The 71,999-nt window shown below is 39.6% G+C and overlaps 3 protein-coding genes across 5 annotated transcripts; all 3 read right to left on the bottom strand.

The window, feature by feature from the left end:
- Positions 1–14,300: 14,300 nt before the first annotated feature.
- Positions 14,301–35,312, bottom strand: PGBD1 (piggyBac transposable element derived 1). 3 transcript variants are annotated; one of them, XM_050788390.1, is made up of 7 exons: positions 34,952–35,312; positions 32,660–33,094; positions 31,153–31,309; positions 29,691–29,779; positions 19,672–19,801; positions 18,636–18,732; positions 14,301–16,117 (listed from the first exon to the last, which is right to left on the bottom strand). In XM_050788390.1, exons 2-7 carry the CDS (start codon positions 33,053–33,055, stop codon positions 14,557–14,559), a joined length of 2,430 nt encoding a protein of 809 aa, XP_050644347.1. In that variant the 5' UTR covers positions 33,056–33,094; positions 34,952–35,312; the 3' UTR covers positions 14,301–14,556. The 3 variants fall into 3 exon arrangements, with proteins under 3 accessions (XP_050644347.1, XP_050644346.1, XP_050644348.1); XM_050788389.1 differs by having other exon boundaries at positions 32,660–33,114; positions 34,952–35,310; XM_050788391.1 differs by lacking the exons at positions 14,301–16,117; positions 18,636–18,732; positions 34,952–35,312 and adding an exon at positions 18,785–19,351 and having other exon boundaries at positions 32,660–34,915.
- Positions 35,313–41,110: 5,798 nt separating this feature from the next.
- ZSCAN26 (zinc finger and SCAN domain containing 26) lies at positions 41,111–51,447 on the bottom strand. The gene is given in 5 exon segments (XM_050788417.1): positions 41,111–42,427; positions 45,819–45,936; positions 46,265–46,750; positions 46,997–47,195; positions 51,355–51,447. Coding segments are annotated over 3 exon segments (1,437 nt in total). The 5' UTR covers positions 46,685–46,750; positions 46,997–47,195; positions 51,355–51,447; the 3' UTR covers positions 41,111–41,528.
- A 6,120-nt stretch (positions 51,448–57,567) lies between these two features.
- Positions 57,568–59,259, bottom strand: NKAPL (NFKB activating protein like). The gene has a single exon (XM_050786193.1). It carries the CDS (start codon positions 59,154–59,156, stop codon positions 57,939–57,941), a length of 1,218 nt encoding a protein of 405 aa, XP_050642150.1. The 5' UTR covers positions 59,157–59,259; the 3' UTR covers positions 57,568–57,938.
- Between the last annotated feature and the right edge of the window lie 12,740 nt (positions 59,260–71,999).

The raw sequence follows: 71,999 nt of genomic DNA, 5'->3' as shown, positions 1-71,999 counted from the left end.
AACAGAGTACTATTGTTGAAAGAATCCCATTTACTATTATCTAGAATACTTCTTTTAAGAAATTGTTTACCTATTATGTTGTTTCTGAAGTTCTGAGAACTAAACACAATCAATAACCTTTCTATAGCTGGTTTGAGGGGAAAAAGAAAGCTATCCCCAGGTTGCCTGTAACAAACATTTAATCAAAAATAAGCAAATAAATAAAAGTTTGTGTGTCAGAACTTGAAAAAAAAAAAAAAGGAGAGGATTATGCAAGGCCTTGAATACTGGGAAGTGGGATTACTGGGGGACATTTTAGAGGCTGTCACTCACACTCAGCTTCCATGTCAAGTATCCCAGTTCTCAGAGACAGTGGGGAATGACAGAATTAAAACATGACATCATATGTGCATTTAAAATTTTAATACTACTAAACTGCCTCCAAATTGGCTATGCCAATGTATATTACCACTAGCACAGTATGGTTGTGATTCTGTATCCTTGCCCATTATCAAACTTTTAAATATATACCAAGCTTTTAAGTGTGTAAGTATCTTGCTTCTATTTTTAATCCTTGAATACTAATGAAACTACACATCTTTTTAAATCATTTATTGGCCATTTGCATTTCCTCCTTTGTGAATTCCTTATTCATATCCTTTGTCTGATTTTCTGGTAGGCATTTTAACTTTTTCTTATCAGAGGGTAGAAATTCTTTATATTTTAGATATTAATCCTGTGTTATATGTGTGTATGTATATTTATATATAGGATATATGTATATGTACATGTATATTATACAATTTCATTTTTTACAAAAATTAGGACTAACCCTGAAGATAAAATGCTGAATGGGAATCTTCCTAGATCCCAAAATTATAGGCAGAGTGAACCTGCTACAAATTTTCAAGGCTCAACCTATCTGGAGGACAAGTGAAGTCCTAGTTGTGGCCACTTCCCTGAGGTACAACAAACAGCTATGCAAGGAGAAGAGACTGTGACCTGCTTGGCCATGTAGAAGAGAAAGACTGATTGATCAAGACAGCAGGTGAGAAGGTAGAAGGCTTGGAGGTATAAAGCCAGAACGAGGGGCACTGACAGGTTGGTGGTAAGGAGATTATTTCTTAGAAACTTCTGTCTTTACTGAGCCAAGCTGAAGTTATTAGTTATTTGCATTTTTCAACTTTTTTTTTTTTTTTCTTTTTTGAGACGGAGTCTCGCTCTGTCACCCAGGCTGGATGGAGTGCAGTGGCAGGATCTCGGCTCACTGCAACCACCACGTTCCAGGTTCAAGTGATTCTTCCACCTCAGCCTCCCAAGTAGCTAGGATTATAGGCATTTGCCACCCTCCTCCGGCTAATTTTTGTATTTTTAGTAGAGACGGGGTTTCGCCATGTTGGCCAGGCTGGCCTGAAACTCCTGACCTCAGGTGATCCACCCGCCTCGGCCTCCCAAAGTGCTGGGATTATAGGCATGAGCCACTGTGCCTGGCCCTTTTCAACTTTCAAACATCATCCTTGCAGCCCTTGAATGGCCTAATGAAACACTGTTTTTTCTATGTCCTGCAATCTCTTCTCTAAGGATTTAGCCCTAATTCTCATAATAATTTCTACAGAAACCTACTGATTCAGGGTCCAGCCCATCTCCATAAAAATGACATAATCTTGAAGGATAAATTATCTTTGAGGGCAGGGGAGGCATGCTTAGTCATCCATTTGCAGCCCATAAAGACCCAAGTAAATGAGAACCTCAAAAACCATGTACCTTTCCAAAGACTGGTGAGAAGCAGAGTTTCTTCTGAGATGGAAGTATTGCCAGCTAGAGACATAGAAGTAATCTTCAGGCCCATTTTTTTATTCATTTCCCCTTTCATTAAAACTCTATCCATTCTTCTCATGCCCAGTTGATGCACACAAAAGATATGTGGGCAGAACCAACATCTACCCATTCCTTCTGGAGACAAAGTGTGTTCGGCCTCTTGTTTGTCCTATCATTTGAGTGGCCTGCATTTAGTCTGTGTTTCAGCATAAACAGGATAGAATTGACTATAGCCTTTACCATAAGAGTGTTGATGTGACCTTTTGAGAATGTGTGATCTGTGCTTAAGACACCTTCACATTAGCATGTAAATGTGTACACACGATTATATAGCCACTACACACAATTCTAGACTCAACCATGGCTCTAGGACCAAGTGAAGAACCCTGTGTACTGCCCCTCACAGTTGGATTGCTGCCTTTCTTGGGTTAGTAACTCTCTGTGTTACAGGTACCTCCCTAAAGGGAAAGAGCAAGACACAGAAAATATAAGCATCAAAGAAAGAAAAGAACACTAAAAGACTCCCTGTTGGCTTCTTCCTATGCACTGGGGAGAAAATAACTAGGACTTACTCTGTAGAATCTCCTTTGTTAATTACAACTTCGCCTTTCATATCTGCCTAATTTTGTTATATTCCTTTTCCTAGCTATAATCTTTCATTTACTCCCAGTCCTCTGGCCCTAGAATAAAAATGTGAGCTGCCTTGTATCTCACCTTTAGCTCTCATGCCTGAATTGACAAATCCCAGGTTTCACCTGGATATCCTTACCTCCCCACCAAACTTGTTTTAGTTTCAGACTTGCCAATCTGCACCTCAAACCCCAACTTCTCATAAATGTTAGCTTTTCTGCCTGATTTTCTTTTGATGTTCTTCCTTGACGCCAGGTGAGACTATATAAATTGTATTATTTCCCTTTCAACCAACCAGCTCCCCTCCCCAACTCTTGGGCTTCCTTAAGTCCAGAATGTGAAGAAAAAGAATTATCAGCAAACTATATCCATATTTTTAAAAATTCCTTTTTGTCCATGCCATAGGTTCAACATATATTTGCTTGAGTCAATATGTGGTTTTCTGGTTTCAGTTCATTGATGATTTGTCCCAGCATCTGTGCTGAAGGGAATTACTGTGCCTCTTTTAGTCATGGACATCTAGATAACATTCAGCAGTCAACAGGACAGTTGGGAATAGCGATTCCTAAATCTTAGCATTTAGATTTTATATATACATGCCACCGTTCAGGGATTAAAAAGTCAGTTTTGTTAACTCTACAGCCTTAAGCAAAGAATGAAAGTAAGGGGTCCAGAGAGTCAGAATCCAGAGTGGCTCCTCATGATTCAGTGTTCAGCTTCAACAGAATATTTTGTCCTTTCTTTTTTATTTTCTTTCTTTTTTTTATTTTTTGAGACAGGTTCTTGCTCTGTCCCCTTCCTTCAGTTTATGGCAGTGATCCCTTGCAGGCCTTTACCAACCCTCAAGCTTACTACACTTTCATTTCACTTGATTCATCCTGTTCTCCCCCAGGACGAGGACCGGTTGACAAATTCCTTGTATGTTTTCAGATCAGAATCTAAGGTTGAAGATGTGGAGACTACGAATTAAAAAAAAAAAAAAAAAAAAAAAAAAAGAAAAAAAGAACTAGCCTTAAAGCAAGAAATACCTGAATAAGTGAAACTCCCTAAAGCAATCCTATGCAGACCTCGAATAAAAGTTTTTCAGTCCTAAATGAGACAGAAGCAGTGAATGGGCAAACCCGCAAAGGAAAAAAGGTTCACGTGACCTCCAGATCCACCTGAGGATGCATTTCCTCGCACGGGAAAAAGACCGTATGAGTGCTCCAAGGGGAAGTCGGCGTGGGAGCAGCGCTCCATCCAACCAGACCCAGCAACTGCGTGTGCCCAGGGGCACCGGCCACTCACCCAGCGAGCACTTAGCACCGCCGTGCGCATGCCTCGGGCGGTTACCATCTTCTTCCTCAGCTTCGATCTCCTACTCCACACGCGAGCAAACGCTGGGGCAAGCGCTTCCTAAGAAGCTCCACCTGCTTCCAGCACCTGCAGGTACACACACGGGTGACAGGCCTGATAACTGCAGAGGCTGCCTCGAAACTGTCAGCCAGAGTTCCTGCCACATCCCGCACCAGCGGGTCCACACCAGCGAGAGGCCCTATCAGTGTGTATCTGGCAATGCCTTTGGGCCGACCTCAACACTTCTTGGCCATAAGAACCCTCTACTAAAAAAAAAAAAAAAAAAAAAAAAAAAGCCAAGAAAAGATGCTAATTGGTAGTGTGATAGCAAGAAAACCTTTGAATAGAACTTGAATAAGTTTAGATTAATATATGAATCATTAAAAGAAGAAATGAAGAGCTTAATTCTTATACCAGAAGTGCATCTATTACAATATAAACCAATTATATCTTTGACCAGAACCTATACTTTACTAATAGCGGTAGTCCACTATTTCCCAGACTGTGTCAAGCTGGAGCAGGAGCATGGAAAATAAAACAGAGCTGGAGCTTGAATTGACACCGACATCATCCTTACCTTGGAAGACAAATATATATACTTTGGTAAATTTGTCCTGGAGAGAAACCTTATCAGACAGTTGAATTTGGCGCTATCTTCCTTCTTCATTCTGACTTCCAACATCAGAAACTCCACGTGCGCAAGAAGTCCCACTTTCATTTGAGTTTTGCTCTGAATGACAAGGGAGTGAAACCTCAGTAAAGAATGAACTTTACCGGACAAGCAGGAAAATGGCAAATAAGAGGCAGGACTAAATTGCAGCTCCCACTCAGATGGACAGAGCAGTGTGTGGAGACTCACATTGTGAACTTTTGCTCCAAGAACTATCACGGGAACATACCAGGAAATCCAAGGGAACCTACAGACCTTTTGAAGGAAGCGGATTGCTCCTGCAGGCCCCAGGAGATAGCTGAAAAACTGTGGGTGCCCAAAGTGTGAAAGGGGGATCATCTGCCCCGATCACCCACTATCACTAGGGAACCCAAAGGTCCAGATCACGAGAGAAGAATTTGACTTGACCTGGAGCTGAGACATAATCAGAGAGCTGAGTGAAACACAGGGGTAGAAGCAGCAGCGGGAAGAGCCCTATGGGCTCTTAGACCCTAGGAAAGCCATTTCTGACTTTGTCTCACAGGGGTCCTTGGGGAAGGCTGCTAGAGGAACTGAGAAAAGACCACAGAGAGAAGGAAACTTCCAGCTGAACTTTGTAACAATTTTGACCAAATTCAAGATGTCTTGTACAGAACTCCTGGGAGGGGGTGAATCGGGAGTCCAGACACAGCACAGAAACCACAGCAGGTCGGGAGGCACAAAACCTGAAAGCACTGCTTGCTTTCTCAGTCAGGAGGTTGGTAGGCTGGGGCAAGTTCTCAGCCCTGCTCACCTGCTGCCTGGAAAGAAACTCAGTGCAGCTGGTAGGGGTACAGTGGGAGTAAGACTGGCCTTTTAGGCTGCGTGGGAGCTGGGTGAGGCCTGTAACTGCCAGCTTTCCCCAACTTCCCTGGCGACCTGCATGACTCAGCAGAGGTAGGCATTATCCCCCTGGGAACATATAACTCCATTGGCCTAGGAACCATACCTCCATCCCTCAGCAGCCACAGCAAGCCCTGCCCAAGGAGATGGTCTTTACCCACCATCTGAGTTCAGTCTGAGCTTAGACATGACTGACCCTGCCCCAACCTGATGGTCTTTACCCACCATGCTAGCTGAAGACAAACGACATAATCTCTTGTGAGATCTGGGGCTGCACCCGCTGTCTGATCCTCCCTATACTATCACAGCTGATGCTGTCTTGAAAGCAACACCTCCTGGCAGGAGGCCAACCAACACAAAACTAGTGCAATAAACAAAACTATAACTAAGGATCCTCACAAGAGCCCATTTCACTCCCCTGCCACCTCCACAACAGCAGGTGCTGGTATCCATGGCTGAGAGACCTGAAGACTGTTCACATCACGGGACTCTATGCAGACTCCCCCAGTACCAGCCCAGAGCCCAGTATGCAGCAGAGCTACCTGGCTCGATCTGGGAGAAGACAATCACTGCAGTTCAGCTCTCAGGAAGCCACATCCATAGGGGAAGAGGGAGAGCACTACATCAAGTAGTCCCTGTGGGACAAAAGAATCTGAACAGCATCCCTAAGCCCCAGATCTTCCCTCTGACCCAAATGATAAGGAAACAGGAAAACAATTCTGATAATATAAAAAGTTCTTTAATGCCCCCCAAAATATTATACCAGCTCACCAGCAATGTATCCAAACCTAGAAGAAATCCCTGAATTGCCAGAGAAAGAATTCAGGTTGATTATTAAGCTAATCAAGGAGGCACCAGAGAAAGGTGAAGTCAAACTTAATGAAATTAAAAAAAAAAAAATGATACAAGATACGAAGGGAAAAATCTTCAGTGAAATAGATAGCATAAATAAAAATCACAACTTCAGGAAATGAAGGACACTCTTAGAGAAATGCACAACACACTGAAAAATCTCAGCAACAGAACTGAACAAGCAGAAGAAAGAACTTCAGAGCTTGAAGACAAGGTTTTTGAATTAACACAATCCAAAAAAGACAAAGAAAAAATAATTCTAAAAAATGAAGAAAGTCACCAAGAAGTTTGGGATTATGTTAACCAAATGTAAGAATAATTGGTGTTTGTGAGGAAGAAGAGAAATCTAAAAACTTGAAAAATATATTTGGGGAATAATCGCAGAAAAATTCCCTGGCCTTGCTAGAAATCTAGACATCCAAATACAAGAAGCTCAAAGAACACCTGGGAAATTTATCACAAAAAGATCATCATCTAGGCACATAGTCATCAGGTTTTCTAAAGTCAAGACAAAGGAAAGAATCTTAAAAACTGTGAGGCAAAAGTGCCAGGTAATGTATAAAGGAAAATCTATCAGATTAATAGCAGATTTCACAGCAGAAACCCTACAAGCCAGAAGGGATGGGGGCCCTATGTTCAGCCTCCTTAAACAAAACAATTATCAGACAAGAATTTTGTATCCAGCAAAAATAAGCTTCATAAATGAAGGAAAGATAGTCTTTTTCAGACAAACAAATGCTGACAGAATTAGCCACTACCAAGCCAGCACTACAAGAATTGCTAAAAGGAACTCTAAATCTTGAAACAAATCCTTGAAATACACCAAAATAGAACCTCCTTAAAGCACAAATGTCACAGGACCTACAAAACAAAAACACAATATATAAAAAACAAAAGGTATTCAGGCAACAAATAGCATGATGAATAGACTAGTACCTCACGTCTAAATACTAACGTTGAATGTAAATGGCCTAAACACTCCACTAAAAGATACAGAATGACAGAATGGATAAGAATTCACCAAACAAGTATCTGCAGTCCTCAAGTGACTCATCTGACACATAAGGACTCACATAAGGTAAAGGGGTGGAAAAAGATATTCCATGCAAATGGACACCAAAAGTGAGCAGGAGTAGCTGTCCCTATATCAGACAAAACAAACTTTAAAGCATCAGCAGTTTAAAAAGAAAAAGAAGGACATTATATAATGATAAAAGGACTTGTCCAACAGGAAAATCCTAAATACATATGCACCTAACACTGGAGCTCCCAAATTTGCAAAACAATTACTATTAGACCTAAGAAATGAGATAGACAGCAACACAATAATAGTGGGGGACTTCAATACTCCACTGACAGCAGTAGACAGGTCACCAAGACAGAAGGTCAACAAAGAAATGATGGATTTAAACTATACCCTAGAACAAATAGACTAAACAGATATTTACAGAACATTCTTCCCAACAACTGCAGAATATATAGTTCTCCAAGATAAACCATATGATAGGCCACAGAACAAGTCTCAATAAATTTAAGAAAACTGAAATTACATCAAGTACTCTCTCAGACCACAGTGGAATAAAATTGGAAATCAACCCCAACAGGAACCCTCAAAACCATGCAAATACATGGACATTAAATAACCTGCTCCTGAATGATTGTTGGATCAACAATGAAATTAGGATGGAAATTTAAAAATTCTTTGAAGTGAATGATAATAGTGACATAACCTATCAAAACCTCGGGGATACAGGAAAGGTGGTCCTAAGAGGAAAGTTCATAGCCTTAAATATCTATGTCAAAAAGTCTGAAAGAGCACAAATAGACAATCTAAGGTCATACCTGAAGGAACTAGAGAAATAAGAACAAACCAAACCCAAACCCAGCAGAAGAAAAGAAATAACAAAGATCAAAGCAGAACTAAATGAAATTGAAACAACAAAAACCAGTAAAAAGATAAGTGAAACAAAAAGCTGGTTCTTTCAAAAGATAAATAAAATTGATAGACCATTAGCAAGATTAACCAAGAAGAAAAGAAAGAAGATCCAAATAAGCTCAATTAGAAATCAAACGGGAGATATTACAACTAATACCACAGAAGTACAAACTATCAGTCAAGGCTACTATGAACACCTTTATATACATAAACTAGAAAATCTAGAGGAGATGGATAAATTCTTGGAAATATACAACCCTCCTAGACTAAACCAGGAAGAAATAGAAACTCTGAACAGACCAATAACAAGCAGCAAGATCGAAACGGTAATTTTAAAAACTGCCAACAAAAAAAAGTCCAGGACCAGATTGATTCACAGCTGAATTCTATCATACATTCAAAAAATTGGTACCAATCCTATTAACCCTATTCCACAAGACAGAGAAAGAGGAATTCTCCTTAAATCATTCTATGAAGCCAATATCACCCTGATACCAAAACTAGAAAAGGACATAACAAAAAAGGAAACTATAGACCCTATGAATATAGACACAAAAATCCCTAACAAAATACTAGCTAAGTAAATCCAACAGCATATCAAAAAGATAATCCACCATGATCAAGTGGGTTTCATACCAGGGATGCAGGGATGGTTTAACATATGCAAGTCAATAAATGTGATACACCACATAAACGGAATTAAAGCAAAAATCACATGATCATCTCAGTAGACATAGAAAAAGGATTTGACAAAATCCAGCATCCCTTTATGATTAGAACCCTCAGAAAAATCAGCATAGAACGGACATACCCTAATGTAATAAAAGCCATCTATGACAAACCCAGAGCCAACATAATACTGAATGGGGAAAAGTTGAAAGCATTCCCCCTGAGAACTGGAACAAGACAAGGATGCCCACTCTCACCACTTCTATTCAATATAGCACTGAAAGTCCTAGCCAGAGCAATTGGACAAGATAAAGAAATAAAGGCATTCAAATTGATAAAGAGGAAGTCAAACTGTTGCTGTTTGCTGATAATATGATCATATACCTAGAAAACCCTAAAGCCTCCTCCAGAAAGCTCCTAGAACTGATAAACGAATTCATCAAAGTTTCAGGATATAAAATTAATGTACACAAATCAGTAGCTCTGCTATACACCAACAGCCACCAAGCTGAGAATCAAATCAAGAACTCAATCCCCTTTACAATAGCTGCAAATAAAATAAAATACTTAGGAATATGTCTAGCCAAGGTGAAAGACCCCTACAAGGAAAACTACAAAACACTGAATAAAGAAATCAAAGACAACACCAACAAATGGAAAAACATCCCATGCTCATGGTTGGGTAGAATCGATATTGTGAAAATGACCATACTGCCAAAAGCAATATACAAATTCAATGCAGTTCTTATGCAAATACCACCATCATTCTTCAGAGAACTAGAAAAAAAAATCCTAAAACTCATATGAAACCGAAAAAGAGCTCATATAGCCAATGCAAGACTAAGCAAAAAGAACAAATCTGGAGGTATCACATTACCTGACTTCAAACTATAAGGCCATAGTCACAAAAACAGCATGGTACTGGTATAAAAATAGGCACATAGAGCAATGGAACAGAATAGAGAACCCAGAAATAAAGCCAAATACTTACAGCCAATTGATCTACAACAAAGCAAACAAAAATATAAAGTGGGGAAAGGACATCTTATTTAAAAAATGGTGCTGGGATAATTGGCAAGGCACATGTAGAAGAACGAAACTGGATCCTCATCTCTAACCTTATACAAAAATCAACTCAAGACGGATCAAGGACTTAAACCTAAGACCTGAAACCATAAAAACTCTAGAAGATAATATTTTAAAAACCCTTCTAGACATTGGCTTAGGCAAAGAGTTCATGACCAAGAACTCCAAAGCAAATGCAACAGAAACAAAGATAAATAGATGGGACTTTAACCAAAAAGCTTCTGCACAGCAAAAGCAACAATCAACAGAGTAAACAGACAACCCAAAGCATGGGAGAAAATCTTCACAATCTATACATCCGACAAAGGACTAATATCCAGAATCTACAAGGAACTCAAACAAATCAGCAAGAAAAAAACAATCCCATCAAAAAATGGGCTAAGGACATCAATAGGCAATTCTCAAAAGAAGATATACAAATGGCCAACAAACACATAAAAAAATGCTCAGCATCACTCATTATCAGGGAAATGCAAATCAAAACCACAATGCAATAACTTACTCCTGCAAGAATGGCCATAATAACAAAATAATAGATGTTGGCATGAATGTCGTGAAAAGGGAACACTTTTACACTGCTGGTGGATGAATGTAAACTAGTACAACCACTATGGAAAACAGTGTGGAGATTCCTTAAGGAAATAAAAGTAGAACTACCATTTGATCCAGCAATCCCAATACTGGGTATGTACCCAGAAGAAAATAAATCATTAAATGAAAAAGATACTTACACACATATGTTTATAGCAGCATAATACACAATTGTAAAAATATGAAACCAGCCCAAATGCCCATCAATCAACAGTGGATAAAGAAATTGTGGCATATATACAACATAGACTACTACTCAGCCATTAAAAAGGAACAAAATAATGGCATTTGCAGCAACCTCGATGGAATTGGAGACCATTATTCTAAGTGAAGTAACTCAGGACTGGAAAACCAAACAACGTATGTTCTCACTCATAAGTGGGAGCTAAGCTATGAGGATGCAAGGGTATAGGAATGATACAATAGACTTTGGGGACTTGGGGGGAAAAGATGGGAGCAGGGGTGAGGGATAAAAGACTATAAATTCGGTACAGTGTTCACTGCTCGGGTTATAGGTGCACCAAAATCTCAAAAATCACCACTAAAGAACTTACTCATGTAACCAAACACTCCCTTTTCCCCAAACACCTATTGAAATACATAAAATTTTAAAAGAATGAACTTTATAGTTTAAAATAAGGAAAAAGTTCAGTCTGAGCCTGGGGGTTAAGTCAGAATGTTTAGGCACAAATGCAAGTCAGACTGATGTTAATTTGGTATCCAGTTATTAATAATCAGCCAACCCCTAATTAGATACCTCAGTGTAAGGACTATAGGAGAACTTAATCATGATGTTTGTCCTGCCTTCAAGAATTGTCCTGCCTTAAAAAGTCACTGTCCTATGACTCAGTTGGAAACAGTTCCTTGAAGCCAGCCAGATTAGTAAAGGATGCTGGGGCCTCTCCTGAAGTAAAAATGTACCTAATAATGTTTTAAAGTCACCATTTGTCTTCATTATCTCTCACTCCAAATTATTCTGTATTGTTTCCAAGGTTACTCTCATATTCCACTGTTCTATAGTACACTTTAAAGATAAAGCTATGTATTTGGATAGCTAAATTTTCCCATCAAATTGCAGTGTATTCTAAGTATCCTGAGTAATATAAGTAATATAGCAAATTTCAGGTCCTGTTTTGGTTGCAAGGAGGGTTGCAAAAGAGATGCCCTGTAAGTTTGCTGTCTAATAAAGGATATGCCCTGAACAAAAACAACTACCATGTAAGGCAGCAGTATTTAAGGAGCACCATGAACATGGTGTGTGCAGAAGTACCATAGATGTTCAGTACAGTTGTGTGGTAGACAGTCATTCTCTTGGTACAGATCTCCAGGAACCTTTGTAATGTCTTTTCCTAACCCTTTCGCAATAACAAAGGTGTTGACCTCTCCTGCAGTGTGATCTTCTTTGGGTTTTATAGAGAGAAGAACAAAAGGAATAAAAACTAGAAGGAAAAACCATAAAACAAATCGGCGCTCAATATTGGCTGCAAGGATTACACCACTTACTAACTATATGACTTATAAAATGTCACTTAACCTATGTTTGTTTTCTCATGCATAGAATGGGGATATTAGTATTTTTAAAACTCTTAGAACAGTCATATGTAGCAAATGCTACAAGTTTTTGTTCAATTTATATGTGGGTGTGAAATAGGAGTCATCCAAAATTGTTCTCCTGTATCCAACTTTATCTAACCTAGGAGACCTGACATGGATCAGTGATTCTCACTTAGAATTACGTTCAGCTGGGAATAACAAATACACCTACCCCATCCCCAGTAACAATGAATTCACCAAGATAGAAGGTTTTTGCCCTCACATGTAAATCTCAGCCGTAGGCAATTTTCAAGACTCTATTCCAGTCTTCAGGGAATCAGGTTCCTTCCAGCTTACTTCACTTCCTGGGCAGGTGCTGGTGCGTACAGCATGGGCCGGTTCTGCTCATCTTAGGGTATCACTCCCCATTTTCCTTGGGCTCCACATTTACTTCTCAACTGTAGAGTGGTATATTGAGCACCATGGAGAGCGTGGGTTAGGCTCAGAGAGTTAATCTGCCCAAGGTTACATGGCTGAAATTCAAAGACTTTCTGGTGCCAAGACGCACATACAGTCCACTATTTATGCTTTTTCATAACATACTGTTTCTATCTTCTGAATAGCTGATGCTCAGATTTGCTCTTCAGAACTTTCACAGTCATTGTTTGGAGACAGGTTTGGGGAGGGGGAGGGTCAAGGAAGGGTTTGGTGAGCAGTCAAGCAACATCACAGAACTGTGGTCTGAATGATGGCAAAGAGGTTGAATGGTGTGAATAGATTCAAGAGGTATTAGAGATGAGTGGTAGAAGAGGGTGACAGGTAACATTTAGGTGTCTTGTTTGATACCTGGGTGGTCAGTGATTAATATTATTTACATAATTATGGAACCCTGGAGAAGAGAAAAGCAGATTTAGAATGTGGGAGATATAAAGTGCAGCCTTTGATAACTGCCAAGTGGGGATGGCTAGAGGGCTCTAAACATCAAGGCAGACATGAAAGTGAAATAAGAAGTTATTCTGTAACTATTTCCTGCCTATATTAGCAATTACTATCTGCACCACTCACTCATCATTTAACTAAAACCTGCACTCTATTAATACCCTTTTGTGGGTAGGTACTTAACCAGACACTTCATCATTTAAAAGTAGAAACCAACCCACCCTGGTGATGTATTTCACAAAGAATATCAGATCAATTACAGCAAGTAATGAACTTATATTTTCTTTGAACATCTTGCATGGAATAGGTGAATCTGTGACATTACGCATGGCTTACACTTTCACCAGTCATCCACATAATAAACACACCTGTTGAAAGAATTCAAACCTGACCACTTGCCTTCCAGCCAGGAAAGGGACTGTAAATATTAGGATATGAAAGAAAGGCAAGGAGCTGTTGTGGCTACAGCCCACAGAAATGAGGTGGAGCCTGTCTTCTCTACCCTCCAGACTAATCCACCAATACTAGACTTCAACACTAAGGAGTCACAGTCCATATCATTCACTTTTCCAAGTGTTTCTCCTTCAGTTACCTATCACTGATGACCTTAAGCCTAGATATCTGATCAGGTGATTTCAACATGGTCTTTACGTTGACTTTATGCCTATCTTTTCCTTAACTCTCCTGGTTACTTATTACCCTGATTTGCTTCATGTTTCCTTGATTTTCTTTACTCTCCTGACTTCTGCTGCCAACTCACACCATCACCACAGGATACACCTATCATTTCAATATTCGAAGGCACTGCTTCACCTCTGGTTTTTCCTTTATAGCATTCTCCTTTAATATCCATGCCTGACCCTTCTCACTTACACACAATCCAATCCAGTTTTACACCAATGCTAAGGTTTTTAGTCTCCTACCACCTATGTTTTGTTTAGACCATTCTTACTTAATAAGCTGTGTCACTAGTTTGAACTATGGAGTCAGCATCATTCTATGGTTACTATGACATTGCTTGCATCTTAAAAATGGCCGTCTTCAGAGAATTTTTTTAAAGAGGTAGGATTTCATTCTTTAAATGCACAAAATAGCCGGGCATGGTGGCTCACGCCTGTAATCCCAGCACTTTGGGAGGCCAAGGTGGGCAGATCACGAGGTCAGGAGATCAAGACCATCCTGGCCAACATGGTGAAACCCCGTCTCTACTAAAAATACAAAAGTTAGCTGGACATGGCAGCACGTGCCTGTAATCCCAGCTACTCGGGAGGCTGAGGCAGGAGAATTGCTTGAACCAGGATGTCGGAGGTTGCAGTGAGCCAAGATCGTGCCACTGCACTCCAGCCTGGCCACAGAGCGAGACTGTGTCTCAAAAAATAAATAAATGAACGCACAAAATAGTCAATTGAACAAATAAAGGATTTCCCATGTCTGACACAAAATTTGACATAGAGAAAAGTACTACAGTTCAACATTTTCACAGATAATTTTTAACATTGTTACAATAGTCCTTGAAACTAAATGTCTGATTTTTAAAAGTATTAATTATTTAATAACTTCATTACATATATCAGATTTACTTCGGGAGGGTACAACAGCATGTACAATTATTTTTCTATGTCTTATTAATGTCTGCACTATGTCCATTTTATGTGCCTTAATCTGACAGATCAGCATTGTGTTCCAAGTAGAAATGTGCAACAAATCTCCGAAAATCCAAGGGGTCTAGGGAAGCACCTGGGTTACAGGCTCTGTGTAGTTGCCATGCATTGTTCATGGCTACATCAATCATGTAGCTTACCAAAATTGAGTACCATTTCTTGCTTCTTATCCTCACCCGATACTTTGAAATAATTTGATCCATTTTAGCTACACCTTCCTTGCATTCATCATACACTTTTACTATGGATGGTTGACTTATCTGAGGGATTTCCTCATCATCAGCATCACAATAACTTATCTCATTGACTGGTTCTATGCCCACAGCATTGGAGCACAGACTGATAATGCCATCCCCATACCAACGACATAAAATTATCTCATTGTTTTCTTCTACTTGGAAATCAAAATACCCTCTCTTCATTTTTTTCATATGTTCTACATTCATAAGGGGACATTTTTCGGTCCTGTTCTCACGAATTGTTCCTGTTGCCCTCACCCCCTTCTTCTTCAAGGCTGACAACAATTTGATACTGGTAAAGAAGCTATCAAAACACAGGTGATAGGGATACTGACCTCTCTCTAAAAGAACATCAGCAAAGTTCATTACTAGATTTCCACCTAACCCAAGGTCAGGATCCTCATCTACCTTCATAGTTGATTGTTCTTGATAGGGCTCAAACCAAACCAGATAACCCTGTGTGGTTGTACCACACCAAATTTTATATCCAATTCTAACAGGCTTTCCATTCAGGAATTGGTCACTATCAAAGCATTCACACATTGACTTATCAAAGCAATAGTATTCTTCCAAGGGAGCATACAAGAGGAAATTTTTATTCATTTGTTTTATGAGAGGTCTCAACTTTGTAAACTTATCTTTTTGATCTAGGTGGCCATTATCTGCAAAGTGCAGGTTTGAGAAAATCAATTCAAATCTGTCCCTTCTGATTGCATCTCTAACCAGGTTCTGATTGGTGTCAGAGATTTCCCAATACATTCCCCTTCTAGGATGCCTCATAAATCCACTCAAAAGTAGGACACCAAACACACACCTCATTTCCTGAACTGTGACTTCCAAGCTGACATTTTTCTGAGAAGCATAATTATTGGTTTCATTGACAATTAAGTTGAATGTTTCATCATCAAAAAATAATTCAAAAAGCTCTACTGGATTCAACTTTTCACTCTTGAGATTCAAAAGTCCAGAATCTAGTGCTGACCAGCTTGGAAAGTTGGGTTTAATGTCTCTTTTGGTCCAACTCTTTTCTGGGAAACAAGACACCTTTAACTTCTTTTGAGCAGGCTGGATCTCAGGCTCATTATCTTTTTCCACATCTGAGTCACCAGAGAATGAGAGACCTTGGAGCAGTTCACTCACTCGAGCTTTGTCTTTTCTTCTCCCTTTTCGGGTAATGTCTCCTGCAGCATATTCCAAGGATGAGATGTGCATCCGGGCCCACAAATCACCTGGGTGACGGTCCTTCAGAGTGTTCAAATGTGTAACTGTCCTTTCAGCAGGGATAGGAGTACTACAAGGAATCTGGGGTGCACACTCTCTGGGAAAGAAAAAAAGAACATGTTATAAAAATCCTCAATCATATTCTCTCACACATGATAAATCTGCTGAAGCTTAAATCTTTCGTGGCTTGGGGTGGGGAGGAGATACTTATTTCTCTTTTTTTCCATGGGAAGGACTTTGGCTAGATTGAACATTTCTAGCCTCTCTCTACCTCTTACTCCTCAGAATGGAACTAACTGTTGAGCCTGGGAGAAAGAACTGGGTATCCTTGGTACACCCCTCTCTCTGTCCTCTTTAGGAGCAGGATGCAGACATCCCATGCTCCTTGGTGCCCCAAGTTGCATTGAGAAGACCTATGCAGAGGGACATCTGCTACATTCCTCCTCTGCCAGTACAAGCCTATTTAGCTCTGCCTTTAAGCCGTTTTTATCTGTTCTAACTTCTGTCAGTAAGAAACTGAGGTTTCCAGAACCATCTATTTTACTCCTGCGACCCTGTCAATTGGTTCTGAACCTGAACACGAAACAAAGGTTATTATTTACCAGGTCTCCTCACACCTCTCACAGAATTTCTGAATATGGAAGGACTTAGCCCCTGCTAGTTCTATATTCATCTGATGGACATACTACTCTGGGGAAGAACAAATGAAACTCAACTCTCAACTCATTGCACTTGGACTGATTTTTATCAGGTCTACAAGGAAGTAAGCTAAAGTTACAAAGATGAAATTTTTTTTTTTTTTTTTTGAGACAGAATCTAGCTCTGTCACCCAGGCTGGAGTGCAGTGGCATGATTTCAGCTCACTGCCACCTCCGCCTCCCAGGTTCAAGCGATTCTCCTGCCTCAGCCTCCCGAGTAGCTGGGACTACAGGCACGTGCCACCATGCCCAGCTAATTTTTGTATTTTTAGTACAGACAGGGTTTCACTGTGTTGGCCAGGCTGGTCTCAAACTCCTGACCTCGTGATCCACTCACCTTGGCCTCCCAAAGTGCTGGGATTACAAGTGTGAGCCACTGCGCCTGGCTGAAAAGTATTATTTTACACAAACTTTTTAATTTTTAGATATGTGCATTCCTTGATCACACTGAGTCTTTCTACTGTTGACATCTAAACTCTAATAGCTACAGTGCATTAAGCCCAATATTGTGAGGGAAGGAAATGGGAGTGAGAAATGGGAAAAAAGAGTGAGCTAAGAAAGTGGGGTGGAGGTGAGGGAGGGGGACTCAAAGCAGGGCAGGGGGCTAGACCTTTGATACCATGGTTAAGCTATTGCACCAAACCTGAAATAGCCTACCTTCAGACTTTTTGTTATATGAATATCTTTATTCTTATAGGCACTGTGAATTACCTGATAGTTGCCTGATAATAAATGTACCTCACAGACACAACAACAGATTCCTATTCTCCAGTTGTATAACTCTGCTCTTAGTTACTGAACATCATTTCTCTTCCTTTAGCGGAGGCTGGCTCAGTCTTCACTAATCTTAATGCAAAATTTCACTTCTCTTCTTAAGCTTTAAGACATTTCTACTTTAGCTGAGATTTAGCTCCCAGTTTCTCTAAGTTGAACAAATGTCAATAAGGAAAATTCATACCCCCTTCTCCGCTCTTTAGCCAAGTATCCCACCTTGCTTCCTCTCTCTTTTCTCAAGTCTCTGAGGACCAAATGGCCTCACCAGAAGCCAACCCTCTGCTTGTGATTTGCTCCCTCTCTTTCTGCAATCCTGAGAAGCCTTGGAATGTTGGGCATTCCCGAGGCTTCTCCACCTTGTTCCATTTCTTCAGAAGTTTCTTGATTTGCATAGAAGTATGTGTTACAAGTTCATTCATTCCCACAACCAGCACTTATGAAGTGCCCACCACTGTCATTCATTTCCACTTCATCAGCTAACTTTCCTTTTGACCTATACCTTGTTCAGCTCTAATGGCGGTTGAAAATACAGGTTAATTTTCCCTTATCTGAAATGCTTGGGGCCAGAAGATTTTTGAATGTTGGATTTTTTCAGATTTTGGAATATTTGCATTATACCAGTTGGGCATCCCTAACCAAAGATCCGAAATCCAAAACGCTCCAATGAGCATTTCCTTTGAGCATCATGCTGGTGCTCAAAACAGCTCAGATTTTGGAACATTTCAGATTTGGAATGCTCAAGCTGTACCCTGCTTGTCCTCTTCTGCTCTGACATTTCTTTCTTAACTGTCATGGCAGCTTCATCTGTAGCCCTCACTCTTGTTAAATCATCTGCCTTCTGGCTTCTCTATAGCTCCACAGAAATGTAAGGGAGCCCAGGGAAGGGTAATCAAGGACAGACTGGATGAGGATAGGCTTCTCAGAGGCAACTGAGTGTCAACTGAAGGTTTTGTATATTTATTGCATATTGAACATTTTGAATAGGTCACTTTCTTGGCATGGACCTTCTATGACCACACAAGTGAGTGGCAGTCATCATATCTTATTCCAGGGAAGCAGGCTTTTGACCAATTGGTTTCTCTGATTCCATTCCAGTTTCTTATATCTGTAGGATTTGATTCACTGAGGACCATGGACACTCACCTGTTGGGCTTTCCTGAGGCTTCTCCACTTTGTTCCATTTCTTCAGAAGTTTCTTGCTTTGCATTAAACAATGTATCTTTAGTTACAATTTCTTCAGCTAAAATATAGTATTAATGATTTAAATGTCATCTGTTCTGTTAATTAAAAAAAAAAAAAAAAAAAAAAAACTTCCAAGGTAGGGAACAGATGTGCCAAATCAAACAAACAAAAAATCATATTGGTGTTTCAAGGGTGCACAGTTTCAGCAATCCTACAAAATGTGGCATGGGATGGGAAAATGGTAAGAAAGGTTAATTAAGGCAACAAAGCCCAGCTGGACAGAGATCCCAACAGGGCAGAGCACATTTCAAGAAAATTAGGCTGGGTGCTTTGGAAGGCTGAGGTGGGAGGACTGCTTCAGGCCAGGAGTTCAAGACCAGCCTGGGTAACAAAGCAAGCCTCCGTGTCTACAGAAAATTACCTGGGTGTAGCCCCAGCTGTTTAGAAGGCTGAAGTGGGAAGACTGCTTGAGCCCAGGAGTTTGAGACTGCAGTGAACTATCATCATGCCACTATGCTCTAGCATGGGCAACAGAGTGAGACCCCATCTCTAAAAAAAACTAAAAAAGTAAAATAAACATGAACCGTAGTGTTCTTAGAGAGTGAAGACGACCTCCTCTGAGGTAAAGACAAGATCAGACAGAGGTGTTCGTGGGGCTTCCAAGTATGAAGGGATATCTGAAAGACAAGTTATATGGAATCCTCGATAGGGAAGAAAAAAGGGGAAAAGGATACAAAGGAGTCACTGAAGGAAACAGGGAACTCGAAGGGATGATCAGAGAAGATAACCACAAGAATCAGTAAGCTGATTAGCAACAGAAGAAAATGTGATTGGGAAGGATGCAAGGTGATAAGGCCTAGGAGAAGTCTGGAGGCACAGGCTAGAAGAAGGGAATGGAAGGTTGTGGAAGGAAACGTGGGCTCCCAAGGGCCAAGCCGGGGTGAGTGAAGGGAAAATGAGAGTCCAGACAGGGGTCCAGTCAGAGGCCTGGCCTTACTCATCAGACTGAGGCTTGTAACTGTCTTCTGAGCTGAGTTCCCACAGAGGTTCCTCCGAGCCAGACTCAGATGTGGCCACTTCTCTGTAGCAAGGGCCTGGGCTGTTTCTTCCTCAGTCTTCACCAATGTCTAAAAAGTCAAAAGAAGAAAATAGCCTCTTTGTTTTCACATGGTTAAGGAATCCAGTTGTGAAGGGTTTGAATACCACACTGCAGACCAATAGTTCCAGCCCCTCAGGGCATTAAGTAAATTTGTGGGAATCTTTCTGGTTATAACAATGAAGTCCACCACCACTCCAAGCCAATGCCATTCAGAGGGTGACGCCAGAGATGCTAGACATCTTGCAATATGTGGGACAGTCCCACACTACAAATAATTCTTCCACATCCTGCGGACTTTTGAGTGTCCTCCTGAATCAAACCTACAATCAATATAAATCAGCTGCACTGAAACATAGGAATCCTAAGAGTTTTTATAGGATGACACTGAAAAAAAAATCAAGTGATTCAAGAAAGTTAGAGAAGGAAGCTTACATAGATTAAAGACATTGTCACAAAAGTTGACTCACTTAGATTATTCTACACAGTTTTACAGCATTTTCTATGTATTTGGTTGAACAGCACTTCAATATAATATTGCAGTTATAACAAACACAATTAAACTGACTACAAATACATAATGGAGTTTTCAGACTCCTTTAAACAGACTTGGAATCTAACGTAAATGCAGAAATCTCACTAAATTTCATGAACAAAGATTGTTTAAAAACATTTCAAAGCTAGTAATGATATTTAGGCTAGAAAAATCACACACTGAAATTATTTATTTTGGAAACTGTCTGAGATTTTCTATCTCTCTGACACTGTTCCAAAGGGCTACCACATGGTTTCATAAACCTCTTGATTTTCTCTCATTTTCCAATCTACTTTCTCTTTCTTGTTGCCTGAAAAAGGATACAGTGCCAGTCTTTTACAGAATGAATGTCCGTTTTGACAAGGAGGGGGTTTCAAGACAGAAGATATTTTCTCTTTAACTCATCATCACCGTATCCCAAACTACAAACAGATAATTATTTTGATAATAAAAGGCAAAGCCCACCTCATTTAAACATAGGCATACCTCAGAGATATTGCAGGTCCAGACCGCCACAATAAAGCAAGCCACATAAATTTCTTGGCTTTCGAGTGCATGTGAAAGTTATGTTTACACTATACTATGTAGTCTATTAATTGTAGATAAGCATTATATCTAAAAAAAGTATATATCTTAATTTAAAAATACTTTATTGCTAAAAAATGCTAATAAGCATCTGAGCCTTCAGAGAGTTATAATCTTTTTGCTGGTAGAGGGCCTTCCTGCGATGTTGGAGGCTGCTGACTAGTGTGGTGGTTGCTGAAGGTTTCGGTGGCTGTGGCAATTTCTTAAAATAAGACAACAGTAACGTTGGCCACCTTGCTTGACTCTTCTTTCACAAAAGATTTCTGTGTAGCATGCGATGTTGTTTGATAGCATTTTACCCACAGTAGAACATCTTTCAAAATTGTAGTCAATCATCTCAAACCTGCTGCTGCTTTATCAACTAAGTTTATTTAATATTCTAAATCCTTTGTTGTCATTTCAACAATGCTTCACCAGGAGTAGATTCAATTTCAAACCATTTTCTTTGCTCATCCATAAGAAGTAACTTATCTGTTCAAGTTTTATCATGAGATGGTAGCAATCAGTCACATCTTCAGGTTCCACTTCTAATACCAGTCCTTTCCACCACATCTGCAGCTACATTATCCACTGAAGTCCTAAATCTCTCAAAGACAACCATGAGTGTTGGAACCAATTTCTTCCAAACTCCTGTTAATGTTGGTATTTTTACCTCCTCCCTTGAATCACAAATGTTCTTACTGGCATCTAGAATGATGAATCCTTTTCAGAAGGTTTTTAATTTACTTTGCCCAGATCCATCACTATCTATGGAATCACTATCTATGGCAGCTATAGCCTTACAAAATGTATTTCTCAAAAAATAAGACTTGAAAGTCAAAATTACTCCTTGATCCATGGGTTACAGAATGTGTATTGTACTGGAAGGCTTGAAAACATTAATTTTCCTTGTACCTGTCCTTCAGAGCTCTTGTGTGACTAGGTGCTCTGTGAATAAGCAGTAATATTTTCAAAGAATTTTTTTTTTAGTACTATGTCTCAAGAGTAGGCTTAAAATATTCAGTAAACTATGCTGTAAACAGATGTGCTATCATCTAGGCTTTGTTGTTCCATTTCTAGAGCACAGACAGAGTAGGTTTAGCCTAATTCTTATGGACCCTAGGATTTTCAGAATGATAAATGAGCACTGGCTTCAACTTTAAAGTCGCCAACTGCATAAGCCCCTAACAAGTCAGCCTGTCCTTTGAAGCTTTGAAGCCAGGCATTGACTTCTCCTCTCTAGCAATCAAAGTCTTAGATGGCATCTTATTCTAATATAAGGTTGTTTCATCTACACTGAAAATCTGTTGTTTAGCGTAGCCATCTCATTAGTGATTTTAGCTAGATTTGAATAACCTGCTGCAGCATCTACATCAGCACTTGTTGCTGATGCATTTTATGGAGATGGCTTCTTCCTTACACCTCATGAACCAACCTCTGCTAGCTTCCAATTCTTCTTCCATAGCTTCCTCACCTCTCTCAGCCTTCACAGAATTGAAGAGAGTAAGAGATGTGCTCCGGATTAGCCTTTGGCTTAAGGCAATGCTGCGTCTGGTGTGATCTTCTATCCAAACCACTCAAACTTTTTCCATATCAGCGAAAAGTTTTTTGCTTTCTTATCATCTGTATATTCACCAGCACTTTTCATTTCCTTCAAGAACATTTCCTTTGCATTCACAACTTGCCTGTTTGGCACAAGAGGCCTCCTAGCTTTTGGCCTATCTCAGCTTTCAACATGCCTTCCTTACTATGCTTAATCACTTCTAGCTTTTGATTTAACTAACTGAGAGACATGTGACTCTTCTTTTCACTTGAACATATAGAGGTCACTGTAGTAGTAGTATTATAAATGGTTTCATTTCAATATTATTGTGTCTCAGGACATAGCAAGGACCAAGGAAAGGAAAAGAGATGGGGGAACAGCTGGTCAATGGAGCAGTCAGGACACATACAATGTTTATCGATTAGGTTTGCCACCTTAAATGGGCATGGTTTGTGGCACACCAAAACAAATTCAATAGCAACATAAAAAATAACTGATCACAGATCACCATGACAGATATAAAAATAAAGTTTGAAACACTGCAAGAATTACCAAAATGTGACATACAGACACAAAGTAAGCACACGCTGTTAGAAAAAATGGTGCTGACAGACTTGTTCCACAGAGTCATCACAAACTTTCAATACTGCAAAGCACAATAAAGTGAAACACAATAAAGTGAAACACAATAAAGGAGGTATATCTGTAATATCACACCTCCTTATTTTCTCCCTTTTTATCTGTCCACAATTTGTTTTGTAACTTATATTGCTTTCCTACAGCTCTCGTAACAAAGTACCACAACCTCAATAGCAGAAAACAACAGAATTATATTCTCTCATGGCTCTGGAGGCTAGAAATCCAAAATCAATATATCAGCAGGGCCATGTTATCTTTGAGAGATCTATGGGAGGCCGGGTGCGGTGGTTCATGCCTGTAATCCCAGCACTTCGGGAGGCCAAGGTGGGCGGATCACTAGGTCAGGAGATAAGACCATCCTGGCCAACACGGTGAAACCCTGTCTCTACTAAAAATACAAAAATTAGCTGGGCATGGTGGTGCGTGCCTTTAATCTCAGCTATTTTAGAGCTGAGGCAGGAGAATCGCTTGAACCAGGGAGTCGGAGGTTGCAGTGAGCTGAGATCACGCCACTGCACTCCAGCCTGGCAACAGAGCAAGACTCTGTCTCAAAAAGAAAAAAAAGAAAAGAAAAGAAAAGAAAAGAAAACAAAGTTCTATGAGATAATTTTCCATGTCTCTCTCCAAGTTTTTAGTGTTTGTCAGTAATTCTTAGTGTTCCTCGGCTTGCAGATGTGTTACACAAATCTTTGCCTCAGTCATTACATGGCATTCTCCCTGTGTGTGTTTTCACTTGGGCATTTTTCTTTCTTTTTTTTTCAACCCCTTGGTAAATTTGCAAATACGGACTTCTTATAAGAATACGAGTCATTAGATTTAGGGCTCATGACATGAATTTTTTTTCTGATTTTTGTGAAGAATGTCATTGGTATTTTGATAGTGATTACACTGAATCTGTAAATTGTTTTGGGAAGTAATTTTAATAATATAAATTCTAATAATTTATATTATTTTAACAATATAAATTCTTCCAATCCATGAGCATGAAATATCTTTCCATTGTTTTTGTGTCCTCTTCAATTTGTTCCATGAGAGTTTTAGTTTTCCTTATATGTCTTTCACTCCTTTAGTATTTAAATACTAAATTATAAATTATAAAATACTAAAAAATATTAAATACCTAGGGAATTTAAACACTAAATTTAACTTAATTTGGTGTTTAAATTTTTAGTATTTAAATTCCCTAAGTATTTTACATTTTTTGTAGCTATTGTAAATGCGATTATTTTCTTGATTTCTATTTCAGATTGCTCACTACTGGAGTATATAAATGCTACTAATTTTTGAGTGTTGATTTTTTATCCTGCAACTTTACTTAGTTTATCAGCACTAACAGTTTTTTTTGGTGTAGTCTTCAGGTTTTTCTAGGTATAAGATTATATCATCTGCAAACAGACTAACCTGACTTTTTGCTATCCAGTTTGGATGCCATTTATTTCTTTCTCTTGTGTAACTGCTCTGGCCAGGACTTTGGGTATTATGTTGAACAACAGTGGTGAGAGTGGGCATCCTTGTCTTGTTCCAGTCCTTAGAGAAAAGGCCTTCAGTTTGATGTTAGCTGTGGGTTTGTCACATACGGCCCTAATTTTGACGTATGTTCCTTTTATACCAATTTTGACAAGGGTTTTTATCAAAAAGCAATGAATTTTATCAAATGCTTTTCAGCATCTATTGAAATAATAATATGGTTTTTGTTCCTGATATTAATGTGATATATCACATTTATTGATTGGCATATGTTGAATCATCCTTGCATCCCTGGAGTGAATCCCACTTGATCATGGTGAATGATCTTTTTAATGTGTTGTTGAATTCAGTTTGCTTGTGTTTCACTGAGAATTTTTGCACCTATGCTCATCAGTGATATTGGTCTGTAGTTTTCTTTTTATCTTGTATCCTAGTCTGGTTTTAGTGTCAGGGTAATCCTGGCCTCCTAGAATGAATTTGGAAGTAGTACCTCTTCTTCTTCTTCTTTTTTTTTTTTTTTTTTGAAGAGTTTGAATAGGATTGGTATCAGTTCTTTTTTAAATGTTTAGAATTTGGCAGGGAAGCCAACAGCTCCTGGGCTTTTCTTTGAAAAAGTTTTCTTTGAAAACTTTTTGTTACAGATTCTATCTCATTACTTGTTATTGGTTTGCTGAGGTTTTCTATTTCTTCATGGTCCAATCTTAGTAGTTGGCATGTATCTAGGAATTTATCCATTTCTTCTAGGTTTTCAAATTTATTGTCATATAGTTGTTCATAATAGTCTCTAATAGTTCTTTGTATTTCTGAGGTCTCAGCTGTTACGTCTTTTTCATTTCTGATTTTATTCATTTGGGTCTTCTCCTTTTTTGTTTGTCTAGCTAAAGGCTTGATTTTGTTTACCTTTTCGAAAAATCCAACTTCTTGTTTCACTGTTCTTCTGGGTTTTTCTTTTTTTTTTTGGTCTCAATTTCAGTTATTTCTGCTCTAATCCTTATTATTTGTTTCCTTCTACTAATTTCGGGTTTGGTCAGTTGTTGCTCTTCTAGTTCCTTGAGGTGTATCATTAGGTTGTTCATTTGATGTATTTTTACTTTTTTAATATAGGTGTTTATTGCTATAAATTTCCTTCTTAGTACTGCTTTTGCTGTATCCCACAAATTTTGTTATGTCACATTTTCTATTTTCATTAGTTTCAAGACATTTTTAGATTTCCTTTTTAATTTCTTCCCTGACAAATTAGTTGTTCAGAAGCATGCTATTTAATTTCCATGCGTTTATGTAGTTTCCAAGGTTTTTCTTGTTATTGCTTTCTAGTTTTATTCCACTGTGATTAGAAAAGATACTTGATATGATTTATAGTTTTAAAAAATTTGTTCAGATTTGTTTGTGGCCTAAGATATGGTTTATTCTTAAGAATGTTCCACGTGCTGATGAAAAGAATGTGCATTCTGTAGCAGGTGAGTGACATGTTCAGTAAATATCAGTTAGGCTCATTAGATCTAGTATGTAGTTTAATTCCACTGTTTCTTTGTTGACTTTCTATCTGGATGATGTGTCAATTACTGAGAATGGGGTAATTAAAATCTCCTACTATTATTGTATCGCAGTCTAGCTCTCCTTTTAGATCTATTAATGTTTTCTTTATATACTGGGGAGCTCTGGTGTTACATACATAGGTATTTATAATTATTATATACAGCCGGGCACGGTGTCTCATGCCTGTAATCCCAGCACTTTGGGAGGTCAAGGTGGGCAGACTGCTTGGGGCCAGAAGTTCAAGGCCATCCTGGGCAACATGGTAAAAACCCAGGTGTATAAAAAATACAAAGAATTATCCAGGCATGGTGGCACACACCTGTGGTCCCAGCTACTTGGGAGGCTGAGGTGGGAGCATCACTTGAGCTCGGGAGACAGAGGTTGCAGTGAGCTGAGATGATACCACTGCACTCCAGCCTCAGTGAAAGCGAGACCCTATCTCAAACAACAACAACAACAACAACAACAACAACAACAACAACAACAACAGCAAAAACCCTCTGTGGCTAAGTGATTTTCTCTTATAGTATGCCTTCATTTGTTGCTATTTTTAGTGTGTTTATTATAGGTTTTTGCATTGCGGTTATCATGAGGCTTACAAAGAAGACCTTTAGATATAATAAGTTATTTTAAAGAGATGACAACTTATCTTAGATCCCAAATACAAGAGTAGAAACAAAGGCAGAAACACACAGAAAAAAATTATATGCTTTAATTCCATTCCTCTAGATTTTGACTTTTTACTGTCTCAATTTATATCTTTATATTACCTATCTCTTGACAGGTTGCTAGCTATTATTGTTTGTTTTGTTTTAAAGATATGGTCTTACTCTGTCTCCTGTCTCCAGGTACAGCGTCAGGGTCTTACCATGTTGCCCAGGCTGGTCTCAAACTCCTTGTCTCAAGTGATCCTCCCACTTCGGCCTCCCAAAGAACTGGGTTTACAGGCATGAGCCACTGTGTCCAGTCCTATTATTGTTTTTGATAGGTATGTCTTGGGACTTCACAGTACAGTTGTGAGTATATTGTATGCTACTATTATAGTAATAAAGTATTCTAGGTTTGTCCATGTACTTAATTTTATCAGTGACTTTTATGCCTTCAAAAGTTTTCTTTTTGCATATTAGTCTTCTTTCCTTTTAGATTAAGAATTATTTAGCATTTCTTGTAAGATGTGTCTGGTGGTGGTGTACTCTCTCAGCTTTTGTTTGTCTAGGAAACGCTTTCTCCATCATAAATGAAAGATAATTCTGTTGGGTACAATATTCTTGAATGTCAGTTTTTTTCTTGGAGTACTTTGAAAACGTCATTCCACCTTCTCCTGGCCTATATGATTGCCATTGAGAAGTCTGTTGCCAGATGAGGTGCAGCGTTTGTTTCTTTTCTCTTGCTGTTTTTAAGATCCTCTCTTTTTCCTTGAGAGTTGAGAGTTTGATTATTATATGCCTTGTAGTAATCTTAATTGGGATGATTCTGTTCAGTGTTCTCAGATCTTCCTGTACCTGGACATTTATATCTTTCTCAAGTTTTGTGAAGATTTTTGTTATTATTTCTCTATTTTTTTTAATTTATTTTAATTTTTTGAGATGGAGTCTTGCTCTTGTTGCCCAGGCTGGAGTGCAATGGCATGATCTTAGCTCACGGCAACCTCCATCTCCCAGGTTCAAGCGCTTCTCCTGCCTCAGTCTCCCAAGTAGCTGGGATTACAGGTGCCTGCCACCACACCTGGATAATTTTTTTTTTGTATTTTTTGTAGAGACAGGGTTTTGCCATGTTGGCCAGGCTGGTCTCGAACTCCTGACCTCGCGATCCACCCGCCTCAGCCTCCCAAAGTGTTGGGATTACAGGCGTGAGCCATCGCGCCCGGCCTATTCTTTCTTTTAATAGATACAGGGTCTTGCTGTGTTACTCAGGCTGGTCTCGAACTCCTGGCCTCAAGCAATCCTCCTGCCATGGCCTCCCAAAGTGCTGGGATTACAGGTGAGAGTCACTGCACCTGGCCTATTGTTATTTCTTTGAATAAGCTTTCTATTCTTGCTCTTGCTCAGATCCAAGAGCAGGCTGTTTAAAGGATGGCTGCCTCTAACGTTTGGTCCCCTTGCACACACTTGATTCTCCATCATTCCACTTTCTGTCATGAGCTAAAGCAGCATGAGATCCTCACCAGACAGGCTGATGATCTTGGACTTCCCAGGTTGCTGAACTTTGAGCTAAACAAACCTCTTTTTAAAATAAATTACCCATTCTCAGGAATTCTGTTATCAGCAACACAAAATGGACTAAGACAGAGTCTATTTCCAAATCAGGTCACATTCACAGGTACTTGGGGTTAGGATTTTCACATATCTTTTAGAGGGACATAATTCAATTTATAACATCTAAGCCCTACTTCAATTAAGGGCCCCACTTTGTCTAGTCTTGTATTATCTGACTCAATACTAGTTTCATTCCACTGTCCACCTACACCATTGCCCTTTGATTTTCTTGGACTTCTGATCTTATTCCTCCTTCATTTGAACTTACTAATGATACTTCAGTGCAAACACCTATGTTATTTCCTAGTTATAATCACGTGAAGCACTTGCATTTTGAAACACTACTTTTTTTTTTAATACTTTATGTTCTAGGGTACATGGTAGGTTTGTTACATATGTACACATGTGCCATGTTGGTGTGCTGTACCCATTAACTCGTTATTTACATTAGATATATCTCCTAATGCTATCCCTCCCCCCTCCCCCTACCCCACAACAGGCCCCGGTGTGCGATGCTCCCCTTCCTGTGTCCAAGTGTTCTCATTGTTCAATTCCTACCTACTGAAACGCTACTTTTAAAATAAGTAACTTTTTTGTTTCTACATTATACCATTATATTACATTTAAGGGAATTATGTTGATTTTCAGAATGTGCATGAGTACGTTTTATTTTCTAGACACTTCTTCTCAGGAAGTATTTGTTAATAATAGGAGGCACTGGGTCTGATAGAATTAAAAATCAATTAGAAGCCATAGAAGAGGACTGAGCAAGTGTCTTGAGGAAACTGATGTGGCAGCGATATTAAGAGGACTTAAATGAGAGACTTATTTATTTATTTTTTTTGTAAATGAATGACTAGGAAAATGAATGAACCACTGATAAGAAAAAAAAAAAAAAAAAAAACAGAGTCCATTTTGTGAAGAAGATGTTAAGTATTACCTTGGATATATAGAATTTCCATTATTATCACCAAGCATTAATTGCATATGTGCTGAATATAAAGTAGTGTGAGAAAGGGCCCTTGTTCTAAAGCTGGGGAGATAAACCAGAGACTTCAAAAGAGAAAATATCAGTTACTCAACATCAAATGAGTGGAGCACTTTCTGAAACCAGGAGCCTCACTCCACCCCTCACTCCCATGCCTTGAGATTTGGACATGCCTCCTAAACAATGAAATGAGACAATGGCATGTAATCAATACAAGCTCCTTGAATGATGCAACACACTTTGTGATATTCTGTGACAAGGTGAAGGCAGAGGCACTATGCCACCTGAATGGCTCTCGGGATGATGAGTGTGAGCCAAGAGAAGGGCAAGGAACATGGAATGAAGGAGAAAGACCACTACTGACATTCCTACAAGCTTGGGCATCCTACTTACCTGGGACCTGACTGGGTTAAACACAGGCACTGCAGCCTTGTCTCTGGGGCTTTTTTCCTGGAGATGAGCTGATCCGTGGGGAACAGGCCCTGTAGAGGGAGAAGGTAAGAGTCCTAAATGAGACATGATGGCTTTCAGGGTACCCTTTTTGGAGACTCAGCCTTTTCCCCCAAATGTTATGTTTGTGAAACATTCAAGAACTAAGATGTAGATTTTACTGTGTGAGAAAGAGCATCACAACTGCTTTCATTCTGTCAGAAATTCTAAAATTCTACAGCTTTAGGGTCTCTCACGCAAAAAATGGAGTGGGATTTATGAACTCATAAGGTGTTTTATAGTCATTCACTTTTACATAAAGAAAAAATAAAAATCATAGATAAAAATAAAGGGGAGGAAGAAGCTGGTGATAAAGGAAGGATCAAGGAGAGAACACAGAGGCAAAAGAAAGGATGTGGAGAGTAGAGAGATGAGACAGAGGGGAAACAGGAAAGCAGAAGAAAGGAAGATAAAGAGACAGAAAAATAAAGATATTAAAAAAAAGTAGAGAAGAGATGTTAGCCATGAACTAGAAAAACTGTTAGGAGGTACTGATCCCAAAGAACCAACAATAATCAAAACGGCGATGATGACTGCACAATGCCAGCCACTGTGCTGTTACTTTAAAAGATTATTTCCAATCCTCAAAATGATCAAGAGGGTCCAAATTATTGCTGCCAAAATCCTAGGCACACTCAGAAGAATCACAGCTGAGTGCAGAGTACACACAGAGATCAAACAGATAATTGTTGACTAATTGAATGGTCTATTAAATGACTTGCCTAGGTCACACAGTTGGCAGTTGGCAGATGGCAGAGTACAAAATTATCAAATGAAGAGCACATGTGGTAATTCTAACCCAAAATATAAAACAGAACATCACTTTTCTTCGCTCTGCTTTTCTTTGCTTCCGTAATGGACCACTATGGAATCTTTTTATTGCTGTTGTTTCATTTCTAGAAGGAATAAAGTTTGCTGGAAAAAAAACAGCCTTGCCCCAATTCACTTTTACTATTATATGTACTTGTCCACAACACATACATACTAAATAAACCAGCTTAAAAAGCACAGTGTAAAATAAAGCAGGTCTTTAAAAGTTTGTCCAGATACAGGGTTAGACAAAAAAATAAAACTTGATGTTGGTCAAAGGGTACAAACTTGCAGTTATAAGATGAATAAGCTCTGAAGACCTATGTACAGAATGGCCACTATAGTTAATAATAATGTATTATATATTTGAAATTTCATGAGAGTAGATCTTAGGAATTCTTACCACAGACACATAAAAGGTAACTGTGAGATACGTAACTGTGAGATTAGCTTGTGGTAATCATTTCACAATGTATACAAACTTGAGGACAAGAAGGCTGTGCAAGTGTCAGTGGCCAGTTCCCAGTGTCCTCACTAAACTCACTCTAGCACTCACCACTCACTTCTTGGGGGTTCTCTTGAGGAAGCGGTGGAGGTTCACACTTCAGAGTGGTTACCCCAGGCAGGAGCTGGAGGCTCGGACATTCCAAAGAGACTCCTTGATATTCTGTCACCACTGGGCACATGTCCTGTCCCTGAATATAGACAGAGGCCTGGAAACAAAAGATTTATTTTGAAAAGGCATGCATATATGGACTGCATGCTAAGAGCCAGGCACTGTTCTATATGCTGAAGATACAGCAGCAAACAAAGCAGAAAAGATAGGCAAAGGACCCCAGCCCATAAAAACAAAAACAACAAACAAGTGGATGTTTAAACTAGCTGGTCAAAGTTTAATGAGGAACAGGATATGTACACCAACTCAAAATGTCTCCCACAGATTACTTAGTAATTACATAGGGGGAAATGGTAACTTTCTAGTGGAGAAATTTGACAGGTACCACTGTAACCGCATCAGTAATGGGACAAATCATCACTACGCACCTCCTGAAGTGATGCACTGAGAACACAACATTACCTCTGTGGTATTCTAGTCAAAATGTGCAGCCTGAATCTGACCACGAGAAATTATAGGACAAACTCAAATTGAGGGATATTCTCCAAAAAAACTAGCTGTACTATTCAAATAACAATGTCATGACAAAGAAAGACAGCAGCTACTCCAGATTCACAAAGACTAGAGATATGGCAACTAACTGCAATATGTGATGCTGGCTCGTATCCTGAATCAGAGGAAAATTATCATAAAGAACATTATTAGGATAACATGGCAAAATATGAATAAAGACTAAGGTTATATGACAGTATCATAATTTTAATTTCCCTAAACCTGATTTTTGTATTCTGGTTATACAACAGAATGTCTTCACTCTTCAGAAATCCACACTGAATGGCCGGGTGCAGTGGCTCACGCCTGTAATCCCAACACTTTGGGAGACCAAGGCAGCATGATAACTTGAGGCCAGGCGTTCAAGATCAGCCTGGGCAATACAGCAAGACCCTACCCCCTCTACAAAAAATTAAAGATAAATTAGCCAGGCATGGTGGCACACACCTGTAGCCTCATCTACTCAGAAGCCTGAGGTGGGAGGATTGCTTGAGCCTTCCACCATTGCAGTTCAAGACCGCAATGAGGCTATGATTGTACCACTGCACTCCAGCCTGGGCAACAGTGAGGTAAAGGGATATAGTGTTTGCAACTAACTCTCAAATGGTTTGAGGAAAAAAAAAAGATACTGTATGTGTGTATGTATGTATGTGCGTGTATACATGTACATATGCATATTGGGGGGGATGCACTTCCTTGCACAAGTGTGTACACAACAGTGGGACTTCATGAAACAGATGTTAACAACTGGCAAATCTGGATGAAGTTTACAGGAGTTCTTTATTCTTCTAATACTTCTATAAATTAGAAGTTATTTCAAAATAAAAAGCTAAACATCAACTGATACATGTCCCCCTGTTCTTCTCCCGCACCACCACACACATTTTCTTCCCACCTGTTGTCCTGTGTCTCCACTTCCTGTCTCCAGATTCTCCAGCACGGTCACTGCCTCCTCTCCACTCTCCAGAGGATATGTCTTCACACAGGGCTGGAGCTCCTTGGGCAGGATGGTCAGGAACTGCTCCAGCACCAGCAGTTCCATTATCTGTTCCTTGGTGTGCATCTCGGGTCTCAGCCATTGATGACAAAGTTCTCGGAGTTGGGCCAGAGCTTCCCGGGGTCCATGAGCCTCCTGGTAGCAGAACTGCCGAAAGCGCAGGCGGTAAATCTCCTGAGTGTAGGAGCTGCTCTCCTGTGAGTTGCACACCTGCTCCCAGGTGGGATCTTCCTCCTTCACTTTCACAAGGCCATCTTCATTTTCAGGAGCAGAGCCTGGCAAAGCTTCATACATGTTGAGTTTAGAGGCTAAAGCTTCACTTAGCTTGGGGGTCTGTGTTCAGAAATAGAGATCTGAGGCATAAGAATTGATCAGCAACACACAAATTCTAAGACCTTCAAAACTGTATGTAATCTACTTATATTTTTGTACCCACTGTAGGTAATGCTCAAAAGCTGAGCCTGCTTCCTTCTATTTATCAGTGAAATGAATCAGAAGTATATTTTGAACTAGTACTAAAGGGTCTGAGTCCAGAGGTAAGGGATGTAGGATATGAGGGAAGAAGCGTTAGCAATAAGAACGCTCAAGTAGCTTGCACTTTAGCTGGGGAGAAGGGATCATTTTACCCATTGAGGAGGCAGATGGCTGCCTTCATGGGCAAATAATACAGTCTCAAAGGTCATCTATATCTGTGTAACTCTCACTGAATATTCCACTTTAAATGTAGGTGTAATAGACTGTTTCCAAAGTCTCCCATCCTCAAATACCTTTTGTGATGAGATTTTGCCACTGTTCTCATCAAGGGGTGGAGTCTATTTTTCCTTCCCTTGAATCTGTTCTGGCCTATGACTTGCTTTGACCAATGGAATATGGCAGAAATGACATTGTAAGAGAGAGAGTGCTGCTGTAGCTCTTGGTTCACTGCCATAAGACTGCCATGCTGTGAGAGGCCCAAGCTAGCTAGACAGAGGTCATGTGGATGAGAACCAAAATGACCAAGCTAAAACCCAGCCGGGCCTAGTGCTCAAATAATTCACCAGCTGAACGCAGCTCTATTAGTAACTCCAGGTGAGACCAGTAGAACTACCCAGTCAACCTGCAGAATCCTGAGGAACAATAAGCTGAGCTTGTTTTCAGCCACTAAGTTTAGAGTTTGATTTTTGATGCAACAACACATAACTGAAACAGTAGAAATGCATCAAGTTCTTTTCTTCCCTCTCTTCATTTTTTCCTTTGTGATCTCCTTAGTCACACTTTCAATATATCTCTGTTCCCAAGAAGACTCAAATCTTTGGCTCCAGCTTGCTTTTTGCACTCCAAACCCACATCTTGAAATGCCAGCAGCTGTGGGCTTCTCCTGCACTATAATTTCAACAGATCTCAAACTAAGATCAGAGTTCCTCAAAGCTGCATTCACTCTGTATTTCTCCATTTCTACTGGCATCACCATCTTCTTCCATGCATTCAGTCTTTTAAACAGCCTCTATATACAATCAGTGAATCAAGTCAATTCTTAAAAATGCCTCTTGCAGCCATTCTTTCCTTATTATTTTACTATCATTTTCATTCACTGTCACAATAATGTTATGGTATTCCTGCCCAATTCCCCGCTTCTATGGTCACTGGATTAATATTCCCTAAAGCACAATTCTGACCATATTCAACATACCTTACACACACATAAACACATACAAAGTTTTCATTAAACTCGTTGAAGTAAACTCAAACTCCCCAGGATCTAATCTTTACTGGATTTTGCTGATTTGTTTGTCACTCAATAAACATTTGTGGAGCATCTCATTGTTTTCCAGGCATAAAGCTAACTCTGGAATAAAAGACTTAGTTCCTACTTTCAAGAAAGCCATGGTCTTCCCAAATTCCTTATCTCACTGCCATGCTAAGTACTCAATTTTTTTTCCACCCACTCTATACAGTCAGGACCCCCCTTCTAAGGGTAAAATCCCAAGGGCCAGCGCAAATGTTCTATGTGAAACCTTCCCTGGCCACCCCTAACCCTAACATATAGACAGGAAAAGTAAGCCACACAGGTAGAGATGGGTGTTCCCATGGAAAACTGCTCCCAACCTTCATCTCCTCCATCTCGTATTACAGATCACCCAGCCCATCCCCACCAGGGTTCTTGAGGACAGGAGTTTATCTCTGCATAGACTCTACAAGCCCGGCACGTACCTGGTATTCAACAAATACTGATGGACTTCTTCACAAATGCACGTAAAGCACCTGAGATGCCAGCAGCCAGCACCCTCAGGCGCACCCCAGAATGTATTTTTCTGAGATTACACCCAGCATCTAGCACCGCGCCAGGCACTGAATACCTGCGTGTCTAATTGTTGGTTAATGGACCAAAAGTTCAGGAACGCGCACAACAAAGACGTAGCCGACCTCGTGAAAGGCTCCCGAGGGAGCGCAGAGGCCCGGGGCTGCCCAGTCGAGAGCGCCGGTTTCCCCAGAGCCCAAACCGTGCTACTGGCGGGCTGGCGGGGCTGATGGGTGTCGCCGGCGCCTCCGGCAGCTGGGCCGGCACAAAAGCTTCTCCACTCGCCGCGCCCGCAGCCGAGTGGCGGAGTCTGGCGGGTTCCTTGCCTCTCTAGGAGCACGGCCGCTCGTCTCTCTGGTGATCCGGGAGGACCCCCACTGCCACCTCCCGCCCCGCCCAGGTCGCTCTCCGCTGCCGGACCTCAGGCCCATCCGGACGGTGCAAGCACGCCCCACATTTATGTACATCATTTCAATAAAAAACCAACAGAGTGGTAAATGTCTGTCTTCGGGGTCATCACTGGTTAGGAGGCGAAACAGATCAATTAAAAGACCATTATAGTAAGCTGTACAAATTATTTTAAGTATACATAATATACGTACAATAAAAAAGTCAAGTTGCAGAAGGACCATAAAACGAAAAGTGTCCCACTCTTTAGAGTTAACCATTGTATTTTGTGCATATTTATCTAGGACACTACCTGTCACACAGTAGCACGTAATAAACATTTTGTTTAGTGAATAAGCATTTATACATTTAAAAACACTTATGGTATCATAATGTAATTTTGCACCTTAGCTCTTTTCGGTTAAGACAGCTTGGAGATCTTCACAGATCAGCTTATTCTTTAACAGCTAAGTAATATTGTATGGGTGTTCCATAATTTACTTAACTATCCTATTGATGCATACTTAGGTTATATTTTTTCTTTAAAAGCCATGCTAGAGGGAACATCATTCAATACCTTTACATTCTTTTAAGAATGTATTTCTAGGATAAATGCCACATATTAGAACTGATCAGCCAAAGGACATATGCATTTAAAATGTTGATATGCAAGTTCCCTATTTGATTTTTAAGGGCACTTCTGTTTAAGAGTAAAAGGAGACTTTAGTAGAAAAATCAGTAAAGGATATGAATGTCACTATACACAAAACAAGGTAAGTGACAAATTAACATGTGAAAAGATGTTCAATAGTAAAAATATAAAACACTCTTTTAAAAACAGACCCATTATTTATTCATTTACCCACTGAGTTTTGGCAATTATGAATAAAGCTGCTATAAACATCTGTTTATAAGAAAACAAGAAAAAAGAAAAACAAGAAAAAAATGAAAAAAATGAGCTATCGAGGCATGAAAAGACATGGAGAAAATTTTAGTGCATACTAGAAAGTGAAAGAATCCAATCTGAAAAGCTACATATTGTACGATTTCAACAACAAGTTGAGTATCCCTTATCTGAAATGCTTGGGGCCAGAAGTGTTTCCAATTTCAGATTTTGGAATATACACATACATTATGAAATATCTTAGGGATGAGGCCCAAGTCTAAACATGAAATTCATTTGTTTCATATATACCTTACTCACATAGAGCTAATTTTATGCAGTTTAAATAATTCTGTACATGAAACAAAGTCTTTTTTTTGAGATTGAGTCTTGCTCTGTTGCCCAGACTGGAGTGCAGAGGCACAATTTTGACTCACCGCAACCTCCGCCTCCGAGGTTCAAGCAATTCTCGTGCCTCAGCCTCCCGAGCAGCTGGGACTACAGGTGCGTGCCACCACACCCGGCTAATTTTTATATTTTTAGCAAAGATGGGGTTTAGCCATGTTGGCCAGGCTGGTCTCAAACACCTGACCTCAGGTGAGGAGCCTTGGCCTCCCAAAGTGCTGGAATTACGGGCTTGAGCCGCTGTGCCTGGCCGAAACAGTCTTGACTGCATTTTGTCTATGACCTGTCACATGAGGTCAGGTGTGAAATTTTGCACTTGTGGCATCATATTGGTGCTGAAAAGTTTCACATTGTAATGTGTTTTGGATTTTCAGATTGGGGTACTCCACCTGTATACATGACATCCTGGAAAAGGCAACACTATAAAGACTGTAGAAAGGTCAGTGGTTGCTAGGGACTGGAGAAAGGGAGGGATGCATAATAGGTAAGACAGAGAGGATTTTTAGGGCAATGAAACTACAATGGTGGACACATTATTATGTATTTGTCCAGACCCATAAAATGTACAATACCAAGAGTGAACCCTAATGTAAACTGTGGTCTTTGGGTGATAATATGTCAATGTAGGTTCATCAATTGTAACAAATGTCACCCTGGGACAGGTTGTTGATAATAGGGGAGGGTATACATGAATGGGAGCAGTGGGTATATGAGAAATTTTTGTATCTTTCTCTCAATTTTGCTGAGAACTTAAAACTGCTCTAAAAAGTAGTCTATTAAAAAAAGCAATCCATTTTGTATGTATCAGTTGTCAAATATTCAAAAGAATAATTCCCAGAGTTTATTTGGGTATAGAAAATTGGGCATTATCACAGGCTGCTAACAAGGTATCCAAATTAGTATAACTTTTCTGGAGGGCATTCTGGCAAATACATCAAAAGCCTTAGAAAACATGCCTACTTTCTGCCTCATTGATTCTCATTATGGGAACTGAACAAAGAAAAAAATTCTGTAAGTAGGCAAAGTTGTATTTCCAAGAATGTTCACCTAAAACTTGTTTATGGTGATCAAAGTGTAAATGACGTAAATGATTAACACTGGAGACATATACCATAGAATATTGCACAGCTTATATGGAAAATTACCTTCCACGAAGACTTTTAATGATTAGCATGTCTTAATCAGGGATTTATTTGAAACCTTTATTAGAAGTAAACAGTATTCTATGGACTCCCAAGACCAGGATATATATGGATTGCAGAGGCTGAGGGCTGAAGTTGCCACACCTGATTCATGGGATTCCCACTTCAGGAGTCCGCTTCATTTTTTGTTTCTCAGTTTGTCTCGATTTGGTTTGGTTTTTATGTGGCCACCAAAATTGTTCCAGTGTGTGCTTGTGTCCTCTATTTTTCTATGTATATTTTAGACAGGGTCCTGTTCTGTTGCCCAGGCTAGACTGCAGTGGTGCAATCATGGTTCACTGCAGCCTTGACCTCCTGGACTTGAAAAAGCCTCCCATCTCTGCCTCCCAAGTAGCTAGGACTACAGGTGTGCACCACCAACCTAGCTAATTTTTTTCTTATTTGTAGAGATGGGGTTTCGTCATGTTGCCCAGGCTGGTCTCCAACTCCTGGGTCCAAGTGATCCTCCCATCTGGGCCTCTCAATGTGTTGGGATTACAGGAATGAGCTACTGCACCTAGCCTCCAACTCTATATTACTTTTGGGTTCATATGCCTAATAAACATTAATCAGAATCTGTGATCCAATGTCAAATTCCTATGGGCATCTAAAGCCTGGCTTGAGGGTCCCTTCCTGATCCAATCATCAGTGGTGGGGGACAGGTCACATGGCAGGCTGCACAGTCAGGATTATGGCAGGAGTGGATTAGAATGGGGTGTGAGGATAGGTAAATTGACTATCCTGTCTGTTACACATAAAAATTGTTCATGACATAAAGTCCAGTGAGAAAAGTCAATTGTTTATATGTGAAAAAGACCAGTTATCTACAAATCTACATTAAGAGGTTATATCTGTACCATGAACAAGATGATTTGCTTTCTTTACATTTTTCAAGTTTTTAAAACAATGGATATGAACTTCTATCAGGTATAAATTAATAATTGATGAAGATATTAATACAGACAATTAGGGTTATTTTTTCCCTTTCCTATTTTTCCATGCTACTTTTAATGGCAAACTACATAGTAACCTTATCAGTTTTTTAAACAAGTGAGTGAGTGGGAAATGGAGATACAGCGACTTCCCACTTCACTGTATATTTGGATATTACAGGATACTACTCAAACAGAAAAGCCTGATCAGTAGAAAATATTGCTGCAATACATCCCTCCTGGGTTCCTGTCCTCTGAATAGGGATTTTAAATTTACCTTTCAGGGTATCTTACACTGCAGGCAAAACCTTGAGATCTGTTATAACATTTGCCCTTTGTTTAATGTTTCTATAACTTTTTAGAATAAAGTAGTAAGACATTATTAATTAAATATACCTCCAGTTGACATTTATGCCCATGTGGATATGGGTCTGACTCAAGGGAAATAACGAGAACATCATTTCCTTTGGACCTATAAGGAAGAATTAAGTTGTGTAAGGTGTCAATACATTTAGAATGTTTACATCTGTTCTACAAAATCATCATGGAGAAAGCCAATATACGTCTTCCAGATAATTGTGAGGGAAAGTACTTCACACTTTGAATCTTTTCATTTTCATCATAATAATATATTCTATGTACTTTCTTAAACTGAACTGAATCAAATAGATTTAAACTATGAGATGGTACTAAATGTTTAGATACTTATCTTAACATAGTCCTCAAAATACTGTGGGGAAAATTCCAGACATCAAGTTAACTTTACTTATAAAGGCAGAATAAAATATACATAGCTTTCTGGCTTTCTAAGCAACACACTACAACTGATTTTACATGAAATATTTTAGTGTCTCAAAAAGTTATAGCTGAAGGCTGAGCGCTGTGGCTCACGCGTGTAATCCCAGCACTTTGGGATGCTAAGGTGGGCGGATCACCTGAGGTCAGGGGTTCAAGAACAGCCTGACCAACATGGTGAAACCCCATCACTACTAAAAATACAAAATTAGCTGGGCGTGGTGGCGCATGCCTATAATCTCAGCTACTTGGGAGGCTGAGGCAGGAGAACTGTTTGAACCCAGGAAGGGACGGTTGCAGTGAGCTGAGATCGCGTCATTGCACTCCAGCCTGGACAACGAGAGCAAAACTCCGTCTGAAAAAAAAAAAGAAAAAAGAAGCTATAACTGCTTCTATGACAGATTTGTTTTCTTTTCCCTCCAAGAAATTGTATTGATTGTTGCTTTTGGTCAGCTTAAGTCTTCCTTTTATCCTTAGTAATGTAGTAATGGAAGCCTAATTTTCAGCTGGGCACTCTGCAATCCAGAATAAGACACGCTTTCCAGCCTTCTTTGTCTAGGTTTTTGCCTATGACATACTTGCTAAGTGATTTTTGGAGGCTGCTCAAAAGGAGGTAACTGAACTGAGAGGAGCCTCTTTCTATTCCTCTACCTTTTGTCCACATTTTACATGTGATAACTGGAGCTTCAGCAGCCATCAAGGATGGACTAATTATCTCCAGCCCTTTTCTATTAGAGAGAAAAATAAACTTGTATGAAGTCACTCATGCCTTGTTTTTAAACTATATGCAGCTGAATCCAGTCCCAATCACCACATGAGGTTTCACTGATCTTTTCACACTGGAACACCGAAAAGTCTTCTCCTGAAAGGAATACCCTCTGCAGCTACTAACAATTAGTAGGTGGTGTTTATCACTCTGGTGATATGTTTTGGAGTGGACACCCCTAATTTTAATATTCTTCATCTGTAACATTCTGGTATTCACAATATAAAGATCATGATCTCCTCTCCAAGCTGACTTTATTGTTCAACTTCCAAAGTATTCCAGAACAAGCAACATTTCAAAATTGCATCATCAATATTAAAGGGCAAAAGTCCAATTTCTTTCATCAGACATTTACTGAATAGTGTCTATGCAGCAGCCACTAGACTGGCACTGGAGTTATCAAGTCAGACAGTTGCTATTCAGATTAATTCAGCAAGGTGCATTCAAATTACTCATGAAATCTCTTTCAAAGTCTAAAACGCTGATTTATAACTTGAATCTTGACATAATGCGGTGGGGATGGGGAAGTGGTAAAATTACATGAAGCTAACCCTGAAGGCAAGTTCTAAAGTTCACCAGCGAAAAATATCTTTGCTTTTGAAAATGCTTCCACTGGGGAAGGAAGGGGTAAGGCCAGTGGGAGGAATGAGGTGAAGCCACTGGGGGAAAATGTTCACCATTAACCTGTACTTTAAGACACCTTTGAGAGTAGTCTCAAGGTGCAAACATCATCAGTTTTATTTTATAGGAGTAAGTTGCTACAGCAAATGCAAAAATATCAATCTTCTCTTGTTCTGCTTAAGCCTGCAAATCTGTGGGCACTTGATTCACTGCTGACTTCAAAACCCTTACTCAGTCATGAAGCTCCCTGTTGCTTAGAGTATATAATCATGCAGTTATGTTAAAAGCTCTGAGATGTCCTGCAGTGAAGAATGCTGGTTAACTTTGATCCTATCATATCATCTAGGATGAAATTATTGGGGTCCAAAGCTGACTTCAAGGAAAGCAAAGGAGAAGGAATAGAGGCAGGGAGCCCCCAAGAATTTTCTGATGCCACAGTGGGCTATGGTGACTTTTCCTAAAGTGCTGTTTGATAGTCAATGTGCCCTCTCTGACGTTCTACAAGGTGAGAACGCCTCATCAAGCCAGTTTGTCTTTGTGGTGATATCTCTGATGTTGAAAAAGACCTGACCTTTGCCTGAAGGCTTCTCCACATTCACTACACTGATAGGGTTTTTCTTCATTGTGGATTCTTACATGCTGAGCAAGGTGTGAGTTTAGTCGGAAGGCTTTCTGGCATATGTTACACTTGAAAGGTTTTTCTCCAGTATGAATTCTGTGGTGTCGAATAAGGTCTGAGGTCAAACTGAAAGCTTTTCCACACTCATTACATTGATGGTTTTTGGAGTGACTGTGAATTCTCTGATGGTGGGTGAGGAGTAGGGCCTGACTAAAGGTTTTTCCACACTCCTTGCACTCACAGGGCTCCTCCTGGCTGTGAATTCTCTGGTGTCGATTAAGGTGAGAGCTGCGCCTAAAATTTTTTCCACAATGGATACATAGATAAGGTTTCTCTCCAGTATGAATTCTGAGATGTTCCAAAAGGCCTGCATTCTGGCTAAAGACTTTGCCACACTCGTTGCACTGATAAGGCTTCTCACCAAGATGGATTTTCTGATGTCTGACGAGGTGTGAACTCCTCTGAAAGGCTTTCCCACACTCATGACACTGATGACCTTTCTCTCTAGAGAGGACTTTATGTCTTGTAAGACTGGAACTCTGACACACATCAGACTCGCAGAGTTTCTTTCCCGTGTGTGTACTCGCATGTTCAATCAGGTCTGAGTGCTGGAGGAATCCCTGCCCACATTCTGAGCATTTATACTCAGTCTCCTCTTTGGGCTTGGCCTGCTGCCTTTCCAAGTTAGAGCCCTCATTATGAGCCTCCATGGGTTCAGATATTTTCCCAGATGACTCTACTCTTCCACAAGAGTCTGTTACTACAACAAGCTTCCCATTCTCAATCCTTGTCTCCTCACCTGCAATATTAAATATATACCACCAATTACTTGTCTTTTGATGCTTGGGGAAAGGAATCTGCAACTAGAAGGAAAAAAAAAACTTAATGAAGCCATGTGTGCAAAGTAAAAACACTGTGGATGCTTGTGATTGTATAAAAGAGTTACAGAATGGTACACAAGACATTGTTAACTATGACTGCCTTTGGGGAAAGATGGGGAATTCTGGTGGGAGGTAACTTATTTTAAATAGTTTAAATTTTATCATGTGATACCACACACAGAGTAGCTAGCAAGCAAGCAAATAAACTGTCTAAAAGGGCATGCCTGTACAGTCTTGAAGATAACATGTCACATGGAAAATAAAAAAGGTAGGTTAATTGAGACCCCCAGGGCCCATAAGAAAGGGACAGCATTTTAACTGAAAATGAAGAAATGTAGATGTGGTGCCAATTTTATCACTAACTGTGTAATCTTTAAAAAGTAAGGTAAATTATCTGGGCTCTGTGTCCTTATGAATAAAGAAAGAATATTGCACCATAAGACCGTGACAATAACATGAAGTTCACAAAAATGCCTTCGGCTTTCCTAATCTCCTTGGACAACAGTAACTGCTCTCCTGTGTGGTTCAACAAAGTTTTTATCTCAATGCTGTGATAATTTATTCATGTCTATCTCTCTCCCTGCACCCCTGATGCACAATGCCCCAAGAGACTGTAAGCACATGCAGAGCAGACTTTGTTTTCTCTAGCACAGAGCCTGGTACATAACAGACATTAAACAAATGTTTACTAAATAAATGGCCTGTGTCCTAAGGGTGAAATTAAATGAAAATAGAGAAAACTTAAGCTCAGATAGATACACAAGCAGACGGGTGAGAAGAATGTCAAGTTTTTTGTTTTGTTTCATTTTATATTTTTATTTACCAGTTTTTCTTGTAGCTAAGGATAACTCTTTAAAGGCTAGGAGCATGACTGGGGATGCAAAGTCAGAATGAGAGAGTAAAAGGAAAGCTGGATGGAGAAAATAGAAGAAAGAGACTCTAAGCAGCACTAATAACAAAGGAGGGTTAATCAGTGTGAGCAAGTTAATTCAGCAGATAATTAAAAAGGAGAGAGTAGATGACAGCCAAAAGGAAAAGTGAAAGTGAAGAGATTAGTAAGGAGATATCAGAGAAAGGAAGGTCACAGGTGAGGAGTGAAGAAATTAAATAAAGTAATAATGTACTGTGTACAAAGACCCTCTACGACAGAATGAAGTATTCAGTCCTACATGGGGGCAGGGGGCAGGAGTGAGAGATTAAGGGAAAGGAATAAGACTCTTTCAGTAATGATATAATCACATATACAACTTTAAAAAAGCAAGAGAGGATGAAACCAAAAGAACCCTGAATTTTGAATAGAAAATAACATTTTCAACAGATCCAGGGGGTAAGGAACATTTTCAAGAGTCTACTGATGTTACATTCACTTTTTTTGAGACATGGTCTTGCTCTGTTGCCAAGGCTGGAGTACAGTGGTGCAATCACATAGCTCACTGCAGTCTTGAACTCCTGGGCTCAAGCAATCCTCTTGCCTCAGCCTCCCAAGTGGCTAGGACTACAGCTGCATGCCACCACGCCTAGCTATTTATTTATTTATTTATTTTTTGTAGAGACGAGGTTTCACTATGTTTCCCAGGCTGGTCTCAAACATCTGGCTTCAAGCAATCCTCCCACTTTGACTTCCCAAAGTACTGGGATTACAAGTATGAACCACCACGGCAGCCACATTTACTTTTTGTATTTAAACTATATACCCATCACTGATTACATGGTACAAATTCATTTCTACAAGGCTATTGAGAAAAGGTAGGCCCCTTTCTTTCAGCCACTTTATTCAGAATGCTCCCAGAAGAAAGGTAACTTTGAAGGTGACTTGGAAATTGAACAGAGGAATAGGTAGCATGTAAAGCATGGTTTTAGATATGAAATCAGCCATTCATCAAATAGACATTTATTGAGGGTCTACGCTAGGCCAGGGACTGTAGCTGACTCAGGAAACAAAACCCTTCCCTTTTAGTCTGGCAAGAGAAAAAGAGAAGCAAACCAGAAACTACAATATAATGTAATCAGTCCTATGACAGGAAAAAAAAAAAAAAAAAAGAAGAAATGAAAAAATGTGAGGAGCAAAAATTAGGAAGAAGAACTTCAGTGACAAAGAAAATAAAGGAGGCTGAACGAGGTGGCTTGTACCTATGCCAGCACTGTGAGAGGCCCAAATGGGAGAAATACTTAAGACCAGGAGTGCGAGACCAGCCAGCGCAATATAGGGAGACCCTGTCTCTACAAATAATTATAATAAAAAGCCAGGTGTGGTGGTATACACACCTGTAGTCCCAGCTACTTGGGAGGCTAAGATGAGAGGATCACTTGAGACTGGAAGGTCAAGGTTATAGTGAGCTATGACTGTACCACTGCACTCCAGCCTGAAGACAGAGCAAGACCCTGTCTCAATAGAAAAACAACAACAAAAAAGAAAATATAGAAAAAAAAAATCCAGGTGACATTTAGAAATGAAAGATAGTGGCCATTTACAATAATTTGAAGGAAATTTTTAAAAAATGGCTTTCTTTGCCTTGGTTAAGAAACGAGCACTACTTGTTTTTTTTTTTTTTTTTTTGAGACAGAGTCTCGCTGTGTCACCCAGGCTGAAGTGCACTGGTGTGATCTCGGCTCACTGCAACATCTGCCTCCTGGGTTCAAGCAATTCTCTGCCTCAGCCTCCCAAGTAGCTGGGATTACAGGCACCCGCCACCACACCTGGCTAATTTTTGTATTTTTAATAGAGACGGGGTTTCACTGTCTTGGCCAGGCTGGTCTTGAACTCCTGACCTTGTAATCCACCTGCCTTGGCTTCCCAAAGTGCTGGGTTTACAGGCAAGAGCCACCATGCCTGGCCACTACTTGTTTTTTTTAAGAGATGTTGCCCAGACTGAAGTGCAGTGACACAATCATTGCTCACTGCAGCCTTGAACTGGGCTCAAGCCATCCTTCTCCCTTAGCTTCCCAAGTAGCTGGCCTAGCACTACTTTTTTTATTCACCCCTACAGTAAGAGGAAGAAGAGCAAAGTGAAGGTCCAGGTTCCCTTTGTACCCTTTCCTTGCTATTTTGTTCAACTAAAATATATGGGGTGATAGACATCTCTTATCTCTTGATAGTGTTCTGATTAGACCATAATTATTTCACATTTGTGAAAACTCGTTGACCTGTACATCTAAAAAGAGTGAATTTTACTACATGTAAATTATGCTTCAGTAAACCTAACTCAAAACAAAAGCAAAAAACAAAAGACAAGGGTGCTAAGCAGAACCTCAGAGGGAAAGGCACAGTCCACCACATCTCACACACAGCAGATGCAATCCAGTTCTTACCCTTCTCTTTCTCAGGCTTTGTAACTTCACACTCAGGCCGAACCTGCTGTTCCTGCACTCCTCTCAGGGGGGACATCTCCTCCACAAGTATTTTTTGTTCCTTTGCCTGGTCTGGATCCTAGGGACAATTAGGTATATGGAGGCATAATTAGATACAGGTGGGTTTAGGAAACTGCTGTTCAGAAAAACACCTACATGTTAAAAAAGAGAACAAAGAGAAACCCCAGAGGGGCAAAGAAAAGAAGATGGGGAATCTGGCACACATTGTTTTCTCCCAGCAAGGGCCAGGTAAGGTTGAGGTAAGACCTATAGAAATGAACAGCTAGACTGGAAAAAAACTGAATCAAAGCTTAGTAATTCTCCTTCCGCTGGTGAGCCCACGTCCACCTGTCTGGCCAGAGATCTCAATTTCTGCATTCCTGAAAAAGAGCACATCTGACCCTTACCACCTGTTGTCCTGTTTCTCCAAGATCCAGCTGCAAATCCTCCAGAACCACCACCATGTCCTCCCCGCTCTCTGGGTGATGCTCCTACACCCAGGCCTGGAGCTCCTTAGGCAGGATGGTCAGAAACTGCTCCAGCACCAGCAGCTCCAGGATCTGCTCCTTGGTATGGGTCGCAGGCTGTAGCCACTGTTGACAGAGCTCCCGGAGCCGACTTAGTGCTTCTCGAGGTCCTGTGGTCTCTTCATAACACAACTGCCTGAATTGTTTGCACAATGGCTCCTGTCCAAGGCCTTTACTGTTTCCTTGCAGCTTGAATCCCTGTTCCCAAGTAGAGTAGTGATCCTCCCTCACTACCCGAAGCCCCTCCTTCTTCAGATTCAGGGGAGCCAGGGAATGGGCACTCACCAGTGCTGTCGCCATCCCCAGCTTCAGACTGCTCTCCTTGTTTTGGAGAACTTTCTTTGGACTGTATCTTCAGAGACACTCCTAAAAATATAGTAGCAGGAACGATAGAAACAGTAATAGTACTGCTAACAAGAACAGTAACATTTTCTTGGGTTTATACATTTCCTATTATCCATTTTTTTCTCTCTGAAACAACCATTTCTAAACATATATACAGAAGGAAAAAACTATCTTACAGAATACCCTCTAATGTAGAAAGAATAATAGATTTGAAAAATCACCATTTTGCAGCCCTCAAAATAACTGAGGCTAGGCACTGTGACTCACCCTTTCATTTCAGCACTTTGGGAGGCTGAGGTGGGAAGACTGCTGAAGCCCAGGAGTTTGAGTCCAGCCTGGGCAACATAGTGACACCGGGCATGGTGGCACATGCCTGTAATCCCAGCTACTCGGGAAGCTCAGGAGAGAGAACTGCTTGAGCCCAGGAGTTTGAGTTCAGCCTGGGCAACCATAGCAACCCCAAGACCTGTATTTGAAAAGGAAGAAAAGAGAGAAAATGAAAGAAAGAAAAAGAAAAGAAAAAAGACAAGTGAAAGTCAGACAAGGAAATAGGGAAAGTTTTTTCAGACAGAGAAAAAGACAGCATAAAGCTGTTGGATGTTCAGTGTAGTAGTTAGTTATGGCCGGGAAAACGTTATACGGAGCCAGAATCCTGGGAAACATCTACACGTAACAAAGAGAAGTGAGATGGAACTGGAAAGGTAGGAGGAGAAAAAAGACAATAGTATCCAGAAGGTCAAGGAGGTCTATTTCTGCAAATGTGGAATGGTGGAAAGACCCTGGGCCTTAGACAGGCCTGGGTTCCAATACAGCCCTGTCACTTACATGCTGTGACCTGGGGCAAGTTACTTATCCTTTTGGACTTAGTTCACTCATTTGTAAAATGAAGATAATACCTAATTCACAGAAGTTTTGAGGCAAATGAGATAATTCTAAAGAACATGAGGAATTCATTGATTTATAAGGGAAATGATATGAACACAGTGTTCAAGAGTGTGAAATGCTATACGATGGTGGATTAATCTAAGACCTGGCATAGATACTTGATTCAAAAACAAAGATGTCATTAGTGACCTCTGTGAAGGTAATTTTGGTAGTAAGAATAGCTAGCCTGCCGTAGGAAATGAGAAAATGGAGAGAGTGAGCATAAATGACAAATTTCAAAAAAGTAATACATTGAATGGAACAAGAGAAATAGGGCAGAAACTAGAAAGGGCTAATGTAGAGTATAAATATGTTTGCGACTTCAGTTACTGTCCTTATGCTGATGATTTCCTTATTCTTCAGGTCAGACATCTCAAGTGTCACACTTGAATTTCCTTCTGCCTATTTGGGACCAGGATACCCTACAGAAGCCTCTCAAATCCAACGTGTCAAAAATGAACTCAGACAATTCCCTATCATCCTTTGCGGCAGGCCCTTGGTATGTGGAGATTTAGTATTCTTGACTTTGACTATGCTTGAGTGTCCCTATAGATCAGTGAAATACCATCTGTCAGCTGCTGATACATGCCTTTGAATCAATGTGCATGTGGTAAGTGGCAGAACGGGGGAAGGCTCACTTAATCAGTGGCTTAGCCTTCAAATAGTTTGCTGTTACATATTCCTGAATGTGTATATAGTAACACTTCCCAGCTGATAATTATTTTTCTTAGTCAAAATGAACTTAAACTTTAAAAAGCCAATTCCTAGTATTCTTAATATAAGTAAAAAAGTCCAAGAAAGTGATGATTATCAGTGAAACCCTGTGTCTACTAAAAATACAAAAAATTAGCTGGGCGTGGTGGCACATGCCTGTAGTGCCAGCTACTCGGAGGCTGAGATAGGAGAATAACTTGAACCCAGGAGGCAGAGGTTGCAGTGAGCCGAGATCACGCCACTGCACTCCAGCCTGGGTGACAGAGTGAGACTCTGTCTCAAAAAAAAGTGATGATTATTAGCCAGAAAATAAAAGGTTGGTATTATAATGGTTAATTTCATGTCTCAACTTACCTGGGCCACAGGGTGCTCAGATATTTGGTCGAACATTATTCTGGATGTTTTTGAAATCAGATTAACATTTAAACTGGTAGACTGTAGACTAAAACAGACTGCCCTCCATAATGTTGGTGGGCCTCATCCAAGTAGTTAAAAGTCTGACAAGAACAAAAAGGCTGACTCACCCCTGAGTAAGAGAATTCTTCCTGTCTAAAATGCTTCAAACTGAATCATCAGCTTTCTTCTTGCCATCAGACTTGGAACTAAAACAGCTCTTCCTGAATCTCAATCCTATGGCCTTCAGACAGGAACTACACCATCAGCTCTCCTGGTTCTCAGGCCTTTGGGCTTGAGCTGGAACTAAACCATTTGCTCTCCTGGGTCTCCAGCTTGAAAACTCACTCTGAAGATACTGGGACTTGCCAGCCTCCATAATGACCTATGCTAATTCCCTATAGTAAATCTCTTTCTAGATCTCTATCTATCTTTACCAATATAGATACCCTAGTTATGCAAATAATGATACAAATACAGGCATTTGTGTGTGTGTGTGTGTGTGTGTATATATATATATATAATTCATATTACTATTTATGCATATATGCCTGTATTTTTATTATTACATCTATAGAGATATCTTACCAATATCAGTATATAAATATATCTATGCCACATACATATATATATACTGATATCTATATCAGTATTGGTATATAAATAAATATGTGGTATGATGTTGATACGTATATATAGAGTACAATGTGTGTGTGTGTGTGTGTTTTTTTTTTTTTCCTTTGAAACGGAGTCTTCCTCTATTGCCCAGGCTGGAGTGCAGCGGTGCGATCTTGGCTCACTGCAACCTCTGCCTCCTGGGTTCAAGTGATTCTCCTCCCTTAGCCTCCCAAGTAGCTGGAATTACAAATGCCTGCCATGACACCCAGCTAATTTTTGTATTTTTAGCAGAGACAGTGTTTTACCATGTTGGCCAGGCTGGTCTCGAAATCCTGACCTCAAGTGATTCACACTCCTCAGCCTCCCAAAGTACTGGGATTACTGGCCAGGTATGATGCTGAATTAGTGGTGAGTTCATTTCTATAATGTGATTAAATATATCAAACACAATATATAATAATTTGATAAACTGTTTTGGGAGGAGCTCCATCTACCCAGCTATTTGAGCCAGAAAACTGACCATTCCTTCCTCCTTTCATATCTCATATATCTGATCAATCAAGTTCTATTGATTCTATTGCTTAAATCTCTCTCAAATCAATCCACTTCTCATCCCCTTTGCCATCATCTTCTCCTACCCGGACTACTGTGACAAACAGACTGGACTGACACATCAATCTATTTTCCACACACAAACAGTGATCATTCTAAGGAGGATATGAAGTATTATTATATACCTGCTATGCCTGTTACATATAATGGCTGATTATTACCCTTAAGCTTAAGTTCAAAACATTTAATATGGTTTAAATTGTTTTTTGATCTAATGAACTACTTTATTTCCTCAAATCTGCAATACTCCTTCTTGCTCATTGGCCCTTCCACAGCTTATTCCTTCTGCTTGGACCACCCTCCAACCCTCCAATTTTTTTCTTGTTAATGCCCACTCACACTTCATGTCTCAGCATAATAAAACAATGAGCCAGGACAACTATATTACATGTTTCACATATATTAATTATTTAACTCTCACACAACCCTATAAAGAAGATACTATTCCTAATTTCATCGTGCAGAGAAGGAAATTGAGACAGGGAGAGTTGAAGAACTTACACAAGGTATCAAGCTAAACCTCAGATCTTTCCTCCAGTATCTCTTGCACCCACAGGCCCAAAACTTTATATTTGCCTTCTCTCTTACTGCCACACCCTACATCTGACCCAGTAGCAAATATTATTGGCTCTATTTTCAAAGCAGATCAATAATCTGACCACTGGCTCCACCTGAATTACTTGGAATTTAAAAAAATTACTCTTAACTTTTAAATTTTCTTGATTCCATTCTTGCCCACTTACAATCTATTATCATCATGAGTCTCCACGTAAAGATGCTTTAAAACATAAGTCAGATCATGTTTTCTTCTGCTCAAAACCCTCCAAAAACCCTCACCAAGACAAAATTCCTTACATGATACAGTCATCATTTACTCTACACTTTTCCTCTCCATACCCCAATCTCTCTGACATCATTCCCTACAAAGGTCGCCTTTGTTCACTGCTCCAACCACTCTGGTCTTCCCGTTATTCCTCAAATATGCCAAGCAAGCTCCTGCTTTAGGACCTTTGCACTTGCTATTCCCTCTACCTAGAAAGTTCCTGTCCGCAAAAGCCACTTAGATCTTTCCACCCACCTCCTTCAGATTTCTGCTCAAATATTACCTTCTCGGTGACGCCTACATTTAATACCTACTTAAATTTGCGCTCAGTGGATGAAAAATATGCAGCAGAAGGTTGTACTCGGTTAACTAGATCCACAGCTTCATCACTATCACAGGCCCCAGGGCGGACATCTCTGCTACGAACCCCGCCCCCTCGGTCGAGAGAAGGTTCTCTGCACCTGCGGGGAACCAGCTGCTCCCTAGGCCCCTAAGCCTCAGTTCCGCCCCAGCCCGGGGCCCAGCTCCAGGGTCCGCTCACCTGGCCAAGGGGCCTCAGAGGAGCCAAACGCTCTGAAACACCATCTTAGCGCATCACCGAGGGTCAGCTCTAGCTCTTCGGAGCACCTTTTTCTCCGCTCTAGGAAAGCTGGAGGACCGTGGCTCGATGGTGCCACTGCTCAGGCATAGCCAAAGGAGACTAACATGGGTACCGCCTGCTGAGCATAGCTGGGAGGGTCATTTCGTTGCGAGCTGAGATTGTTGGGTTTTTTTTTTTTTAGTTCTTTCTCATTTTAAAGCCAATGTTTATTTTATTGATGTAAAAACAGGCCAGCTCCGTTGAGTGATACCACAAACAACCAATATTTTCACTTTGCTCACATAAATAAAACACACACACTTCGCCATTTTTTCCCAATTTAAAAATTCATCAAACACAATGGCAAAAATAGTTGTCAAAGTACTTCGAAAATTAAACTAAACAATGACATACGTTTGGATTTAAAGGTTTAAGGTAATAAGAAATTAAGTCTATTACTGTGAGAGAAAATAAATCAACAACACTTTGCAATGAATGTAAGTTTTAGGGGGAATAAAAGCAACAGATATCACTTTATCAAAATAAATTCTACAACAGAGAATAGAAATAGTCTCTCTTCCCACAGTATCACAAACTGGGTTTTTATAGTTTTTGAAGAAGATAAACTCTTTGAGTGCTTATACATTGCTGGTGGAAATGTAAATTAGTTCTGTCACTGTGGAAAGCAATTTAGAAATTTCTTAAAGAACTTAAAACAGAGCTCTCATTTGACCCAGTAATTCCATTATTGGGTATATACCCAGAGCAATATAAACTGTTCTACCATAAAGACCCATGCATTCGTATGTTCATCACAGCACTTTTCACAATAGCAGAGACATGGAATCAACCTAGATGCCCATCAGTGGTGGACTGGATAAAGAAAATGTGGTACATACACCATGGAATATCACGTAGCCATAAGAATGAGATCATGTCCTTTACAGCAACATGGATGCAGCTGGAGGCCATTTATCCTAAGCCAATTAACACAGGAACAGAAAACCAAATACTGCATGTTCTTACTTCTAAGTGGGTGCTAAACATTGAGTAGACATGAACACAAACAGGGGAACAACAGATACAAGGACTTCTTAAGGGTGGAGGGTGACAGGGAGGTGAAGATTGAAAAGTTACCTATAAGGTACCATGCTACCACCTGGATGACGAAATCATTTGTACACTAAACCCCAGCAGTATGCACTTTATTCATGTAACAAACCTGCACATGTACCCACTGAACCTAAAACAAAAGTTGGAAGAAAGAAAAAAAAAAAACTCTTTAAAAACTCTGAACAAACTTTTCTGTTTAACCGATCAGTTGATAGAAGCTTTGAAATATCATTAAATATACAAACCATTGTACTATGACATGTAATTTATTCAGTGTTTCAAGCATTGAAATTATCACAATAGAAAAGAAAAAGCTATCAGTTTCATTATCACAAGCAGTTATCTTTTCTTCTTAGGTGACTGAATGTATCTTTGAAAGCATATTTTTAAAGTAAAAATTAAATATGTTTACTTTAAAACTTTTCATTAGGCCAAAAAATCTAGTCAATATAAATGTGTTACTAATTAGAAGTCAATATTCTTTCTTGAAGGGAAAACTCATATATCTTATTTTTTAATATCTAGAAAAGGACTTTTTAAAAAATTATATAAGGGATAAAAAATTTAATTTAAATAGAAAGTAAATACTATTTTACTCCTCCTCTAAAATTCCCTACCATTACTAGTTCCTTAAATCTGTCACTTTTATTATCAAGGCTGACATTATTGGCATTGCATTGGATATCCCATGAAAATCAAAACCTTTAAAATAGCTAGACAAAGAAGAGTTTTTAAAAATTTACAAGGTGTGCATTTTTCATTTAAACAGTCTGTTTGTATCTTTTGGGAGGGGTAGGGGTAGATAAGGTGAGAATAGCTCAAAACACTATTATCACCAGGAGGGACAAAATACTAAAATACAAATCAATTTTCAAACTTGAGGTTTTCATTTTCCAGGATTATCCTCATTTTTGTAAACTATAGTGATCGCGTTTCTACCAGGTCCATTCATAGGATATTCAAGATAAGAACTTTCTTTTCCATATCATCAGTAGAGATGCTATTGCATTACAAGTCATGCCACCATGCTGCAGCATAAGATTTACAGTTCTTATCTTCTGGTAATGATGCTTCCTGCTCTTCTCTCTCCTTGTACCTATACAGGAAGGTCTCATTCATTACTCTGAGTTTTTAAATTTTAATTTGTCCAGTGATTGTTCTAAACAATCAAAGCCTACAAATGAATCTAACGAATTTATAGTTCAATATTAGGAAACCTACAACTTTAAGTCACCCATATTAGTAGGCTGATAAAGAAAAATCATATAATCTCCACAAATGCTACAATGTCATTTCATAAAACTCAACATATATTTCTGACTAAAAGCAGAAATTCCTAATAAAAAAGAAATAGATGGATGATTCCTTTATAAGGCAAAAATAAATATATCCCAAATATACCAAAAACATCCCTTATGTTTGATGGTGAAATCTTAGACATATCCCCCATAAATTCAGATTAAAATCTAGCTGAATTCATTGAGCTAAAAATAAAAAGAGCAATTTTGCTAAATCTATAATTTCTTACTCCCTAAATTGCTGGTAGCTAAGGTTAAGAAACACCTTCCCTTGTACTATAGAATTTTAAAACAAACATGAAATATACATTAGACCCCTTATGCCAGTGGGAGATTTTTATATTTTGTGAAACACTACTTTTGATAATTCCATAAAGCCATCTAATAATGGTCTGTGAGAACATTAATGCTATTTCATAAAATGTGTCAATTGTAAATCAGCAGTAGCCTCACTAGTTTGCTTTCTTAGGCTGTTTCTCAGCACTGAATAAAACTCAGTGTAACTCTAGTGGCTAAGACAAGTTATTTGATCTGTTCAACTTCCTGCTTGAGCAGAGTGAAGTAATAAAGTGATTCTGATAGTTTCTTGAAATGTAAACATAATACAAAATTTTCGTTGTGCTATTTTTCTTCTATTTCACAGTCCATAACTACATACTCTGGGCAAAACTACTTCAAAGGAAAAGTTGTAACCCTTTTTATTAGCTCCCCTGAGACAACAGTGATCTGCAGTCAAATTGCAACTCTTGAAATCTCTTTTAAGGCAGATTTATTGGCCAAGTCCCTCTCTAATAGCAACATTAAATGGCAAGTTAAAGCATAACTACAGCAAAAAAGCTATCATGAGTATTCCGCTGTAGGCATTAGATATACTATTTGTTGCACGGTGTGTATTTTATCTTTCTGGGAAAGAAGCTCACCAATCTTACATTGGCTTACTTAGAAGTCACAGTTTCTCAGCTGCATCTTCTTCCAAGCGAGAAAGATAAAGATATTTGATCACTGTTAGAAAATCTTTTTAGACCTTAAAGGGCATTATAGTCAAGTGTCTCCCAGAAAAACAAGTCAAAGGTAAATAACACGGAGATATATTTGCAAGATATTGGATAAAGATCTAATTTATTTATTAAAGAGTTCTTATGATCAGTAAGAAAAAAGACCAACAACGCTATAGAAGAATGGACAAAGGTTATCAGGGGAGCAGTTCACATACAAAAGAATTTCAAAAGACTCATAAATACATCTGTGAAAAGATGTTCTACCTTACTCTTAACAATAAATAAAAATGAAATGCCATTTTCACCTTAGATTGGGAAAGATCAAAAGGTTCGAAAATACAATATTGGTGATGATGTTGGTGAGTGTGTAAACACAGAAGGTGTTGTTGCAATATCTATTAAAAGCACACAGAGCTTAAATGTGACATTCTTAGACTTTCCTTGACCACTATATCAAAAAAGTTCCCCCAATACTGTCTCTAGCCCCTTACTTTCTTCACATCATACTGTAATTTGTAATTTTTGTCTATTGGCTTTTATAAGTCTGTCTCCCTCAGTAAAATGTAAAATTCTATGATGGCAAGGAGCAAGTCTAACTTGTTTCTTGGTTTATCCCCAGTACCAGCCATAGTGCCTAATACGTAGGAAGCACCTGATATTTTCCCTTTGTTTAATACTTCTATTTTGAGGTTAGCATTTCTAGATGACCAAAAGGATTCTTTTTGAGCTAATATTCATCTATTTTCAGATGAATATGCTACAGATATATTGTCCCATATCCACAGAGGCTTTCACTATAGTGCTCTGTGATAGCAAAATATAGAAAAACATCCTAACCATCCAACAAAATATGGTGCTTTCATATAATGGAATACTATAAGGTTATTTAAAAGAAAGGAAGATTCGTATGTATTGATATAAAACATCTCCAGGATGTATTAATTGAAAAGAGCAAGGTGTCAATCCTTGTGCATAGTGTGGTATAGTTTGTTCTAAGAATCGAAATATGCACATGTAACAGCATGTCTATCACCAACATGCCACAACCCCCTTTGGCAAAAATCTCAAGGTGGTGTGGTCCAGTGTCAGCCATGTCACATCCTGTGGAAGGGTAAAGGTGCCCTTCCACATCACACTGCCCCGCCAGATTCTAGAACCCCATTTCCTCACCTTCATGTCTCTGGGGGCTAATCAGTATTTTGAACTTTGAAATGGGGGTTATTAAAATGAGATAGTTTGGCTAGTGTTGAACTAAAGTCTCAGGGGCCAGGCACATATCAGTGAATGACAACAAAGGCCTTTTAATATACCATGAATGGAGCTCACTCTGAAGTTTCCCCAAGACTGGTGCTAGCCAGTCTCTCGATGCTAATTCTCCTGTCCTTGTGGTCCCTCCTGACCTGGTCTCCTCCTCATGAGTTCTACCAACTACCTTATTCTTCTTCTAGTTCTCTCTCTCGTTAGTTCAAATTGCATCATGTTGTAAGTCTCCCACAATTTCTCAGGCCTTGATCAAAGTAAAACATTCCATGGGGGTTCGGGCTGTGAGAAATAGCCTGCCTTTTATCATATTCTGCTGGGAAAAAGTGCAAGGAACATCACATTCTGCGGGAACAAGAGCCAAACTGCCTCATCATGGGAACGTCTTATCAACACATAGCAGTACGTAGCAGCAAGCCATACTGCCCAGACCCCTCCCACCTAGGCCTATAAGTACCCCAGCCTGTAAGCAGTGGTGGGCACTGGCATTAGGCTGCTTCCTCACCTCTGTGGGTGTTATGCTGGACATAAAGCCTGCATTTCCTGTTGAACTGACCTCTGTGTGTATGTCTTTCTTTAACCCTTGCCTTCCCTTCACAACCTAACAACTTTGTGTGTGTGTGTGTGAGAGTAGGTCTCGCTGTAGGTCTCGCTATGTTATTCAGGCTGTTCTTGAACTTCTAGACGTAAGCAATTCTCCCACCTCAGCCTCTAAAAGTGCTGGGATTACAGGCAAGCCATCATGCCTGGGTCTTCTTTTTTATACCTTATCATTTTCTCTTTCTCTTGCTAGTCTAGGTGGCCCTAATCTACTCAAGCGCTCTGATCGTCATCTTTTATATCTCTTTTCATGAATAAACCCTATATCCTCTTAAATCAGAATTTGGCTAATAGTCAAAGCCAAGCTTTTCTTCAAAATTTTCACTTTTAGCACATGTACTTTCATTATATGTTTTTTAAAAATCATTCAAAACTGTAGTAGGCATTTATTGGTTGTCTATCCCCCTTGCCCAAAATTACCCTGATTTTCAGTCAAGAATCCATTCCTCTACAACTGGTCTATGACTCCAGAGATAAGCCATTCCATTTCCTAAGCAATAACACTTGTTTTGAGTGGGCATGTGACCTAAGCTTATCCCATTATGGTGAATCTCTGGATTCTTGCTTGGATTGGCAACTAAGAAATGTTCTCTCTTCAGAGGTGGACCAGAAAAAAGATAACCAAACTCAGGAGCCTTGGCAGCCCTTTTGTTATATAAGGGAAACCAGCCCAAGGAAAATGACCCTTGGAAAAAAAAGTGGAGAAGAAAGCCAAAGTCCAATTAAAGCCATGCAGAAAATCCATCCTTTGTCTAGACTTTTCCTTTGTAAGAGCCACTAAATCTTTTCTATTTTCCAAGCCAGTCTGTTAACTGAAAGTAGAGGTATACACTTGGTTGAATCCTTTGTTCTTTCTGGGCTTCTTTTGGTTCCCCTGGGACAAATGAATGGCAAAACAGTCAGAGTGACAGGCGAAAAAACTTTAATAGCTGTTAACTTTTATGCTGCAACATATACCCTTGTATAAGCACACAATGTATATTCTGTATATAAGACGCCAAAAAGATATTTTTTGGGGGAAAGGTGTCAGGGGTTAAAGTGAAAGATTCACTTTTTACGAACTATCCTCCTGTAATGGTTGAATATTTTTAAAACCATGTGCACATATTACTTTTTAAAGTTAAAATAACAAAAAATAAGCTGCTAAAGGTATCTCAAAAGAAGCTTTTCCTGAGGGACTTAGTAATATGGTAAGTACAGTAGCACTGTAAAGCCTTTTAACACTTTCGGACACATAAAACTTTGTTAAAAGTCCTGCTGCACAACAAACAAGTTCTTACTTGTCATCTTTCCCTTTTGTCTTTTTGTACACCATCTCTCGGAAACTGGCTAAAATCTTATTTTCTCTCTTTCGTCTCTCTTCTTGGTTAAAGGATGCAAGAGCTCTCTTCTCATCAGCACTGTAGATCTGGTTCTCCTTACGCAGTCGTACAGCCTCCATTCTGCGATGCCTGCTGCCACTCATGACATAACCTGAGCATTCAAAAGAAGCGATCTCTTCACTTGTCAACCCAATTTCACCTCTTCGTGGGATTCGCTTTCCAGCTTTTACATACTCAGCCATAGCTGCACCTTCACCGGGGAGCAAAGCATGGCCATAGTTTAAAGGTTTCTCATCTTGAGAGGTAGGTATTATAGGTGCTTCTGGCCCTATTAAATCCATAGTATCTGCCATATTTGGCTGCTCCATCCAGGTATCTTCTGACAACTCTTCTGAGTCTTTACAGCTTGAGTCACTGGATTCTTTTTTGGTCTTCTTATTCTTCATTTTCTTGTATTTTTTTGTTTTGTGTTTCTTTTTCTTCTCTTTCTTCTTGGCTTTAACTCTCTTATCATCAACAGAGTTAGAATTTGTGTCAGAGTCTGAGTTACTGTCACTAACAGAATACTTCCTATGTTTTCTTTTAGACGACTTTTTATTTCTTGTTTTCTTGTTTCTTGAACGACTGGTCTTCTTTTTCCTATGTTCTTCCGAATTGGAATCTGAACCGCTCCTTTTCTGATGCATTATCTCTTCTTCATCCTCACCTGGGTTATGTTCGTCAGAATCTGGCTCAGGGAACTTTGGAGACGGCCCCCACACCTCAGGCGCTCCCAATTCCCCAATCCTCTCTCTCTCCTTCAGCCTCCTCTGCCGATAGTTCTCTTCCTTCTCCTTCTCATAGTCTTCCGCCCACTGCCGTTCTTCTGCATAGTAGTGGTGATGGTAGCGATATCCGCTATATGAGGTCGACGAAGAAGACGGGTAGGCGTAGTTGCGGAGCCCTGGGGGCAGCTCTCGCGACCCAGAGCGACTAAAGGGGTAAAGAGCGCCCACGTCCGATTCACTCCAAGGAGGCCTGAGGCCCTCACGGCCGCGGGAGTGAGAACGGGAACGACCATCCCCAGAGGAACATCTGCTCCGCGGGGATGGTGGGCTCCCTGAGGAGCTGCGTCGCCGCCTCCGAGAGCCCAGAATGTCCTCGGAATAGCTGGACCGGGATACTGGGGGCATGAGCCGCGCCTCACAGATGGGCGGTTACTACAGACACAGACGCTAGCTGGTGATTCGCGGCCACGCAGGCGCACTAGAATCGGCCTCCCGTGCACGGCTTCCGCTTCCTGTCACTTACCAAACGGAAAACGAATCCGCGCGCGTGCTGTGAGGCGCGGGCCTTGGCTGCGTGAAGGCTTCTTGTGGGAGGTGGGTAGGATTAGGGCGCACCTGTTTTTAGGGCTTATATTCCCCAACTTGAGCCGTGTGGGAACATAAAAGGACGAATTTGCGTCAGTGATTCCCTTTGCTGTTGAAACAGCCACTGCTCTTTTTCATTTTGCCTTTTACCATTTTGCTTATCACGCTTTGTTCTTCCCTTTCATTTCTGCCTCCTTAACTTTACCCCTCTGTGGACGATCCCTACTACCTACGCTCCTCATTTTTTCCTTCCTAAAAAAGGAAGTTGTCCACCCTCTTCATGGAGGAAATATATTTAATCACTTCCCAACCCCCCTTGTTACCACTGGAAGCAAGAAGCAGAACTTCTTTTGGAATCAGTTTGAGCTCACCCTCTAAGCTAGGTGAAGGCCAGGCCAGAGTTGTACTTTTTTTTTTTTTTTTTTTTTTTTTTTTTGAGACAGGATCTCACTCTGTCGCCCAGGTTGGGGTGCAGTGGCACGATCATGGCTCAGGGCCAACTTGACTTCCCGGGTTCAAGTGATCCTCCCAACTCAGCCTCCTGAGGAGCTGAGACTGCAGGTGCCTGCCACCACGCCAGGTTGACTTTTTAATAATTATCTGTAGAGACGGTTGTCACTTTGTTTCTGAGTCCGGTCTCAAACTCCTGGGTTCAAGCGATCCTCCCACCTCAGCCTTCCAAAGTGCTGGAATTACAGGTGTGAGCCACCATGCCCGGCCCAGAGTCATGATTTTAATTATTAAATTCACAGACTTTTCCACCCTAGAAACACACAGAAGCATCCCACTCGATCTTGTAGACAGATGTCTTTCTATCTAGGGAGATTTCTTCAGAAACGGTAGTTTGGAAACCACTTTCTCAATACACATTAGATCTCACTCTTAGAAATGACAAACATTTTATGCAAGATCATTTATCCCTCATCTTAAAATGTAAATAGGCATTAACATCATCTTGGTTCTCTCTAATTAAGTTGATCTGCTCAGTTGTTTGACAGCCAGGTCAAAACTTAAGAATGATGTCTTCCTGATGCTAGAACTCTAAACAACAAAATCAGGGAAATTAAATTGAATAAGACCAAATTATATCATTTGCTCTAAGTAGAATTTTAGTAAATTTGATTGAAGGGGATAAGAATTGGTTCCATGCATAAATTTAGGAACTGGTAAACAGCAGGGAGTATTATATGTGAATGGTCACATGTATAGTGAAAATATATGGATAGGGTGAGTACTATAGAGTTTGTGTAAGTAAAGAAAATTTTCTTTTGGAGTTATAAACTACTCGATAGGCCAATGAAATGGATATGTCTTACTTGGATAATTGTAAATTTAAGCCATTTCATATCTGTTGTAGACTTGAATTAACAAGGTGATTGATGAAATACTTCTTTCAGGTAGCACACAGGAAAATTAAAGTTAGAATATATTTTTGATCTTTAGAAAAGTTATGACCTAGACTAGGGGCTGGCAACCCTTTTCTGCAAAAGGCCAATAGTAAATATTTTAGGCATTGTGGGCCAAGAGGCAAAATCGAGGATATTATTACATACTTTTTTAAAAAACAAAATGTACATTTATTTTAAAGGATAAAGTATAATAAACAATTTGTTCAATTTTTCCAAGGAATAGATAACTTTTTTAATTTTTATTTTTAAGTTCTGGGATACATGTGTAGAAAGTGCAGGTTTGTTACATAGGTATACACATGCCATGGTGGTTTGCTGCACCTATCAACCCATCATCTAGTTTTAAGCCCCACATGCATTAGCTATTTGTTCTGCTGCTCTCCCTCCCCTCCTCCACCCTCCACAGGCCCTGGTGTGTGTTGTTCCCCTCCCTCTGTCTTGTGTTCTCATTGTTCAACTCCCACTTATGAGAACATGCAGGGTTTGGTTTTCTGTTCCAGTGTTAGTTTGCTGAGGATAATGACTTCTAGCTTCATCTGTGTCCCTGAAAAGGACATGATCTCATTCCCTTTTTATGGCTATGTAGTATTCCATGGTGTATATTACATACATATAACAAAAGAAAAAGGACATTTTTATTGATGCAATATAATTATATTATTATTCAAACTATAATTGAGAATAATTTTGTAATGCATATTTTCTTTTTTCTTTCTTTCTTTTTTTAAATTATGCTTTAAGTTCTAGGGTACATGTTCACAATGTGCAGGTTTCTTACATATGTATACCTGTGCCATGTTGGTGTGCTGCACCCCTTAACTCATCATTTACATTACATATATCTCCTAATGGTATCCCTCCCCCCTCCCCCCACCCCATGACAGGCCCCGGTGTGAGATGTTCACCACCCTGTGTCCAAGTGTTCTCATTGTTCAGTTCCCACCTATGAATGAGAACATGCGGTGTTTGGTTTTCAGTTCTTGCGATAGTTTGCTCAGAATGATGATTTCCAGCTTCATCCATGTCCCTACAAAGGACATGAACTCATCCTTTTTCATGGCTGTATAGTATTCCATTGTGTATATGTGCCACATTTTCTTAATCCAGTCTATCACTGATGGACATTTGGGTTGGTTCCAAGTCTTTGCTATTGTGAATAGTGCCACAATAAACATACTTGTGCATGTGTCTTTATAGCAGCATGATTTATAATCCTTTGCATATATACCCAGTAATGGGATGGCTGGGTCAAATGGTATTTCTAGTTCTAGAGCCTTGAGGAATCACCACACTGTTTTCCACAATGGTTGAACTAGTTTACAGTCCTACCAACAGTGTAAAAGTGTTCCTATTTCTCCACATCCTCTCCAGCACCTGTTGTTTCCTGACTTTTTAATGATCGCCATTCTAACTGATGTGAGATGGTATCTCATTGTGGTTTTGATCTGCATTTCTCTAATGGCCGGTGATGATGAGCATTTTTTCTTGTGTCTGTTGGGAGCATAAATTTCTTCTTTTGAGAAGTGTCTGTTCATATCCTTTGCCCACTTTTTGATGGGGTCGTTTGACTTTTTCTTGTAAATTTAAGTTCTTTGTAGATTCTGGATATTAGCCCTTTGTCAGATGGGTAGATTGCAAAAATGTTCTCACATTCTGTAGGTTGCCTGTTCACTCTGATGGTAGTTTCTTTTGCTCTGCAGAAGCTCTTTAGTTCAATTAGATCCCATTTTTCTATTTTGGCTTGTGTTGCCATTGCTTTTGGTATTTTAATCATGAAGTCCTTGCCTATGCCTATGTCCTGAATGGTATTGCCTAGGTTTTCTTCTAGGGTTTTTATGGTTTTAGGTCTAACATTTAAGTCTTTAATCTATCTGGAATTAATTTATGTCTAAGGTGTAAGGAAGGGATCCAGTTTCAGCTTTCTACATATGGCTAGCCAGTTTTCCCAGCACGATTTATTAAATAGGGAATCATTTCCCCATTTCTTGTTTTTCTCAGGTTTGTCAAAGATCAGATGGCTGTAGATGTGTGGTATTATTTCTGAGGGCTCTGTTCTGTTCCATTGGTCTATATCTCTGTTTTGGTACCAGTACCATGCTGTTTTGTTTACTGTAGCCTTGTAGTATAGTTTGAAGTCAGATAGTGTGATGCCTCCAGCTTTGTTCTTTTGGCTTAGGATTGTCTTGGCAATGCGGGCTCTTTTTTCGTTCCATATGAACTTTAACATAGTTTTTTCCAATTCTGTGAAGAAAGTCATTGGTAGCTTAATGGGGATAGCATTGAATCTGTAAATTACCTTGGGCAGTATGGCCATTTTCACGATATTGATTCTTCCTATCCATGAGCATGGAATGTTCTTCCATTTGTTTGTGTCCTCTTTTATTTCATTGACCAGTGGTTTGTAGTTCTCCTTGAAGAGGTCCTTCACATCCCTTGTAAGTTGGATTCCTAGGTATTTTATTCTCTTTGAAGCAGTTGTGAATGGGAGTCCACTCATGATTTGGCTCTCTGTTTGTCTGTTCTTAGTATATAAGAATGCTTGTGATTTTTGCACATTGATTTTGTATCCTGAGACTTTGCTGAAGTTGCTTATCAGCTTAAAGAGATTTGAGGCTGAGATAATGGGGTTTTCTAAATATACAGTCATGTCATCTGCAAACGGGGACAATTTGACTTCCTCTTTTCCTAATTGAATACCCTTTATTTCTTTCTCCTGCCTGATTGCCCCAGTCAGAACTTCTAACACTATGTTGAATAGGAGTGGTGAGAGAGGGCATCCCTGTCTTGTGCCAGTTTTCAAAGGGAATGTTTCCAGTTTTGCCCATTCAGTATGATATTGGCTGTGGGTTTGTCATAAATAGCTCTTACTATTTTGAGACACATCCCATCAATACCAAATTTATTGAGAGTTTTTAGCATGAAGGGCTGTTGAATTTTGTTGAAGGCCTTTTCTGCATCTATTGAGATATTCATGTGGTTTTTGTCTTTGGTTCTGTTTATATGCTGGATTACGTTTATTGATTTGCGTATGTTGAACCAGCCTTGCATCCCAGGGATGAAGCCAACTTGATTGTGCTGGATAAGCTTTTTGATGTGCTGCTGGATTCGATTTGCCAGTATTTTATTGATTTTTGCATTGATGTTCATCAGGGATATTGGTCTAAAATTCTCTTTTTTTGTTGTGTCTCTGCTTTGGTATAAGGATGATGCTGGCCTCATAAAATGAGTTAGGGAGGATTCCCTCTTTTTCTATTGATTGGAATAGTTTCAGAAGGAATGGTACCAGCTCCTCCTTGTGCCTCTCGTAGAATTCGACTGTGAATCCATCTGGTCCTGGACTTTTTTTGGTTATTGCTGTAATTTTAGAGCCTGTTATTGGTCTATTCAGGGATTCAGCTTCTTCCTGGTTTAGTCTTGGGAGGGTGCATGTGTCCAGGAATTTATCCATTTCTTGTAGATATTCTAGTTTATTTGCATAGAGGTGTTTATAGTATTCTCTGATGGTAGTTTGTATTTCTGTGGGATCGGTGGTGATATCCCCTTTATTATTTTTTATTGTGTCTATTTGATTCTTCTCTCTTTTTTTCCTTTTTAATCTTGATAGTGGTCTATCAATTTGTTGATCTTTTCAAAAAACCAGCTCCTGGATTCATTGATTTTTTGAAGGGTTTTTTGTGTCTCTATCTCCTTCAGTTCTGCTCTGATCTTAGTCATTTCTTGCCTTCTGCTAGCTTTTGAATGTGTTTGCTCTTGCTTCTCAAGTTCTTTTAATTGCGATGTTAGGGTGTCAGTTTTAGATCTGTCCTGCTTTCTCTTGTGGGCATTTAGTGCTGTAAATTTCCCTCTACACACTGCTTTAAATGTGTCCCAGAGATTCTGATATGTTGTGTCTTTGTTCTCATTGGTTTCAAAGAACATCATTATTTCTGCCTTCATTTTGTTATGTACCCAGTAGTCATTCAGGAGGAGGTTGTTCAATTTCCATGTAGTTGAGCAATTTTGAGTGAGTTTCTTAATCCTGAGTTCTAGTTTGATTGCACTGTGGTCTGAGAGACAGTTTGCTATAATTTCTGTTCTTTTACATTTGCTGAGGTGTGCTTTACTTCCAATTATGTGGTCAATTTTGGAATAAGTGTGATGTGGTGCTGAAAAGAGTATATATTCTGTTGGTTTGGGGTGGAGAGTTCTATAGATGTCTATTGGGTCCACTTGGTGCAGAACTGAGTTCAATTCCTGGATATCCTTGTTAACTTTCTGTCTCATGGGTCTGTCTAATGTTGCCAGTGGGGTGTTAAAGTCTCCCATTATTATTGTGTGGGAGTCTAAGTCTCTTTGTAGGTCTCTAAGGACTTGCTTTATGAATCTGGGTGCTCTTGTATTGGGTGCATATATATTTAGGATAGTCAGCTCTTCTTGTTGAATTGATCCCTTTACCATTATGTAATGGCCTTCTTTGTCTCTTTTGATCTTTGTTGGTTTAAAGTCTGTTTTATCAGAGACTAGGATTGCAACCCCTGCTTTTTTTTTGTTTTCCATTTGTTTGGTAGATCTTCCTTCATCCCTTTATTTTGAGCCTATGTGTGTCTCTGCATGTGAGATGGGTCTCCTGAATACAGCAAACTGATGGTCTTGACTCTTTATCCAATTTGCCAGTTTGTGTCTTTTAATTGGACCATTTAGTCTGTTTACATTTAAGGTTAATATTGTTATGTGTGAACTTGATCCTGTCATCCTGATATTAGCTGGTTATTTTGCTCGTTAGTTGATGCAGTTTCTTCTTAGCATCGATGGACTTTACATTTGGGCATGTTTTTGCAATGGCTGGTACTGGTTGTTCCTTTGCATGTTTAGTACTTCCTTCAGGATCTCTTGTAGGAAAGCCTGGTGGTTACAAAATCTCTAAGCATTTGCTTGTCTATAAAGGATTTTATTTCTCCTTCACTTATGAAACTTAGTTTGGCTGGATATGAAATTCTGGGTTGAAAATTCTTTTCTTTAAGAATATTGAATATTGGCCCCCACTCTCTTCTGGCTTGGAGAGTTTCTGCCGAGAGATCTGCTCTTAGTCTGATGGGCTTCTGTTTGTGGGTAACCCGATCTTTCTGTCTGGCTGCCCTTAACATTTTTTTCTTCATTTCAACTCTGGTGAATCTGACAATTACGTGTCTTGGAGTTGCTCTTCTCAAGAAGTATCTTTGTGGCATACTCTGTATTTCCTGAATTTTAATGATGGCCTGCCTTGCTAGGTTGGGGAAGTTCTCCTGGAAAATATCCTGAAGAGTATTTTCCAACTTGGTTCCATTCTCCCTGTCACTTTCAGGTACACCAACCAGATGTAGATTTGGTCTTTTCACATAGTCCTGTATTTCTTGGAGGCTTTGTTCATTTCTTTTTACTCTGTTTTCTCTAAACTTCTCTTCTTGCTTCATTTCATTCACTTGATCTTTAATCACTGATACCCTTTCTTCCACTTGATCAGATCAGCTACTGAAGCTTGTGCATGCATCATGTAGTTCTCGTGCCATGGTTTTCAGCTGCAGCAGGTCATTTAAGGTCTTCTCTACATTGTTTATTCTAGTTAGCCATTCATCTAATCTTGTTTCAAGGTTTTTAGCTTCTTTGCAATGGGTTTGAACATCTTCCTTTAGCTCGGAGAAGTGTGTTATTACCAATCATCTGAAGCCTTCTTCTGTCAACTGGTCAAAGTCATGCTCCTTCCAGCTTTGTTCCATTGCTGGTGAGGAGCTGCATTGCTCTGGAGGAGAAGAGGTGCTCTGATTTTTGGAATTTTCAGCTTTTCTGCTCTGGTTTCTCCCCATCTTCGTGGTTTTATCTACCTTTGGTCTTTGATGATGGTGATGTACAGATGGGGTTTCGGTGTGGATGTCCTTTCTGTTTGTTAGTTTTCCTTCTAACAGTCAGGACCCTCTGCTGCAAGTCTGTTGGAGTTTGCTGGAGGTCCACTCCCGACCCTGTTTGCCTGGGTATCACCAGCGGAGGCTGCAGAACAGCAAATATTGCAGAACAGCAAAGGATGAACCCACTCTCTTAAATTTTGTGCCTAAATTCCTCTCTTGCCTTATCCTTCTTCCAGCACTGTTTAAAGATAAGTGATAGACAAAAGATCATCCCATTTTCCCCCCATTTAACATATAAAGGAAATTCCATGAGTCATCTATAGTCCCACAAAGAACATACAGAACTAGAAAAAAAAATGCTGTGGATTGTTGGAACAATATCCAGCTTGTATTGTAACAGTTTGGTAAGATCTGTATGATTTCTACTAAGTGAGTCAAAAATACCTGAAGAATTAGACATCTTTAAAGTTTCTGTGGAATTGGGAGAATTGTTTCCCTCTATGTTGTTCTGAAGACTTATATATACTGATCCCTAGAAGGATCAGACACCCTCTAACATTTATAGCCAACATCTCAACTGTTACTTGGACAATTAATTTGATCATAATATTAGGATATGTCAGAATTAAGTTTTTATACTTTTAAGCACAAGACAAGAAGAAATGTACCCCTTGTGGGACTTTTAGAGACCTCAGTGTTTAATCAAAGATCTTGTGTAATATTCAATATAATGATGAATGTCATGAACACAAGTGGCAGAAAATATGAATGAAAAAAGGATGAGAAGCTGTGGGAAAAGGCAGAAGCTCTTAACACCCATAATCAATTATGCAGGGTTTAAACACCAACAACGAATAGTTTGCTCCTTAGCAAATTTAATTATGGGATTTTCAGAAACATTTCTAGAAAGTTTAATTATGGGCTTTCTAGGACGTTTAAAATTGGCTTTCTAGAAACTTTGATTCAAGGCTGGGTACAGTGGCTCATGCCTGTAATCTCAGCATTTTGGGAGGCCAAGGTGGCAGGATTGTTTGAGCCCAGGAGTTTGAGACCATCCTGGACAGCATAGTGAGATCCCATCTCTACAAAAAATTTAAAAATTAGGTGGGCATGGTGGGATGTGCCTGTAGTCTCAGTTACTTGGGAGGCTGAGGTGAGAGGATTGCCTGAGCTCAGGAAATCAAGGCTGCAGTAAGCCATGATCACATCACTACACTCTAGCCTGAGAAGCAGGGTGAGACTCTATCTCAAAAAAAAAAAAAAAAAAAGTGTAAAAAGAAAGTTTTATTCCCAAGAAACTGCCTCAGAGGTATGGAATTTAACTCTCCTCTTCAGTAGTAGGTTGTATTGCCTGCATTTTGGAGCCTCTGGTATTAGCTCATCTTCTGTTCATTTTCAGTGCTTTGACACCTGAGTTTTTGTAGAAGACATGTAGATGTCTAGAAGACATCTAGACATCTTTTTTCTAAAAGACAGAGTTCCCTGTTGAGAACACTCTGATGTTGAATGATGCTTGACCTCTTCATGGAGGCCTTCCCCATTCTTTACATAGATAAGATGTATCTCTACTGTGGAGTCTCTGATACAGAACAAAACTGATAACCCCACTGAAAGCATTCCCACACTAATCACATTTTTAAGGTCTAAATCCAGAGTGTATTTTCTGGTGATAACAGAATACCAATCATGAAGAGAAAGCTTCTCTGTCCACTTCACATTTAAGAAGTTTCTCTCCCAGGTGAATTCTGTAGTGGTAAATGAGGCTTGTATTTTGGATGAAGCTTTTCCCAAATTCATTAGATTTGTGTCATTTTTTTAAATGTAAAAGTCGCCTGCTGATGTTCTAATCTGATCCATTTTTTTTTCCCACACTCAGAATCCTGGTACATGCTCCCATTGAGTGTTCCACATACCTTCCCATATAATTCTGTTTTCTGTAATTTCCTTAATTGGAGCTGCTGTCCTTTTCTCAGTCTTCACCTTACCATTGGAAACAATAATCCAATGAAAAGAAGGGGCTTATTATAGGAGAGAAAAATCTTCCTAATAAAATATGAGTATGAGGTTTGTGTTTATCTGAAAAGTATATGAAGAAGGCATAATATGAGGAGAACATGAGAAAGGTGACATATGTGGTGCCAGTGGCCAAAAGAGGAAACACTGGCAAAAAGGCAGTAAGCATATATGTAGGATAAGGAAAAGAGCGAAAAGAACAGAATGAGAATCAGTTCAAAAAAGAACTGGCTGGGGTGTTATGAGAATGTGAAATGTGGAATGTGAATGAAGTGGATTTGTGTTGAGGTGATCATTCATTGATCAACTCAAATTTCTGATTAATTCGTTCAACAAATGTTTACCTTGTGTGTACCATGTGCAGTATTGGAGCCATCAGTATTAGAACAATAAACAAAACAGCAGAAAAAATTCCTGCATTCACACTCACATAACTTCTATGGGATGTTGGCCAATTAACAAACAACTAAAAAATAAAGTACATAGGTGGTAATAAGTGCTATGGAAAAGAGGACAGGGACTTCCATCAGGCAACAGGGGGTGAAGATTTTAAATAGAGTGATGAGGAAGACCTCACTGATAACCTGAAGGAGGTGAGAGAGCCAGTCATGTGGTTATCGGGGGCATAGAATCCCAGGCAGAGCAAACAGCAACTGCTAAAGCTCTGAGGTGAGAGTATGTCTAGATTCAAGGAACAGCTCACTGGCTGTAGCTGGAGCAAAGTGAATGAGGGAGAGCAATGGAAAATCTGGTCAGAGAGGAGGCAAGTAGCCAGGTTATATAGAGGTTCAAAAACTACTGTAAGAACTTTGGTTTTTATTCTGAGTAAATGAGAAACCATTTGATATTTTTTGATAGAGGAAAGTTTAGATCTGGCTTGGGGTTTAAAATGATTACTGTAGTTGTCGTGTTGAGAATAAACTATATGAGAGACAAACGTGCAAGCAAGAAAACTCAGTAGCGGGCTACTGCAGTAATCCTGGGAACATATAATGGTAACGAAAAACAGTGGTAGCAGTGGAGATGGTGAGAAGTGATTTAGTTTGTGGATATATTGGGAAAGTAGTTCTAATGGGATTTCCTGATTAATTGGATGAGACATGAGAGAAGAGTAAAAGACAAGAGTCAAAAAAGCAGATGAGCAGTTTATAAACAAGGCAACTACTACTCAAGGGGCAAAAGCTGTGCAGAAGTTAAAATATGTCTATAGTGAGTACTGGCCTACTATCCCTGTACATGTTTATGCCTTAAGGGAATTATAATTATAAAAAAAATAGTTAGGCATGCAAGCTCTATCATCATAAGACTGAAAGGGAGTGAACGAGTCTAAGGAAAATTCATAAATAGTACTCCCAATTGTGAAATATATGTGTATGCATAATCAGAGTAATGGATACAAGAACAAGCAAGACCAGAGGAGGTTCAACAAGAACTGGTAGGTGCAGTCTTAGGTTTTGGGGGTCTGAGATTTGATTTTACTCTATTAACAAGGCAATAGCTTAGCCTGTTATTGGAATCTGGCATATAACACAAATTGCCTAAGTCAGAAACAAAATAATTTTATGATTACAAGGAGGCCCTATGACTTTTACACTTCATCTTCAGAATTTCATTGCCTTTTTCTACTGCATTAATAACCCACCCCAAACAGTCCTACTATTTCAAAGTTATAATTGTTATTTTTTTCCCAATTAGGATAGTCTAGGCCCAGTGGCTCATGCCTGTATTCCAGCACTTTGGGAGACTGAAGCAGGAGTATCACTTGAGGCCAGGAGTTTGAGACCAGTCTTGGAAACATAGCTAGACTCCATCTCTATAAAAAACAAAACCAAAAAAACCTTATTAGGAGAGACAGTCCCCCTTGGGCCTTTTGTGCTTCTGCGCATCTTGCTGTATGTGCCAAGGATATAAGTCTCTGATCATTTTTTACCAGTCTATTTCCCATAGATAGCAAGTCTACTATTTGTTACTCATAGATATCAAGCAGCTATTATATTTGCATCAGTTGCCACTGCCACCAAGTCTCAAGAAGGTGACATGATGGGCCCAGATGGATGCTATGCACACAGTGGGGTTGTGTTGCATCCAGAGAAGCCTGAGCTTAGGGAATCTGCAGCTTTTATAGCAAGGGGTTGAGTAAGCCTGGTAATTGTACAAGGGAAGACATTATCTTTCAAGGTCACCAGCTACATAAACAGTCTGAGGAATAGACTGGTTTAAAAAAAATGACTAGGGTCTTGTATCCTGATTTTTTTTTTTTTTAAACCATCATTCTCGTAACTTTCTATTAAAGTTTATGTATGCATTCTGCTTATGGTTTATTCTATTGTCAATCTCCACTGGAATATTAACACTATGAGGGCACAGACCTTTGTCCTTTTTGCCACTGTTGTATCCTGAACACCTAAAATAGTGTCCAGCCCAGAAGAGTAACTCAACATTCTTGTTCTGTACAAGGTTAAATAATTTAAAGTTTATTGAGTCCTAATGTGTAATATGTATATCATTTTCAACTTTACCATATATTTTGGAATTGCTTTTTAAGATAAATGTATGAATTTATACACCCATCAGCTGTGTAAGAGTTTTTTCACACATTTACTAGCAAATATTATTGAAACACTTTTATATTTTGCTAAGGTATAGGTATGAACTGGCTTAAAATTTGCCTTTTCTAATAACAAGGTTAAGGATCTTTGCTTATGTTAATTGGCCATTTAAGATTCCTCCTCTGTGAATTGCCTGTGTGTATTCCTTGTTATTTTTTTCTGTTTGATTGTTGGCTTTTTTCTTGTTCATACATAGAAGTTCATTATATATTCTGGCTATTGATCTTTGTTGATTATATGGGTTGCAAATATCTTCTTTCAGTCTTTTGGGTTTTCCACATGTTTCTGGTGTCTTTTGATATAGCTTTAAATTTTAATGAGGTCAAATTTACTAATTTTTTTCCTTCACAGTATGTGCTATGTATTTTAAAAGAATTCCTGCTTTACTTAAGATCATAAAGAAATACTCCTAATTTTCTTCTGAAAGTGTCAAAATTTTTCTATTTAAATTTTTTTTGAGAGAGGGTCTCACTCTGTCATCCAGGCTGGAGTGTAATGGTGCAATCATAGCTCACAGCAACCTCAAACTCCTGGGCTTAAGGGATCCTCCTGCCTCAGCTTCCCAAGTAGCTGGGATTATAGGTGCACACCACTGCACCTGGCTAATTTTTTCCTTTTTTGTAGAGATGGGGTTTTGCCATGTTGCTGTGGCTGGTCTCAAACTCATGAGCTCAAGCAATCTAGTCACCTCGGCCTCCCAAAGTGCCAGGACTACAAGCATGAGCCACCACACCTGGCCAGTTTTGCTTTTTGACTTTTAAGTCTTCATAGAAA

Source organism: Macaca thibetana, chromosome 4 (assembly GCF_024542745.1).
Source record: "Macaca thibetana thibetana isolate TM-01 chromosome 4, ASM2454274v1, whole genome shotgun sequence".
In the NCBI taxonomy this organism is placed as follows: Eukaryota; Metazoa; Chordata; class Mammalia; order Primates; family Cercopithecidae; genus Macaca; species Macaca thibetana.
The sequence above is the reverse complement of the archived record's forward strand: the minus strand, read 5'-3'. Positions and strand labels throughout refer to the sequence as shown.

Bases quoted from the DNA above. Each gene is read 5' to 3' on its own strand.
- PGBD1 (XM_050788390.1), bottom strand. From the start codon at position 33,055: ATGTATGAAGCTTTGCCAGGCTCTGCTCCTGAAAATGAAGATGGCCTT. The intron at 31,310-32,659 runs GTGGGAAGAAAA...TTTTGTTTCCAG, and splicing joins GTGGAGACACAGGACAACAG to GCCTCTGTCTATATTCAGGG. The intron at 29,780-31,152 runs GTGAGTGCTAGA...CTCCCTCTACAG, and splicing joins GAACCCCCAAGAAGTGAGTG to GGCCTGTTCCCCACGGATCA.
- NKAPL (XM_050786193.1), bottom strand. From the start codon at position 59,156: ATGCCCCCAGTATCCCGGTCCAGCTATTCCGAGGACATTCTGGGCTCT.